Source organism: Loxodonta africana, chromosome 2 (genome assembly GCF_030014295.1).
Source record: "Loxodonta africana isolate mLoxAfr1 chromosome 2, mLoxAfr1.hap2, whole genome shotgun sequence".
NCBI classification, from domain to species: Eukaryota; Metazoa; Chordata; class Mammalia; order Proboscidea; family Elephantidae; genus Loxodonta; species Loxodonta africana.
In genome coordinates this window covers 173,549,915-173,609,496 of record NC_087343.1, presented here as the reverse complement: position 1 = coordinate 173,609,496, position 59,582 = coordinate 173,549,915, and the positions used below count along the sequence as shown (strand labels likewise).

Genomic DNA, 59,582 nt, shown 5'->3' with positions numbered 1-59,582 from the left:
TATCCACATGTAAGCCATTGCTCCTGGGCAGGGCTCGTCTCTGGGCATGGGGCCAGGGAGGACCCTTTGGACTCACATTCATGAAGCACCTCACATCCAGACTTGTGGCTGTACCTCCAAATGAGGCTACATACCCAGAGATACATGGAGAGGATTGAAAGCTGTCCATTGATTCAACTGGAATTTTTAAGATATTCCACAGCTTTTTATACAATACTCTGCTTTGACGTTTCCTTTTCTTTTTCATCTTTTCTTAAACCGTGCTTTAGGTCAAAGTACATTTCTTCATTTTTTAGTGTATTGGGAACCTCAATAATGGCAGTGGCCGGGCTGTCTCTCAACCGTGAGAGGCCTGTGTGTGTGTGTGTGTGTGTCTTTTCATGTGTATTTGTCCTCTAGTGCACATTTTCACCACTGAATTGGATGTAACACGCTCAGTTAATTAGGGAACACATTTTTATTGTCAGCACCACTATTGGTTGTATCTTGATCTCCATAAGGAACTGGCCAACCGAGGAGATTAGGGTGAACTGCCTCATGAGGGAAACAAAGCTGCTGAGCAGCGGACACACCTGCTTTGCACTTTGGGGCTTTGTTTATCATAGGATGGTGATAATGACGAGGATGTGAGAGAAGCGCCGTGCTAATGGTGGTGCCGCAACTCTAGAGCCAAAAAAAAAAAAAAAAAAAAAATTTTTTTTTTTTTTAGATGTAAATTAAACCCTGGGTTTGTTCAGGTTTAGGTTTTATAACTACACAATTTATGGCTATTAGAAAGACCTTTGGTATTGAAATTCCTGCAAGACTAATAAATTTCATTGCTCTAAATGTGAAACCCTCCAGTCACTGACCCCAACTCTTCCCACTGTAGCAATTGTTTTATAATATTGTTTTTGCTGACATTTTACTATAGAAGTACGTATATTATATAACGCAGAGATTATATACATATAGCACTTATTAACACATGGTCCACTGATTACTCGTGGCCCATGAGGTGTTTGCAGATGGTATGTAGACACACTTTTCAGTTTCAATAGTGGTATGTTTATTTTAATGTGTATTTTCAATGGAGGGCAAATTTCCCAGTTTTCCCTTGATGGTAGTCATGTATGGTTTCCTTTTAAATGTAAGTTAAACAGTGAATCAGCAATGCTTAGGGGACAGTCAAGTTCTGTTCAGGGCTATCGCTGAACAACATGATGAGCGTAATTAATGTCACTAAACTATACGTGTGAAGATTGATGAGGTGTCAGACGTTTTGTCACATGGATACCACAATAAAAAAGAAGACTTGACCTGGTAATACTGCTTTGGGTAAATTCACCATTGGGAAACCAAATAGAAAGTCATGTACCAAAAAAAAAAAAAGAGAGTCAGTTAAAAAAACTATTGAATAAATAAGTATGCAGTGGTCTGCTCAGGATAAGGGAAGAATCGTGACGGGGCCTACGGATGCCTGAAGCTGTGGGAGCAATGGGCTATGTAATAATAAGGAAGCAGATGTAGGTGCTGGGTTGGGTTTATGATAGTGATGGTGGCTCCGCTGAGCCATCCTGGTGACTAGGGGCACACATATGTAAAGCTGCTGCCTGATGCCCCAGGAGTGGCTTTTCCACATGACGCTAATTGGCCCACACAGGAGTGAAACCATGACCCTTCCCTCATTAGCCACATGCTCAGACCAGCTGAGCTAGCTCACTCTGGGTCACTGGGGTCCCATGTAGGAAATTACCATTCCCGTGCCCTGTGGCCCCCTTGTAACCCCAACTAATGAATGTCCTGGGGAGCCTAACGTCATTCCTGAGGGAGTGCACGCCTCTCGCAGCAGTAGAGAGGTCGATGATATTCTGAAGTTTGAACCCAGGGAGGGTCAATTGAGGGGGCTGGGAGAACTCAGGAAGCCTAGGGAAATTGCTTCAAACACCTGTATGCTAGAAAAGGATGACAGCAACCTCCTGCTCTATTCACTTGCTCTTTGTATACGTGCCAGGCCTGGGCTCAGGACCCAGGAACAGCCTTTTGTGGTTCCTTGTATGTGGATGACTCTTTTCATTTGCGAAAATGTTCTTGATTTTGGCCCTTCATCTGAAGGGAGAAATGGAAGCACAGGGAAGTTAAGAAAGTTGCTGAGCATCACACAGCACGTTCACCAGAGCATGGGAGAGGGGGAAATGACATCTTAAGTGTTTGCCTGATGGACTGAGCGCTTTCTGTCTGCAGCCATGAGGCAGGTGGTACTTCCCCTATTTTAGTGGTCAGGACACTGAGACTCCCGGTAACCAGTGGAAGAGCCTAGGAGACACTCCAGTGCGCTCCTCCTGGGATGAAAGAAATTTTACAAGATGAATGGACACCCTGCCACACCTTTCTGTTTGTACCCCCTTTTAGGTCCCAAGGGAATGGCTACAGGCCTTCCAGTAATCTTCATTGTTCTGTAGCTTTAGCACCTCTTTAGAACAAATCTGTCTTGGAAGAAGTACAGCCAGAACGCTTCTTAGAAGTGAGGATAGTGAAGACTTCTTGGCCTGACAGAGACTGGAGAAATCCTGAGAGTATGGCCCCTGGACACCCTTTCAGCTCAGCAATGAGGTCACTCCTGAGGTTCACCCTTCAGCCAAAGATTGAACAGGCCTATGGAACGAAACAAGACTAAAGGAGCACACCTGCACCGGGGGAGGGACTGGAAGCCAGGAGAGAAGAGGACAGCTGGTAATAGGGAAGCCAGGGTTGAGAAGGGAGAGTGTTGACATATCATGGGGTTGTTAACCAATGTCATACCACCATGTGTGTACTAACTTGTTTGATGAGAAACTAGTTTGTTCTGTAAACCTTCATCTACAGTACAAAAAAAAAAAAAGTGGATGGTGAGACTTTATCCAACATACTTTGGAAAAATTGTCAGGAAGGATCAGTCGCTGGAAAAGGACATCGTGCTTGGTACAGGGTCAGTGACAAAGAGGAAGACTGTCAACGAGATGAAATAACACAGTGGCTGCAGCAGTAGGGTCACACATAGCAATGACTGTGGGGATGGTGCTGGACTGAGCAGTGTTTTGTTTGTACGCAGGGTCACTGTTAGTCGGAGCCTACTTGATGGCCCCTAATACACCAGTTTGGCCTTCATAACAGTTTCTCTCATTAGGTGAATTTGTGGTCAAGGCAGAGAGGAGGCATTCTTCCCAAGTGCTGGGAAATATTAGAAAGAAAGGAACAGCGGACCTTCTAAAGGCATACTGAGGAGCTGGGAAAGACCACCTGTAACCTGTCTTCTTTCTAACAAGACTATTGGACCCTTCCAGTGACCAAAGTAAATAGTGGTGAAATACCTCCTAGTGTTCACTTGGCAGCATGCTTCCCAGGGCCACAGTCAGCCTGCTTCCTTGGGGTGCCCACCTCTCTCATCTTCTCTGGAAGCCACAAAGCCCTGTGCATGTCCACTTCCGGCCAAAGAACACTGTGAATCAGAAGGGACTATAGACACTTGAACAAACCACTAAGCCATATTTTAATCCAGCCTTCTGACTTATCAATAGTCTAAGGGAACGGCTCAGCTTACCCTCAAAGTTTCCTGGTTAATGCCTGAGAAATTCAGTATTTTAAAGGTGCAACTGGTTAACAATAAGTTTAAGAATCAGACATATCTAGATTGAATCCTGAATCCACCATTTATTAGCAGAGATGTTGGCAAGTTTCTTAACTTCACTGAGGTTTAGTTTCCGCACGTGTATAATGGGGATAAAATCTATGGTGTTGTGGAGCCTGAATAATGCATGTAATTTGCTTGGCACAGTGATGAAATGTTAAAAAAAAAAAAAAGACGGTATTCATTATTGTATGCTCATTCTCTGTCCCTTCACATATCATGAGAGAGACATGGTATGAATAGGCAAATAGACAAGATCCGAGAGGGCAGGAGATAAAGCCCTCTAATTCTGGAAATCCTGGTGGCATAATGGTTAAGTGCTACAGCTGCTAACCAAAAGGTCGGCAGTTCAAATCCACCAGGTGCTCCTTGGAAACCCTGTGGGGCAGTTCTACCCTGTCCTGTAGGGTGGCTATGAGTCAGAATTGACTCGAAGGCAATGGATTTGGTTTGGGTTTATTCTAATTTCATTTTTAGTTATTCATTTGAAGACCAGAACCTATCGATATTTCACATACTGTACTCCTGTACACCATAGGATATTGGCTTTATGCTGGAAGTAAGGAAGGGAAGGTCTTTTGAAGACTTTAACATGTAGTACTTGGAGACCTACTGGTGCTGTGCCACTCACCCCCTCTGCCCCTAGTGTCCCCGCCTGCAATAAACTTTCCTCCACCCAACGGGATGGTTGCTTACCTTCTTGGAGTGGAGGCTCAATTTTGGTCATGGAACCAAAAGAGAGCTGCAAACTTTCTCACAAATGGGCTCTCAGGAATCAACATTTGGCAGAACTGAATGTTTTAAAAGGATAGCTGGTGAGAAATAGGGGCTTCAAGGCTGTTTTCCTGGGGCAACTCCTTGCTAGCAGTTGGGCAGAGGCCGAGTGGAGTTGACAGTATTCTGAGAAGAAATGAAGAGCCCCCTGATGTGAAAACAGCACTAGCCTCCTTACAGCAGTGGACACTGGGGAATTGCTGTCCCCTCACAGCTCTCCCCCAAGCATACTCCTTTTTGAGCTTCCAATTAGGTAAATTCAATATTGGTAGGAAACATTTATATTACCACTTGGATTGATTATAGCTTGTTTTCCCCTGATTTTCTCAGTCCAGGCTGGTGAGCTTTTAACAATAAATTGTGGCAGTGCTTAGAGACCTGGAGACTTCGTCCTTCTGGGATCTCTAGTTAAGCAGTTCTCTTTAACCCACTGCCACCTAGTGGCAACTGAGCAGACTGAAAACCGCTTCATTTATAGCTAAGGAGAGAGTGGGATTGTCAAGGAATTTTTTTTCCACGGCCACTAATGAGGAAGCACAGGGAAAGCGTGATAGATGCATTTCATTCCACTGGCCTCTACTCTCCTGCCAATATTTAACTGTTACGGTACATTTCAAATGTCAAGCAAGCTGACTCTTCTGCCTTTATTTTGATTAATGAGGACCCTCTCATTTGCTCAGAAGTCTTCGAGAATACAATACAAACAAGCAAGGATAGAAATTTCATGTATGTCAGCTGAGCCTAACGTAGGTATTCCTTGAAAGTGGGGAACTGGGTCTGGACAGTTAGCTTGAGGTTTCCTGCTCTAAGAACTGATATATTTTGTTTGTCCACCTTATCCAGGTGACTCAGTTCTGGAACCACACAGGAAATCAAATAATCAATGGGGCAAACTCTTTGGCTGTTAACTTCCTGTACGTGCACAGAGGAAAGCTGGTAGCAAATTCACATATTTCTGGAAGCACAAGAGGATCAATTAATCAAATGTGGTAAAACATTCAGAGGGGAGCCGAGTCAGTGGTGATTTCAGTAATCATGAATAAAATGGATTAATGCCAGTGAGCTATTAGGTGGAATAAATTCACAGGGCAATTACTATTGCTTGGGGCTCAGAAGAGATAATTCATAATGTGGGCCAATTTCCTTTTCTAAGAATGAAATTCAAATAAACTTGGAAGGAAAAAAAATCTACCTCAAGGATGGTGATGTGTATGTTCCTGGTAAAGAAAAGTAAGACTGCAGAGGCCTGAGATGTTTTAACTTTCTGGGTAGGTATCTTCACTTGGTAACAGACTCCCCTTCTACCCCTCGCCCCCCCATCAAAAAAAAAAAAAAAAAAAACCAGCAGAGACAAAGCAGCCAGTACGTGAATACAATGATATTTATTTATTACAGTTTCCAGACTCCCATGTGACACATATCTAAAGCAGACCATTGCGAACTGACGAGACTAGCAGCAATCCTCCCCTCAAACAGGAAATGTTTAGGTGAACTTAACAATTAGCAGTAATTTAAAGACAAGATTACAAGTCATGGGTTTTCTATTAGCAGCTCGTATCTGAATAGTAAAACTATAAATACAGCGAGTCATCCAAGTTTAGCCTTTCTAAAAAACATTAAGAAGTCACGATGCAGATGGGTATCCCTAGGGTTGCAAACAGATGCCCGGATAACAAGCAAATCACTTTCCAGGGCATCATTTACCCTCTGCTTAAATGTCAGCTCAGGACTACAGGAAAAGAAGAGGACAAAGGCCCTAAAACCTAGTTCACACATACTTCAGCCAGATAATAGTAGTTTAAATAATACTCTTTAAAGGTTTTCCAATATTTTTTCATGACTCTAAAAAAATAACATCAGACATAACATCAGACATTTGCTCCAAAGGACTAAAAATCAAAAGCGATTGCAATGTATTGGGAATAGCTTTTATACCTTTCCTGAGGGACAATTCCTGTCTTTTCAGAGAGGGTGTTATTAAAGAAGCACTAACTCTGGCAGCTTATTAAACTACTTTTTATTCTAAATAAATAAAGACCAACTGAAGCTCTCGGGTGCACTTACTTTTCTTTCCCTAGCTCCCCAGAACCATCCAATGCCATTTCTTGACAGAAAGCTTTCATTTTTATTAGAGGAGTGCAAGAGAACTTACAAACATTTGAAAAATACTTAAACACCAACAGGAAAAGAGGCCCAATCCTTCCGCAGATGCCAGGAAACTGTGACAGGAATCCCAAAGGCTTATCTTAAATCCATCAACTCAATTTGCCAGAAAGAAATGACAGACCACACAACTTTGCAACACAGACCCAGGTAAGATTTTCTTCCTTTACAACCACTAAGCAAAGACTTCTGGAGTTACTGCCCAGAAAAACACAGGCTGATGAACATAAGTTACTGAAAGGGGGCCAACTGCTTTCTCTATCTGGCATAGGAGAAGAAAAATAAAACATCTGCAAAACGATTATATGTGTACCATAATACTCTCACACTAATCATTTCATTAAATAAAAAGTACATAAAAGATTGGAAAGCTTTGGGCAGCACCAGTGACAGCTAGCTGTCCTTGAATAATTCCAGTTTTTTTCCTGAAGGCAAAATTTAGGTAAAATTTAAAAACACAATTTACAGAATGGATTCTATTTCATGATTTTGCTTAGACCAGCTGTTACAGGAATAGTGCAAATGGAAACACAAATATCTATTCTACATCACGTTAAGTTTCTACTGTTTCAAGGGGTAGCGGAGGTGGTACACCTAGATTTTTGTAAGGCTTCTGAGGATTAAGGGTAGCTCATAGCTCATGACCTGATAATCTCTAAGCATGCTCCTGGACTGCCTCACCATGAGGACTTTAATGCTGATGGTTTCTAGGCTTTCTAACTTGCCACGCACTAGCACAGACAGCAGGGTACTGATAGGTCTAAAGCCACATGCCTGAAACACTGCTCACTCTAAGCTTCTCACAAGGGATCCACCTCTAGTCATAATTCGGTCCCCGAAAGGAAGCATAAATGCCTCCCAACTGCTGGAACAAACAACCTAAAAATCCAAGTACTCCCAATGGTAGCACAGGAGATACACCTAAGTACAAAGAATGGCACGTGATATTGCTCTGGGTGTGAAACCAAACCTTCCATCGCTTAATCACTTTTTATTGTCTAACAAAGCTGGATACTCCAGAGATGACCTCAACAGTGCAAAGATATGTTCTGTGAATTTTCTTGAAAATGTCCTCATATCTAGATATTACTCTGAGGAACTAAAGTTGGAGGTTCAAAAATAAGTACTATTCTTACCAAGTTTCCCAAGCCCGAATTCCTGGAGGATACTAGAAACCGGCTTTGCTGCATTTCGGTTGTTCAGGATCCCCTCAGGTGAGTTGGTTGGGGGCTTCCAGGGCTCTACCATTCGGCTATTACTTCACTTTTTACTTCGGCTATTTCCGTAGCAACTTTCTACAGTTACAGATAATCATATTTTTTGAGCAGCACATCCATTATTAGGACCTATTTTTTTTCTTCCTTTTAAAAAATTCCTCCAATAATAAAGTAAAAGCCAATCATTTTTTAAAATTGACTTGTCTAAAAAGTAATTATCACGCTTTCTGCAAAATAACACATTCACTAGATAATTTTGATTCCAGAATCACTGTCCAAATCAAACAAACAAATAGGAGTATAGGGGCACATGAGACAAATCACACACAATTTAAAAATGGTTTTCACACAGTCAGAACTATCAAGTTGGGCAGAAAGTTAGTAAATCATTCCTTATATGGATATACAAAAATTATCTGCAAACATGAAAACAGGCATGTGTTTAAAATGAGTCAGGTCAGATTTAATCAGGCACTGAAATCAATGAAGACTGATTATATTACCTTTGATTCCAAATTTCTACATTATTGGGAAAATACAGTATTCATTACAACTCCTAGCTGAGACACAAAAGGGCAGGGGATGGCCAAATGGGAGACTGGTAAAGAGGCATAGGCAGACAGCTATTAATCTGGGAACTGAGATTTTGGACACAATATCCAGAAGAGATTTTACATTGGCATATTCTAAAAAAAAAAAAAATCACTCACTTATGTTGGCAACCTGGAACTTCTATAATAAACTTTTAGTGTATCTGATCTGGCTCTAAAGAGCATATTTTAAAATGCATTTAAAAATAAAGAAACAGGAAAAAAAAAAACCTTCTATAAATTCCCTCTTGGGGATGTGTTGTTTTTAGATGCTCATTCTTCCTTTGATACTCCCTATAAACATGTAACTCCCTAGAAAAGTTCAGGGGAATTCTTTCTGATGAGTATCAGAAAAGGCTGGGTGCTGGGAAGTAGGAGGAGCAGCAAAGAAATGTTCCTCTCCTCTCACTAAAGATATTCTCCTGAGAACTTTCACTGCCCCTTGGGAGAAAGAGATGGAATACAGGAATGGTTCCTAAAGGTATCACTGACTTCTGATTAGTTACAAGATCACAGTTAGTCCTAAGGACACCTATAAAGATCACTTTCTTATGTAGCACCTGCCTTGCTCGTAAGACAGAGAATTCTTAGAAAGCTTTGAAATAGAGCAGTAAAAATGATTGATGGCACCAGCATGTTTAGAGACTTTAAATGCCTTTCTGAAATTCTTTGTCTCAATAGTCCAGTGAGGTAGGTGTCTGATGGGGGAAACCGAGGCACAGAGGAGTTACCTTTGCTCATCTTTCATTGTATGAGAAGCCAGTGCCCAGCTAGCAGAAGGACTAGGCATCCTAGCTTCCTAACCTTTGCCCACCCTGCTTTGCTCAGAAGGCTTAGCTAAGTTACACAACAAATACAGCAGGCGAAATTTTTCCTTTCATACATTTTAACTAGTTAGTTATCTCACTTTGAACATAAGTTACTAGAAATCAAATATAAACTAACAAAGCAAAAATAAATACTGCCTAACAGTCTGTGTCAAGATGTCACCTATTGTGCACTGATGACTGAAAAAGAGTAAAACATGATTCAAGTAGAAGCATCAGTGGTTTCTATGGTGTTCCTGTTACTCAAACCATGCTGTGGATAAAGTGTCCCTTTAAGACACCATCCACTGTACTTTGTAAGAACCTCTTTGGCCTGATACAAGGGAATAAAACTACCACCCTTGTTTCATGGTAGAACCATTCTGAAAGATATTCTACACAGGGCCAGCCCCGCCTGGAAAGGGGACTCTCAGCCATGTGATGTGTGCGTATTACTAAGTTCATGCAGCACTCTTTGAAGCCAGACACAAGGGTCACAGTCTTCTGCCATGAAGCTCACAGGACAGCTCACACTACATACAGAGGGTGATACCACAGGGTACATGCAATAGCACCACACCACAGAAGTTAGAGAGCAGGACAAGAAGCCACCATCCAAGCATCTTACTGTCCCATCTGGCATGCCATCTGCAGAGGCTACCTCTGGTAAGGGCAAGGGAGGAGGTCCTGCGTTCCTTTCCACAAGGAGAGGGATAAAAACAGAGCATCCCATTGCTGGCTGCTTTGAGCACACCACTATCCAAATTGCAAACTTACGTAAGTTGGGAGCTTTTCTAGATCTTACAGACACTCAAAGGCAATAAACTTTATTTCTTAATCAAAAGAGAATGGTGTGGAGCAAAATTCAAAAGTCTGTTACATGACGCAAGTGCAGGGCTTCAGCACAATTTACACAACTACTCTCAGAATCACATTCATGAGTACTCAGGGCACTAGCATTCAGAAATAATTTTTTTTTTTTTGCTATAGTCTCTGAGGAGTGAATTCAGTTTACACCATAAACGCTACTTTAAATGGAAGAGCTTATATCTGGTTTGCTTTGAGTGTCTGAGGTACTATACCATGAAACCAAATCAGATACGTGTACTGACACACAGCTTCTGCCTTCATGTTAACGCAAATACCCACCCTCCAAAGGGCTCCTCACAGGAGCTCATCTCCCAGAGGGCCCGGGCCTGGCTTCGTCCTCTGCACAGGCAGGACCAGAGGGACTCGTGCCAGCTCAGAATCTCAGTGGGACACTAGGACACAGCATAGCAGCACTGCATGCATTTTATTTCTACCAACCAAAGCTCCAGTGAGGCTGAGCTCGCTGGTCACTGCGCAAGGTGGACCAGAAGGACATTCTCACCTCGAATGAAAATCTGATTTATGTGGCGAGTGAATACCTGCTGGTAATCCACTTTGGGTTTTCGCTTTTTCTTACGGGACTGGCCCTTGGAAAGGGTGGCAGCCCTGGAAAAGGTACCTCCAGCACTGGACCCTTCTGTCTGTGTAGTCCTCCCTGACAGCTCTGACCTGGATTCCTCCCTTCCCGATGCCTGAAGGGAAGAAGGGATGGAGCGGGAATGCTTGCGCGAGCCCCGGTCAGTGTCGCTTCTCCCCCACACCGAAGCCACCTTCCAAGTGGATGTCTGGGAGTATCTGGACAGAGTGGAATCTTCAACTGCAGACTTCGAATCTGCTTCCTTCTTGGAGGAATCTTGAAGTTTTAGCCGATCAAACAGCTGTAAGGAAAGCAATTACAAATATTAAGCCTTCTCTTCAGACCTCAACATCCCTCTTTCAATATACAGAAAAAGACCAGATTCCTTAATTATGCTCTGTGGTCTCCTTGCTTTGCAATTTTAAAAAAGTTACTAATGAATTTTCTATTTGGAGCCATGACTCAGATAAATCAATAAACGTGTCAAGAGAAAAGGCACAAAAGGCACCTGCTTATCCTGTGGCATAAAGCTGAACGACTTTGAAGCCTTATAAGAGGTAACTTGCTCCTCAGATAACATGCAGGTTAGATGCACAGATTGTGGTTTTATGCTGGAAGCCTGACGAGAGAAGGATGAAGGCCTGGGAGCAGGCGTACCTTGTTTTCAGCAACAGGACTTCCTCTCTAGGAAATTCGAGCCACTGGCCTCAGCGATCTTAATTCCTAAGCCTGAAAGCATGCTGGGCACTCAGAAAGTCAGAAGAAACTGCCTACCCTAGTGAGAGTCAGTGAAGAATCCCGTTCGTACGCTTTGCCCAGAACAGGTTTTCGGTACGTCTCATCCACGTCAGTAAGTGCCTAGAGGAACAGCCCAAAGGGAAAAAAATGAGGCAGAATTAAAAATATTTTTAAGGCTTTCAGATTAAAAAAACAAAAAGGCAGAATGACACTTAATTGTAACGGAACAAGTGACTCAGGGCAGGTGACTTGGGCAGAAGAAAATGGTACCACTTGGCACTCCCCAGGTAGGACTGCCGAGCTGCTACCACCGTGAGACAAGTCTCTGCCATGGTAAAGGGCTTTTACAACTGCATGTACTACTTGGCTCATGGCGACCCTGTGTATTTCAGAGTAGAACTGTGTTCCAGATGGTTTTCATGACTTTGACCTTTCAGAAGCAGACTGCCAGGCCTTCCTTCCAAGGTGTCTCTGAGTGGGTTTGAACTGCCAACCTTTTGGTTAGTAGCCGTGTGTGCCACTCAGGGACTGTAGAACTGTGTGGTGGAGGTTCTTAAATTTCAGGATGTATAAATACCTAGGAAGCTTATTAAAATGCAAATTCCAAGGCTATGGTAGAGATTCTGATTCAGTAGGTCTGGGATGGAGTGCAGGAACCTTCTGTTTTAACCAGAAACCCCAGGTGATTCAGATGAAGGATGGCCTTAGACCACACTTTGAGAAATACCACTCCACTGTTCCCTTTCCCTCCTTAGTTTTATGTCTTATGATAGCAACTAACAGAGGGTAACCAGGACTACATGCAAAATTACTGGAGCGCTCCTATCTCTGAGAGATCAACCTCACAGGACCACTGTTAGGATCAAGTGAGATCATGTAGGAGAAATTACTCGAAAAACTAAAGCTCCGTACAAATGTAAGGTCACAATATTGTTATTATTACCACCACTTTCATCAAATGTATTCTCTTAAAAGTTCTTTCCCTTCAAGAGTAAAATTATGTAATTTTACTATATTTACATAGTAAAATATTTCTTCTACATTTTAAAAATGAAAAAACTGAGGCTCAGAAAAATTACTTTTCCTAGATTTATACAGCTACCAAGTGGTAAAGCTAGGATTCAAATCCAGGTCTTTTGCTTCTATAATGGTTGACAACATGGTCTTTGGAGTCAGAAAGATCCAGGATAAAGTCCTAGTACTTCCACTTACTAACAGTCTGATCTGAGACCAATCTTCCAATCTCTCTAGTCTCAATTTCTTCATTTGTAAGTAGAATGGTAACTGTAGCTACAAGTCATCCATTAATACATGGAAAGCCATTAATAACTATCTGGCACATATCAAATACTCAATAAACATCCCCATAAACTATTGTTTATGGAAAAGAAAAGTTGGAGATTAAAATCCACATACAAAAGAAACCTTAGAAAGCCCTTGTGGATCCTATTTTAACTGCCTAATATTATAGCTGTGCTATCATTTATTCCTTCTCTCCTACAACTGTCTATTAACCAGACAGTAAACCTCTGGAAGGCTAGGGTGCAGGATACACTCCTTCATAAGGAAACGCCGTGCACAGTGCCCTGCTTATTAACATGCCTACTCCACCCCTGTCCTTACCTCTCTTCTCAAATACTGCAGAGTGAACGTTCCTTGATGGGGAAATCACGTCTCACTCCTTCTGAAACCTCTGTACTTAGCACAAATGTCCAGCCAAAGTGAGCAATGAATATTGTTAAATAAATGAAAGAATGGTGGGCAGGAAATCAATGTAAAATTACTAAACAGATGACGCCAATAACTGCTCCTCAGGGCTGTGTTTCTCAACTTTGGCACTAATGACAGATTTTGGACTGGATAATTCTTTGTTGTATACTGTAGGATGTTTAGCAGCATTCCTGGCTTCTACCCACTAGATGCCAGTAGCAGCATCCCAAAACCCAAGTCATGACAATCAAAATGTCTCACAACACTGTAAATGTCCCCTCTAAAGGACAAAGTTTCACTGGTTGAGAACCACTGCTTCAAGGGAAAACCAAATCAGACCCACTGCTGTCAAGTCGATTCCAAACTGCCCCCATAGAGTTTCCAAGGCTGTAAGTCTTTATGGGAGCAACTGCCACTCTCCTGTAGGAGCAGCTGGTGCTAACCTTTTGGTTAGCAGCTGAGTGCTTTAACCGCTGTGCCATCAGGGCTCCTCATTTTAAGGGAAAGGAAGCAATAAAGAGAATCTTTTGTTGCCCAAGAGAAAGCACAGATTCTGGATCTGGGAAGTTTTTCTCTAGGTTCTGCTGAACAAGGTTACTGAGGTCCTTCAGACATAGAAAAGATTTAATCCCTAGGAGGTTTTCCAGACCCTAGAGAAAGGCTTAATTACCATATTCCAGAATTTGTCAAATGCGACAAGGAATCCTGTACAGACGCCCCGAAGTCCCTTGAAAGTGCGGATGTGAACATTCACCTTCACCCCTTCCCGGATACAACGATGGAGCTCACCCAGAGGGCTGCCCTCGTGCACTGAAACAAGAGAAGAACAGTCAGTATAGCATACACGTCTGTCCCATCCCCAGAGTTAACACCGAACGTCACCTAACCATCTACAGTAACACAAGTCAACACAATGCAGAGATAACCCCACTGTCAAAATGGGAAGGCCCAACGGGCAATTTGGCTAGTAGTTGCAGGCAGCATTCATGGAAATTAGACAAGTTTCCAACAGAATATGGATAAACTGTACATACAGAGAGCATCCAAATGTGCCACTACCTGTATATCCTTTATTCTTTGATGTCATTGATTCTAAGATACGCCATCATTTAAATACTTTGAGGAAAAGAGAAATACTACTACATTAAATGTATACATCAGCAGCTAGAGTCTCTCCAATTCTATGCCTTCTTAAGACAATTTTTCTCTGCATAATTCTCATGAACCATTATGTCCAGCTTGAGTCTTCCTAAGAAGCAAAAACCTTGCTCATATGTTTAAAGGAAATGAATCGTATGACATATCTGCCTTGAAGCATGTACCATCCCCTAGGAGAATGGCCTTTTAGCCCCCCCAGTCTCGGTGACTTCATGCATGAGCTCTCTGGAGCCACCAGTGTTGCCATGGACATTCTCTTTACACCAAGAGGAAAAGTTCTGGTCATATTCCAAGCCTTGATGCTGTAACAGGCACCTGCTGCACACCGGGCTCCTAAGAGATTGCTAATAATCACCATGTAAAAAGAGCAGTGTGATGCATGGGAAGAATACTGGGCCGGTATATTTCAGCTTTTACTATAAGGGGCTCTTTTTTTCTCAGGGCTTGGGGACAAGAATGATTTTTACTATTTCATGTTAACTTAGCTCTCACAATATGCTAGTTATACCATATGAAACCTCCCAAAAGAAAGCCATAGACACATACATTCACTCACACAGTCTCAGTCTCTCTTCCTCAAGTTTGCAAGGCAAAATTCTTTGGAGAGCATTTGCCACTGATAGTAAACAAACAAACAAAAATCTCTTTTTGTTTCCAGGCATAAAAGAGTCCTGCACTTTATTTTGAATAACCAAGTTGGTTTCTCTTGACTTCCTTGTCTCTCACTCATGGGTTGGCTTATGAATGGTGGCCATGATAAATTAATACTCTTGGATTAAGAAAAAAATGACTTATCTAACGAGAAGTAGGAGTTTATGTCTGGTTGAAAATTTGGCATGAAGGAACAACTGGAGACAAAGTGACACAAACACTGACCTGGAAAAGTGTGGTGCAGTGAATTACTCAGTATGGCCCTTTTAGCCATGTATGGTCTTATAACTCCCACACAATGATTGAGTGGGACTATACAAATAAGGTACTTGTTGCCCACCAAGGGGATTGGACAGCTTGCTAAAAATGCAAGTAACATACATGGCACCCTTGTGAGGGTGAGATCATGCAAATAAGCTATATGGAACCCTAATGAGGGAACTGGTCAATTTTTCCATCCTTCTTTTTTTTTTTTTTAGGCTTAAAACTCATATGGGCCATCCCAGAGGCAAGAACAGGGGGATCTCACTACCCTCAAGAAAGAAGATCTGGGAGTGGAGCACGTCCTTTGGACTTGGGGTCCCTGAGCTGAGAACCTCCTAGACCCAGGAGACAGAGAGAGCTGCAACACCTAAGATGGCACGAGACGGCAAGAAGCAGCGGTGGAGAAATGGCAGCAGCAGAACCAGGAGACTGGTAGAAGATGATGTGGTGGGCTTCCTAGCCCACTGAGCGAAATGGCTACAGTGGGCATGCTGACCCACAGAGCAGGAGAGCTGAGAACCTTCAGGCAGGAGGCTTGTTGGCAGAGTAGGGTGCCTCTGGGTACTTAACGGTACAGCTAAAGAGCTTTCTAACACTTGATCAAGCAGGAGAGAAGCCAGGCCTGAGCAGGGCTAAGATAGGTGGCCTGTCATGAGGGGGTCAAGAGGAGCCCTGTACAGCCAAGAGGAGCTGAGAGAGTTGTCCTGCACTGAAGGAGGGAGACTTTGCCTACTTGCTTCCTGATCCTGATCCCAAGTTGTAACCTGTTACTTCCCTAATAAACCCTATGTTTTAGATATCTAGTGTTGCTATAACAGAAATACCACAAGCAGATGGCTTTAAAAAATAGCAATTTATTTTCTCACAGTTTAGGATGCTAGAAATCTGAATTCAGGGTGCCAGCTCTAGGGGAAAGCTTTCTCTCTCTGTCAGTTCTGGAGTAAAGTCCTTGTCTCCTCAGCTTGTTTCCTAGTTCCTTGGAGATCTCCATTTGGCTTGGCATCGATCTTCTTCCATCTCTATTTCTGCTCACTTGTTTAATCTCTTTTATATCTCAAAAGAGATTGACTCAAGATACATCCTACACTAATCCTGCCCATTAAAATAACAAAGACATCCCATTCCCAGGCATAGAGGTTTAGGATTTACAACATATATTTTTGGGGGACATAATTCAATCCATAACATTCTACCCTTTGGCCACCAAAATCCATGTCCTTGCCATATGCAAAACACATTCACCCCATCACATTATCCCCAAAATCTTAAATCAACTCTGAGTCTAAAATCTCATCTTCTGAATCATCTAAATCAAATATGGGTGATACTTTAGGCATATTCCATCCTGGGGCAGAATTCTTCTTCATCTGTAAACCTGTGAAATCTAGGCTGTAAGTACTATGGGGTGGGGGGGGGGCACAAGGTAGACATTTCCATTACAAATGTGAGAAACTGGAAGAAAAGAAGGGGTAATGGGCACCAAGCAAGCCCAAAACCCAGCACAACACGTTAGTTCTCAAGGCTCGAAATCCTCTCTTCTTTGAGACCATCTGGGCAACGGCCCCACCCTCCAGCCTCTGGGTGTTGGCCATGCTCTCTGGATTCTGGGTGGAGGCCCCGTGACCCTGGGCTTCAGCTCCTCCTTCCAGGCCCACTGGGATGGCAACTCTGCTCCCTTAGCTTTGGGTGGCCCCATTCTCCCAGTCCACCTGAATAGCAACCCCATGCCCTCGGCCCCAACGGGTCCCATTCTTCTGCCTCTTGGGCATAGCAGCCCCACACTCCAGAATTGAGTTGGTGAAGATCTGACTCTTTGAAACCTAGGAGGCTGTGGCCTCACCCTTTGAAACCAATAAGACCCTGCTTCCCAAGCTCCTTCCAACAGTTCTGCTGATCTCCAAGCTGCTCCAGGGCTGGTCCTTTTCTTTTTTTGGAGGATAACAGGTGTAGCTCCTATGGCCTGTTTCCTGCCTTTAGAATTCCAAGAGGCAGACCGTTTTCTCTCCTTTCATTCTTTATCTGTCCCTTCAGTCTAAGCTGATGGGGCTTCTGCGTTGATAGTTAGATCCATCAGTCACAGGCTTAAATCTCTCTAACAAAAAATTGTGTAGCCTCTTCCTTGGGGAAAAGTCTAGGATACATGTCTTTAGTTTGTACAACAGAATTTTCCAAATCTGTAAGTTTTGTTTTTATTTTGCATAGTTCATTTTTATGTCCATCTCTTTCCTCTCACGTTTTATCATAAGTAGCCAGGAGAAACCACGTGGCCCCTTTAAGAACTTGCTTAGAAATCTTCTCAGCTACATATCCAAGTTCATCACTTACAAATTTTACCTTCCACCAAACATTTGAACATAATTCAGACATTCTTTGCCACTGCATAAAAGAATCTCCTTTCTTCCGCTGTCCAATCACGTGTTCATCATTTCCTTTTAAAGCCTTATCAGAAGCACATTTAACCTACAAGTTCCTATCAACATTCTGTTGCTGGCGCCACAGGTATTCTCCAAGATGACAGAGACTTTCTCCATAGCTTTCCTCACTTCCTTCTAAGCCCTCACCAGGACTGCCTTTGTTGTCCGTAATTCCACCCACAGTCTCTTCAAGGCAATCTAGGCTTCCAAGCCTCTACTCATTACCCAATTCCAAAACCACTTTGACATTTTCAGTATCTGTTAGAGCAGGACCTCATTCCTGGTACCAAATGTCTTAGGCTGGGTTCTCTAGAGAAGCAAAACCAGCAAAGTGTGTATATATAAATATATATAGAGAGAGATTCATCTCAAGGAAATGGCTCACACAATTGTGGGGGGCTGGCAAGGCATCAGGCTGGAGGCTTCTCCTGACTCATGTGGTTGCAGAGGTTGATGAACCCAAAATCAGCAGGCCAGGCTGAAGGCTACTGGCTCCCAGGGTTTCAGGAGCTGGCAAATCCCAAGATCTGCAGGTCAAGTGGCAAGCTGCTGGCTCAGACACCACGAATCAGAGGTGAAAGGATGATGAGTCAGATGCAGGATCCAAAGCACAAGAGGTTTGCCAGAACATCTATACATCCTGTGTGCAGGCCACAACCCGAAGAAAACTCCCCTTTCAACTGACTGGCTGCTCGTATCAGATCACAAAATTGGGGTGACTATATCAGGTCACAAAATGAAGGATGATTGTAATATTACGTAAGTGCCAAATTACATAACTGCCAAACCACTGAGAATCACGGCCTGGCCAAGGTGACATACAACCTTAACCATCATATCCCATAATTATGAATATGGTCTGTGAGTTCTGTATGGCCATTGCAACGAATTATCCAACCCTGAAGAGACGCAGAGCTGTGGGAGAGATGGCTGGTGTCAGAATTGGTAAAAACACTGGAGATAGAAGGTATGTGTGACCTCCACTTCATAGGAATCAGCCTTGGGCTAGTGTTGATCTTGATTTCCCCCTCTCGGGAAGTAAGAGGAAGTCACATGCCTCAATGGCATTTTTACAGCAAGGAACATCATCTACACCTCCTCTAACAATATTTTTAAGGCCTTTGAACCTTTAATATATTAGGGTGTGTGTGTGTGCACATGCCCTGCACACACGCATGTATACCTATATCTGGGTATGTATTATAAAAAAAATTATAAGCAGTGTTAAATCAAGCATTGAATACAACTTTTAGGTCATTATAACTAGCAATGAAACTTTAGAATTTACCTCCTCTTTCCTCTCCTGAGACTAGCATAATAGTTAAGCACATGAGCCTTGGAGTTGGATAAACCCAGGATTAAGTCTCACCTGCAACACTGGCTATATGACCCCGGGCAAGTAGTTAAGCTCAATGAACCTCAGATCCCTCATCTATAAAACAGTATCTAAGGGTAGTGCAAATACATAACACACTTGGCTGGTAACTCCATGGCTGGCAGTTCAAGTCTGCCCAGAGATGCCTCAGAAGAAAGGCCTGGCAATCTACTTCTGAAAAAGCAGCCATTGAAAACTCTATGGGGCACAGTCCTACTCTGACACACATGGGGTCATCGTGAGTTGAAATCGACTTGATGGCAACTGGTATTCTGGTAAGGATAAAATGAGATATAATGCACATAAGTACTCAATAGCAGTAGCTATGAATAGTAACAATAACATCACATTATCTTATTTACAAAGGGGCATGAGTTAATGTTTGGGGTGATAGAAATGTTCGATTATTGTGATTGTGGTGGTGGTTTAATGACTATACATTTGTTAAAACTCACTTAAAAAGGGTGAATTTGGCTACATATAAATTACAACTAAATAAGCCTGATTTTTAGTTACTGTCCTAGTTATCCAGTGCTGCTATAACGGAAATACCACAAGTGGATGACTTTAACAAAGAGAAATTTATCCTCTCACAGTCTAGGAGGCTAGAAGTCCACATTCATAGCGCTAGCTTCAAAAGAAGGCTTTCTCTCTCTGTTGGCTCTGGGGGAAGGTTCTTGTCATCAATCTCCCCCAGTGGAGGAGCTTCTTAGCGCAAGGACGTTTCCAAAGGATGCACTGTTCCCCTGGATCTTGTTTCTTGGTGGTATGAGGTCCCCATGTCTCTTTGCTCGCTTCTCTCTTCCCAAAACCTAGTGCCGTCGAGTTGATTCTCTCTTACATATCTCAAAAGTGATTGATTTAAGACACAACCTAATCTTGTAGATTGAATCCTGCCTCACTACCAACATAACTGCCTCTAATCCTGCCTCATTAACATCATAGAGGCAGGATTTACAACACATAAGAAAATCACATCAGATGACAAAATGGTGGGCAATTCACATAATCCTGGGAATCATGGCCTAGCCAAGTTGACACATACTTTGGGGGGACACAATTCAATCCATGGCAATTATTATTATCCATACCCTTCCTCAGCTTCAAGACTTAAAGATTTTCTCTTGTAAGAACTCTTTCTTGAATAAACTAATCCTCACCCATGCTTCTGCAGTTTTCTTCCTTCTTGAAGGTCATCAACTCTTTTTGTCTACCCATCTCTATCATATGCACCTGTTTCCAGTGGCATAACTAAAATGTTCAGTTCCCAGGGCACATTCTCCAAGATCTTGACTCTAGGCTTATATTTAATCATGAGAGATCGACAAAGCTGGTCTCCACATTCTGTCATACCAGCACAGCAAATTACTCCATACTTGTTGCTGTCATGTTGATTCCGACTCATAGCAACACTATAGGACGGAGTAGAACTGCCCCATAGGGTTTCCAAGGTTATAATCTTTACAGAAACAGACTGCCACATCTTTCTCCAGCAGAGTGGCTTGTGGGTTCAAACCACCGTCCTTTTGGTTAGCAGCCCAGTGCTTTAACCGCTGTACCACCAGGGCACCCACTGCATAGAAATATCTTTCCCTTGACAATCTTGGCAGCAGAACAATGAGAATCGGCAAAATAGAATTAAAGTGTTATAATCTGAGACCTGGAGTGCCTTTCAGCTATCAGAGAGTGGCAAAAGATAAAATAAGATGCTGTCATTTCAGGAACATGCACACTCTGTCCTTGTGTTACTGCTGGGCAAGGAAGCTAGGATAAACCCTAGCTTAAGCACGAATGCTCTGGCGTGGTAACCATCTGACAGAGGCTCCCATACAGCACCACAGCTTTTCAGGATATTTCTCTCTTAATAAATAAATCTCTAGGAATGAACCAGAATTTCCTTTGCTTGGCACACCCCTCCATTCAAAAGTCAGTGATTTAATAATGTAACAATTTAGCTATCAGAATACAGATGCTTTGAATGGCTAAGTAGGTCATTGTGTTCACAGGGCAGATGTCAGACTATTTGCCAGATAACAAAAAATGTAACCGTGGCTGTTTTTATACCTTTTAAACAAGACCAAACTCACACATTAGCAACCTCTGCTGTTTACAGCTTTACTCTAAGGATCTATCAGGGGGCTCCAAGAAATTCCCTTGTGCCATTTACACCTTTGGAACTTAAAATAACCTGCGCATATGGTAATATGAGCCTGACAGACCCCTTCCTGCACCCAGCCAGGCAAAGTGGCTGTAAAACGGAGTCTGTTTTAGTGGCATTTTGTGCCTGCTGCATTCCAGCACTTCGGATTTAGTAATGTGAACATATGTGTATCAAGATCCTGCAGCCATTCCGCTTACAGCACAGGAGAAAGAGCTGACTCTCAATGTGGAGGGGTTATGGAGTTGTCTCTTGTGTTATCTGGACAGACCTCTCCACACTCCATTTGATCATCCCCAAATCCCCCTGACCATAGTCTCCTTTCCCTAATATTGGCTGTGCCCTCACCCACAACTTCTCCTGCACGTCCCCCCCATTACCTCTATCTGCAGTTCCCAAGACCTCTCATCACCTCTGCAGTGTATCCCCATGATGCCCCCGATTCTTTTCCTGGCCCCCACCATTTCTCTAGGTCTTCCCTCCTCAACACCCTATAGACATTTCCCTGGTCCCAATAATCTCTGCAGACCTTCTACACCAGTTACCCATGCAGACCCTTACCGTAGGTCCTTATTTTCTCTATAGCCTTATCAGCCTCGCCTCATTACTCATGCAGCCCCTCCAATACTCAGTGACACTCCTCACGCCCCCATTACCTACATTTCTCAAGCAGATCCTCCCCACGGTCGCTGATTATCTCAGCAAACGTTCACGAAGACCCTCCCCCCAATACCCGCAGACCGTGGCCATGCCTCAATCTCCCCGCAGACGCCCCGTTGGCCACCACTCCCCGGGACAGCCGGGCCCTCTGCCTCCGCCCCGGCCGGACTCACAGGGCATTCGTGTGAGCACGTTGCGCGGCGCTTTCTGGGTCCGAACACGACCCCGCCGGGGCGCCCTGGCGGCCCCATCCTCTTCCTCCTTGGCCACCATGAGGCGGCGGAGGCGCTGGATGCGCTCGGGGTCCGCGGCGGGGGCATTCTGGCGGCGGCGGGTCCTGCCCAGGGCCCCGGGGGCCGCGGGGACGGCGGGGAGGCCGGCGCCGGCGGGGGCCCCCGAGCCCGCGGCCGCGCCCCGTGCCCGCCCGCGCCCGCCGGCCCTGCCCCCGGTCCTCAGGAAGCTCTCGTACTCAGCCAAGTTGTTGAAGCAGGGGGCGTTGGGGTAGGGGATGGGCGGCAGGCGCGGCGCGTACAGGGCCAGCAGTGGGTCGAAGCTGTCAGAGCTGACATCCAGCCGCGGGCTGGGCGGGCGCGCGGGGCTCCCGGCGCGAGCGGACCTCGCCCCCCGCTCCCGCTCCTCCATGTTTGAAAGGCCCGCAAGCCGAGGCCGATGGGAAGAAGGAGCGGGGCCGCCAGAGGGCGGTACTGCGCAGCCGCAGCTCAGGGGCGCACTGCGCCGGCGTGGCCGCCGGGGGGCAGCAGCTACCCGCGCTGGAGCTCGCGCGCCCCAGTGCACGGGCGACAGGTTAGCGGTGTCGACTGGTGCTTAATCTATTTTAATGCAGTGTTTCCCCCACCTATATAATTATCTCTTAGAGTACTTATTAATACTCCAGATTCTTTGTGAGTGAAGCCGTAGTGGGCGTTTTAACACGCTCCCTAGGTGATCCTGACGCGCTCCAGAACTGCACACTTATCTCTGGTTAGAGCTGGCTGGAAGCTGAGGGAAGAGGGCCATAAGTGTCCCATTCTGTTTTCACGCTGAGTATGATCTGGTTCCAGTGGGCAATTTGGGAGCAAATTATTTAGCCTCTCTGGCCCCTTCTCATCTGAAGCTTAAGTACTATAGAAACAGTCCTTAACTTTTAACATTGCCCTAAGGATTAAGATACTGCATACAGAGCACACAATAAACGCTCTGTGAATGTCAGCTAATATTGGTTAAGTGTACAAGGGAACTATGAAGGATGGGTGGATCTAGTCCTCCTTTTCTCATTTCCGTTGCAAAATGAAATTTGCACCAAGATGGGAGAGACTTTGGTACTAAAGAAAATTCATTATCACTCATTTCCTAATAAGCATTGCTAAAAAACTGGAGGAAATGAGGATCCAAGTCCTGGAGGGCAGAATGATGGAAGACTCACAAGACCTGGTCGTACCACTTGTTACTTTATAGCTCCGGTTCAGCAAAGCATTCTTTTTCTATATTAAAATGATAGGCTACTGTGCACTGAAGGCCTAGCTATTACCTCACCCAGCAGAGCTGAGACATTTCCAGTTGCCTGTGGGCCACATGATGGTTAAGAGCTCAGATGCTAACCAAAAGGTTGGCAGTTTGAATCCACCAGCATCTCCTTGGAAACCCTATTGGGCAGATCTACTCTGTCCTGTAGGGTCACTATGAGTTGGAATCGACTTGTTGGCAACAGGTTTGGGTTTTTTTGGATGGGCCACACAAACCACATTCATAACTCCCCCCACTGCTATCAACTAGTATTAAGGGTATACTGGTTGTTCCTGTATTTTAAAGGTTTCCTTTAACATCTGGAGGGGTCCTGCTGGTGTGGTGGTTAAGCGCCTGGCTGCTAAAGGTCAGCAGTTTGAACATACCAGCTGCTCTGTGGGAGAAAGATGTGGCAGTCTGCTTCTGTAAAGATTACAGCCTTGGAACCCCTATGGGACAGCTCTACTCTGTCCTACGGGGTTGCTATGAATCGGAATCGACTCAATGGCAATGGGTTTGGTTTGGGGTTTAAGATTTGGAAAAAAAGCCCAATAAAATACTATTCTCTACCTGAGAGGTCAAGTTGAAAATTAATCAACTGTGAAATACATAAGTGTCTGATAAAGGTTGGCAGTTTGAACCCAGCGAGAGTTGCCTCAGAAGGCCTGGTGATCTGCTTTTGAAAGGTCACAATAGTTGTGGGGTTGCCATGAGTCAGAGTTGGCTCATGGCAACTGGCTTAGTTTGGGTGAAATATACACTGGACTGAATACAACCTCCACCAAAGACAAAAACCACCCAGCAATGGCTTTTAAGTAACAGCGCTTCCAAGTAATATCGCTAAATAGTTAAGTTTGGTTATGGCAGGTTTATTAAACCCAGGATAGTCCTTCGTAGTTCAAAGCCTCCTGCCTGAACAAAGACCTCCAAGCTGCAGAACTGCCAGCAATTCAACAAATAAGCACTCACTCTCATGTCTTATGGCAAAATTGAGTATTGGTAATATCACACAGCACCCATGGAAAGCACAAAATTTCTTTGGGTGGATCTGTTTTGAAATTTGTACTTTAATGCCTACTTATTTACCTATACCTGTTTTAATTTGGTACAAATTACTTACTATTCCATTAAATTTACTTAACAGCTTCCCTATCTTATTGCCTCACGTGGCCTATCATAGGATACTGAGGGACCAGCTGCCCTAAGCGTGGTGTATCAATGACCATAGGCCTCTGGGGTTAAAAATCAGATTAACCAAACCCAAACCAAACCTGTTGCTGTCGAGTCAATTCTGACTCATTGCTGAACCCCGAATCTTCAATGGTAGTGTCCGGAATCAGCATTTAAACAAGTACTCTAAGTAATTTCTTTGCATCCAGAAGTTAATGAACCACTGCTCTGATGAAGGGATATATCCTGGTTTAAGCAAAGAAACATACACAAAAGTTAACAGTCAGTCACACACTGCATCTGTATGAGGCAAAGAAAAATCAGGCCAAGGGAGCTGAAACCTTTATTTTTTTTTCTTAAAGAGGGTTTAGCAATTACCAGACATGAGCCATATCTCCTATTCCTGTGGAGTGGGGAGGATGGGAAGGGAAAATGTCACTGACAGATGGGGCGTCAGTTAGTGAGAGATGAGGCCAGCCGTTACCCTTTCAAAAATGCATTTTCTTCTTGGCTCTCAATTCTCAATGTGAGACCAGGCACTGGGACTTGGGTTGTCTCTTAATTAATCCTTAATAGAGGCAAATGATTTTCTTCCTCTGAAATGAGGATGAGAGGAAATGAGAGTTCTCTCACCACCTATTCCCACTGCTTCCTCTCTTCAGAGGCCAACAGCCTGGCTGCAAGGCAATCACTGCTGCTGCTCTCTGCTGCTCTGCACCCATCTCCACTGGCCCAACAGCAGGAAGAACCATTATGACCACCTGTGACTCCAAGGGGAGTGTGGACCCCTCTGCTCTTGAAGTCAAATGTTATTTTTCTGATTATACAGAGGGTACTTGAAAATATTATTCAGTAAGTCCAGCATTCCCAATGGGAAGTCCAACCCACTGAAGCAGATTTTAAAACTGAAAAAACATAGTAGAAGAGAGCGGTATAACCAGTTCTCTTAAAACTCAGGGAATGTTCCTCCTTCCTCGTTCATTCATTCTCATACATGTTTTCTTTCTCTCACATATACACGTGGTTCTCTTTCTTCCTACAAAGACCTGGCCTTGGAAACAACGCCCCTGGCAACATCATGATGATGATGATCACCATCGTGCTGACAACACAGCCCCACAAAATCAAACCACTGGACATGTACAGAACAGCATCCAAACCACACTCATTTGTTTGGCCAAAGTCACCAACGTGGAGAGTTGCTCTGTGTGTATTTTCTCTGGAATTCCTGAACTCAGGGGCATCCTGCAAGCATCAGCCCATGTTTATCTCCAGGTCTGCCGAAGATGTGTACAAGCGGATGGGTGAGAAAGGTGAGATTTTCAAGGCCACTCAATTCTCTAGTTAAGAACAGAGTGGGCGAGAGTAAAGTTTTGGCTCATTTTTTATCACAGATGAAAAGAGTTGACAGGTTTTTAAGACTTATGGTACAACCTAAAAATGATTCATTCTGTGAAGCATAAAATAGTTCATGCTTTATAAAAATAGTAGCACAGTTTTTTAAAAATGCACTTCTACTGAAGGAAGCACGTTCCAACAGTGCACAAAAGGCGTTCTGCTTAGAGCAGAATAAGATGCGCTGCCCCCATCCATCCATTTCTTCCTGTTCCCCTCCCCAAAGTGAATCATGTCCCTCCCAGCACTCTCTCCTGGGTGGCAGGGATGCTAGGGCCACCTGAGGCAAGGAGACTTGGGGGCTTGCAGGATTAGGCACAGCAGGATTGAAAAGCACAGGGTTAGCTGTCTTCATCAAGGATCTCTGGATGTTCCTTCCAGAAAGCATCCCCAATAATATCGCAGTGAAAGGGCACTGGCTTGGTCCTGGTTCGGGTCACTGCCATCTTTTGTCCTCCCGTTTCTGCTGGCACCTTAGCTTCTTTCGTCATGACTTCATCCACCTACAGATAAAAGTTGAAATATGGACTTGTTAACTGGTGGGTGGGTTTGGGAGAAAGGGGGGAGGTGTGGGGAAAGTTCACTTTTTTTACTTTATATACTTGATATATACATATATTTTTAAAAAATGTAAAGAAATTCACACACGTTGTTACATACACACATCTTAACATGGATGAATTTCTTTACAATTTTAAGATACTTTTACAAGGTTATGTTGCTATACTCTGAAAGGAGGCCTTATGAACAAAGGAGGGATTCCGTGATCCTCGTTAGCAATAACTACAGAATTAAAGATATTTCTCCTCTTCCATCTGCATTAAGAAGCCTCCAAGTCTGTGCCAAAGAATAAATGTGTTCTGAAAATACTAATAATCAAGAGCTGAAGTAGCTAGTGGAATGAATAACTCACAAGGCACCCCTTAATACTGGAAAACATTCAATTAGAAAAAAAACTATTCTACATAGAAGAAAATAAACTTAGAGAAATCATAATGCCCAAGAGCTGGTACAGAGAGGAAATATTGGTAGACTGAAAGATTTAGGTAAACGTAGACTTACTACAGAATATTAAAGTATGGATGTCTGAGGAAGCTCATGAACCTTCTGAAAGACACAAAATCCTTATATATAACATTTCTGGGTACCTCAGGCAGATAAATTCATGGGATGGAAGGTGTTTTAAATGTTCTATCAATGGAAAACTCATATCTTCACTGTACCTTTTTAAACAGGTTCTGTTTGATCTGGGGAGTGCTATGACACAGAAACATTAAGTGCACTAATTCTAAAATTCTGTGATTCTACTTAAAAAAAGGGGAGAGGAGGGCGGGGCCAAGATGGCGGAATAGCCAGACACCTCCGGCGATCCCTCTTACAACACAGACCCCAAAAAAAACAAGTAAAACGATTATATTTATGACAAGCTAGGAGCCCTGAACATCAAAGGCAAAGTTAGAAAACAGACTGAGTAGCAGGGGGAGAGAGAGACGATTCAGAAGTGGAGAGGAGTTGCTGGACCTGAATCGCCGGGATCCCTCAGGCACCATTCCCGGGAGTGGCTGTGAAGGATTGGTGGTAGTGTTCGGCCACAGTTTCCTCAGGGAGAAGCAGCCAGCTGCACAGCCTACTCACACCTCTGGAACCAGAGAAGAATGGTGCGCTCGGCAAAAGCTAAGTACTTGCGTATATTTTACTGTGCCCCATACCCCCAAGCCGGCTCCAGCAGCTGTTGATTTCCCTGGGCCTGAGATAGGGCCTGTTGAGTGCCTGGAGCCATTCTCCCGGCCGTGGAGAAGGAATAAATTCGCAATTGGAGGAAAAGCTAATTTGCCAGCTCAACTAACCTGGGGAGCCCCGGACAGAAGCAGATCCTGTCCAGGCATAAATAGTCCGTGGACTTTGAGTACCTTTACCCTTTTCACAGACCTGTGTGGGCCTATTTCATGAGAATAGGCCCTTGTTGGCAGACTGCAACTGTTTCAGCTGTGCGATGGAAAGGTGGGTGTTTGAGGTTTGACACCACTTGGCCTATTAAACAGGGTCCTCACCTACCCACATCAGGGGCCTAAGGATTAGTGGCTCCACTCAGGTTACCCAGCCACCCATGACAGGGCTCCAAGGATAACTGGTACCTCCCAGTCTTTACAACCAAAAGCACTGGGTGCCCATGGTCTATCTGCAGAAACTGCCCACCATCTGTGCACTCTAAGGAGAGGGATACGCTTTCCTCAGAGTCACCTGGGGGACAATTCTCAGCCCCCTGCCTTGTTCTGAGGGTGACCCCCTGCTTCAATCAGATACCGGTACCTACACCAATCACCCCCGCCCTCCTAAGACTGTAGGACAAAGCCTGTACCGCACATTTCATGACCAGCTACCTGGAAACCTAAGCTGATTCCATAAAAGAAAAGTGAATGGACTTCTAGACTGACATACCTGATAACAGCTCTAACCATATGGTGACAGGACATCAGAGTTTCAAAGGCAAGAATAATCAAGCTAGCTTACTCAAGCAACCCATTTGGGCATATCAAAACAAAACAAAGCAAGAAGCTAGGATACAGTAAACAAACAAATTAAACTAATACAAAACTTACAGATGGCTCGGAGACAACAGTCAATATCAAATCACATAAAGAAACAGACCATGATCGCTTCAACAAACTCTCAGAATAAAGAATCAAGGGATCTTGTAGATGAAAGTGCCATCCTGGAATTATCAGATACAGAATACAAAACATTAAAAAACAATCCTTCAAGACATCAGGAAGGAGATCTGGCAATATGCAGAACAAGCCAAGGAACACACAGACATAACAGTTGAAGAAGTTAAAAAGATTATTCAAGAACATAATGAAAAATGTAATAAGCTGCAAGAATCCATAGAGACAGCAATCACAAATTCAGAAGATTAACCATACAATTACAGAATTAGACAATTCCATAGAAAGTCAGAGGAGCAGAACTGAGCAAGTGGAAGGCAGAATTGGTGAGCCTGAAAATAAAGCACTTGGCGCCAATTTATTTGAAGAAAAATCAGATAAAAGAATTAAAAAAAATGAACCTTAAGAATCATGTGGGACTCTATCAAGAGAAATAACCTACGAGTGATTGGAGTACCAGAAGAGGCAGGGAGAACAGAAAATACAGAGAGAATTGTTGAGGATTTGTTGGCAGAAAACTTCCCTAATATCATGAAAGATGAGAAGATGTCTATCCAAGATGCTAATTGAACTCCGCATAAGGTAGATTTTAAATAAAGTCACCAAGTAATATTATCATCAAACCTGCCAAAACCAAAGACAAAGAGAGAATTTTAAGAGCAACTGCGGATAAATGAAAAGTCACCTACAAAGAAGAATCAATAACAATAAGCTCGTTCTACTCGGCAGAAACCATGCAGGTAAGGAGGCAATGGGATGACTTATATAAACCATTAAAGGAAAAAAGTTACCAGCCAAAAATCATATATCCAGCAAAATTGTCTCTCAAATATGAAAGCAAAATTAAGACATTTCCAGATAAACGAAAGTTCAGAGAATTTGTAAACACCAAACCAAAACTGCAAGAAATACTAAAGGGAGTTCTTTGGTTAGAAAAACAATAATACCAGGTATCAAGCCAAGACTAGAGCACTACAGAGCACTCAGAGGTCAACCCAGTCAGGGAAATCATAAAAATAAATCAGGAAAAAAAAATGTTCAAAACAGGGAAACAGTGATGTATTATGTAAAAGAAGACAACATTAAAACAAGAAAGAGGGACTAAGAAATGTAGTCATAGATCTTTCAAATGGAGAGGAAGACAAGGCGATATAAAGAAATAAAAGTTAGGTTTAAACTTAGAAAAATAGGGGTAAATATTAAGGTAACCACAAAGGAGATTAACTATCCTACTGATCAAAATAAAACAAAAGAAAAAAATAGAGACTCAGCAGAAACAAATTAAAAAACAACAAATAAGAAGAAAACACAATATATAAAAATAATCTACTCAGCACAAAAAATTAAGTAGGAAAAGAAACTGTAAACAACACACAAAAAAAGATATCAAAATGACTGCGCTAAACTCATACTTATCCATAATTACGCTGAATGTAAATGGACTAAATGCACTAATAAAGATACAAAGTGTGGCAGATTGGATAAAAAAACACGATCCATCTACATGCTGCCTACAAGATACACACCTTAGAGACACAAATGAACTAAAACTCAAAGAATGGAAAAAAATATATCAAGCAAACAACAAAAAACAGCAGGAGTGGCAATATTAATTTCTGACAAAATGGACTTTAAAGTTAAATCCACCACAAAGGATAAGGAAAGACAGTATATAATGATTAAAGGGACAATATACCAGGAGGATATAGCCATGTTAAATACTTATGCACCCAATGACAGGGCTGCAAGATACATAAACTAAAAACTAAACTTTAACAGCACTGAAAAGTGAGATAGACAGCTCCACAATTATAGCAGGAGACTTCAACACACCACTTTTGGTGAAGGACAGGACATCCAGAAAGAAGCTCAATAAAGACACGGAAGATCTAAATGCCACAATCAACCAACTTGACCTTACAGAAATAGAACACTCCACCCAACAGCAACCAAGTATACTTTCTCTTCTAGTGCACGTGAAACATTCTCTAGAATAGACCACATATTAGGTCATAAAGCAAGCCTTAGCAGAATCCAAAACATTGAAATATTACAAACCATCTTCTCTGACCATAGGGCCATGAAAGTGGAAATCAATACCAGGAAAAGCAGGGAAAAGAAATCAAACGCTTGGAAACTGAACAATACCCTACTCAAAAAAGACTGGATTATAGAAGACATTAAGGATGGAATAAAGAAATTCACAGAATCCAATGAAAATGAGAACACTTCCTATCAGAACCTTTGGGACACAGTGAAAGCAGTGCTCAGGGATCAATTTATATCAATAAATGCACACATCCAAAAAGAAGAAAGGGCCAAAATCAAAGAATTCTCCCTACAACTTGAACAAATACAAAGAGAGCAACAAAAGAAACCCTCAGGCACCAGAATAAAGCAAATAATAAAAAAAATTAGAGCAGAATTAAATGAAATAGAAAACAGAAAAACAATTGAAAGAATTAACAAGACCAAAAGCTGGTTTTTTGAAAAAATTCACAAAATTGATAAACCACTGGCCAAACTCACAAAAGAAAAACAGGAGAGGAAGCAAATAACCCAAATAAGAAATGAGATGGGTGATATTACAACAGACTACGAAAAATTGTACTCTAACAAATTTGAAAGCCTAGGAGAAATGGATGAATTCTTAGAAACACACTACCTACCTATACTAACACAAACAGAGACAGAACAATGAAATAGACCCATAAAAAAAAGAAGAGACTGAAAAGGTAATCGAAAAACTCCCAACAACAACAACAAAAAACCCTGGCCCAGACAGCTTCACTGGAGAGTTCTACCAAACCTTCAGAGAAGAGTTAACACCACCACTCCTAGAGGTATTTCTGAGCATAGAAAAGGACGGAATACTCCCAAACTCATTCTCTGAAGCCAGCATATCCCTGATAGCAAAACCAGGTAAAGACATCACAAAAAAAGAAAATTACAGACCTATACCCCTCATGAACTTAGATGCAAAAATCCTCAACAAAATTCTAGCCAATAGAATTCAATAACATATCAAAAAAAATAATTCACCATGACTAAGTGGGATTCATACCAGGTATGCAGGGATGATTCAACATTAAAAAAACAATTAACATAATCCCTCATATAAATAAAACAAAAAGACAAGAATCCCATGGTTTTTATCAATTGACGCAGAAAAAGTATTTGACAAAGTTCTTCACCCATTCATGATTAAAAAAAAAAAAACTTTTGGCAAAATAGGAATAGAAGGAAAATTCCTCAACATAATAAAGGACATTTATACAAAGCCAACAGCCAACATCACTGTAAATGGAGAGAGCCTGAAAGCATTCCCCCTGGGATCGGGAACAGACAAGGATTACCATTCTTATTCAACATTGTGCTGGAGGTCCTAGCCAGAGCAATTAGGCTAGAGAAAGAAATAAAGGGCATCCAGATTGGTAAGGAAGAAATAAAAGTATCTCTATTTGCAGAGGACACGATCTTATACACAGAAAACCCTAAAGAATCCTCAAGAAAACTACTGAAACTAATAGAACAGTTCAGCAGATTATCAGGATACAAGATAAACATACAAAAATCAGTTGGATTCCTCTACCCCAACAAAAAGAACATCCAAGAGGAAATCACCAAATCAATACCATTTACAGTAGCCCCTAAGAAAATAAAATACTTAGGAATAAATCTTGCCAGAGATGTAAAAGACCTATACGAAGAAAACTACAAGACACTGCTGCAAGAAACCAAAAGAGACCTACATAAGTGGAAAAACATACCTTACTCATGGATAGGAAGACTTATCATTGTAAAAATGTCTATTCTACCAAAAGCCATGTATAGATACAATGCAATTCCAATCCAAATTCCAAAGACATTTTTTAAAGAGATGGAGAAATAAATCACCAACTTCATATGGCAAGGAAACAGGCCCCGCATACGTAAAGCATTACTGAAAAAGAAGAACAAAGTGGGAGGCCTCACTCTACCTGATTTTAGAACCTATTATACTGCCACAGTAGTCACAACCTGGTACTGGTACAACAACAGATACACAGACCAATGGAACAGGATTGAGAATCCAGACATAAATTCATCCACATATGGGCAGTTGATATTTGACAAAGACCCAAAGCCAGTTAAACGGGGAAAAGACAGTCTTTTAACTAATCGTGCTGGCGTAACTGGATATCCATCTGCAAAAATATGAAACAAGACCCATACCTCACACCATGCACAAAAACTAACTCAAAATGGATCAAAGACATAAATATAAAATCTAAAGCAATAAAGATCAAGGAGAAAAAATAGGGACAACGCTAGGAGCCCTAATATATGGCATAAACAGTATACAAAACATTACTAACAACGAAGAAGAGAAACTAGATAACTAGGAGCTCCTAAAAATCAAATACCTATGCTCATCCAAGGAAACCCTGGTGGCATAGTGGTTAAGAGCTACGGCTGTTAACCAAAAGGTCAGCAGTTCGAACCTGCCAGGTGCTCCGTGGAAACTCTATCGGGCAGTTCTACTTTGTCCTATAGGGTCGCTAAGAGTTGGAATCGACTCGACAGCAGTGGGTTTGGTGTTTCGGTTTTATGCTCATCCAAAGACTTCACCAAAAGAGTAAAAAGATTACCTACAGACTGGGAAAAAGTTTTTAGCTATGACATTTCCAAACAGCATCTGATCTCTAAAATCTACATGATACTGCAAAAACTCAACCACAAAAAGATAAATAACCTAATTAAAAAATGGGCAAAAGATACAAACAGGCACTTCACTAGAGAAGACATTCAGTCAGTGAAAAGATAAATGAGGAAATGCTCACGATCGTTAGCCATTAGAGAGGCAGATCAAAACTACAATGAGATTCCAACTCACTCCAGCAAGGCTGGCATTGATCCAAAAAACACAAAATAATAAATGTTGGAGAGGTTGTGGAGGGACAGGAACACTTATACACTGCTGGCGAGAATGTAAAATGGTACATCCACTTTAGAAATCGATTTGGCACTTCCTTTAAAAAGCTAGAAATAAAACTACCCCACGATCAGCAATCCTACTTCTTGGAATATATCCTAGAGAAATAAGAGCCTTTACACGAACAGATATATGCATACCCACGTTCACCGCCGCACTGTTTATAACAGCAAAAAGATGGAAGCAACCAAGGTGCTCATCAACAGATGAATGGATAAATAAATTATGGTATATTCACACAATGGAATATTAGGCATCGATAAAGAACAATGATGAATCCATGAAACATTTCATAACATGGAGGAATCTGGAAGGCATCATGCTGAGTGAAATTAGTCAGTTGCAAAAGGACAAATATTGTATAAGATCACTGTTCTAAGAACTCAAGAAAATATTCTTTGATGGTTTTGAGAGGGGAGGGAAGGAGGGAGAGGGGTTTTCACTAATTAGATGTAGATAAGAACTATTTTAGGTGAAGGGAAAGAAAACACACAATATAGCAGAGATCAGCACAACTGGATTAAACCAAAAGCAGTCTCCTGAATAAACTGAATGCTTTGAAGGCCAGAGTAGCAGGGGCGGGGCTTCAGGGACCATGGTTTCAGGGGACATCTAAGTCCACTGGCATAATAAAATCTATTAAGATAACACCCTGCATATCACTTTGGAGAGTAGTGTCTGGGGTCTTAAACCCTAGCAAGCGGCCATCTAAGATTCATCAACTGGACTCAACCCACCTGGAGAATGAGGAACACCAAAGACACAAAGTAATTATGAGTCCAAGAGACAGAAAGGACCACATAAACCAGAGACTCCATCAGCCTGAGACCAGAAGTAGATGGTGTCTGGCTATAACTGATGAATGCCCTGACAGGGAACACAACAGAGAACCCCTGAGGGAGCAGGAGAGCAGTGGGATGCAGACCCCAAATTCTCATTAAAAGACTAGATTTAATGGTCTGACTGAGACTAGGATCCCTGTGGTCATGGCCCCCAGACCTTCTGTTAGCCCCAGACAGGAACCATTCCCAAAGCCAACTCTTCAGACAGGGATTGGACTGGACAATGGGACAGAAAATGATACTGGTGAAGAGTTTCTTGGATCAAGTAGACACATCAGACTATGTTGGCATCTCCTGTCTGGAGGGGAGATGGGAGGGCGGAGGGGCTCAGAAGCTGGCCGAATGGACATGAAAAGGGACAGTGGAGGGAAGGAGTGTGCTGTCTCATTAGGAGGAGAGTAATTAGGAGTATACAGCAAGGCGTGTATAAATTTTTCTATGGCAGACTGACTTGATCTGTAAACTTTCACTTGCACAATTAAAAAAAAAAGATATAAAGTCAACTTAAAAAAAAAAAAAGGTGGGGGGGGTGATTCCATATCCCTAAGTTCATATTGACTGACAAAATAAGCATCCAAAATAAAAATCTAAACCACCTCTTTTGGAAAAGACCTGTTAGCAACTGGGGTCATATGAGCATAGAGGTAGCAGGCAAGAGCTGGTCGGGGATGGCCCAGGTTCTCTTCTTTCCTGACCTCCGTGTTTCTTTGAATGTAACAGCATTACCTTCTGCCAGATCAGCACAGTCCCTTTCCTGTACATCAGGGGCTCATTATTGTAGTTGATGTTGAATTCAGAAAATAAAATCTCATTCTTGTCTGCTGCAAGAGTTCCCTGAGGAAATAAAACAGGTGTAAAAAGCTTTGCATCTTCGCTCTCTCACCTATGCATTCCACCCTCTATCTAAGCTTTCACAACCAAATCAAGAAATGGAAGTTTTATCAAATATCTTATGGGTAATAATACATTTTTATTTTAAGACCAGTTCAAATCTTAAATAAGTTAAATCTTATTAAGATATCTAAATTAATAAAATTCTCCTTGACAGCAAACAACTGGTTTCATAAGTCAAGAATGCGATGGGGTAGGAGGAACGAAAAATAATTGAGTACCTAAAGTACTAGGTACTTCATGTATGTTTTGTTATTTGATCCTCACAACTACCTCCATTTTAGAGATGAGAAGACCAAAACTTAGAAAAATTGCCTAAGGTTGTTCTTATTCTTCCAGTAAGAAGAATCAAAATCTGAACTCAATTCTTCCAAAGCCTGGATATATCTACCTGTATTCCTATTTTTGCTATATATAAATCTTCATCATTAACATTATTAGTAAAGACAGCTATTTACGGAGTAGTTATAACGAGCCAGGCATTGTATCAGGAGCTGCTGCAACACATTATCTCATTTCAGAATTACAGTCATCTTATGAATGGCAATGTTATCTCATAATCAAAGCCAGGATGTATTATGCACTTACAATGTGCTTTATACATTTCACATGCATCATGCTATTCTCAGCATAAACCAATTAGGTAGGAATACTATTTTCCACATTTTATCTATAAAAAAACTGAGATAGAGAAAATAAAAGCATACAGAAGCATAATCTGAATATAGTTATTTGACCTCAGAGCCTGAACTCTTAGCCAAATATAGGGTCATAAATTCAAAACACAGGTGCCCCACAGGTAACGGCAACAAGTGAAAAGACCTGGTGGGGGCCGATACTAAAAGGGCACATGCTCCGTCTAAAGACGGCAGTTAATATACAACTCCAGCCAAGTGTTACCATGTGGCAATGCAGAGCCCGTGTCATTAATTCCATTTTTCAGCTGAGGAAACAGGCTCAGGCAGAATTAACTCACCCAGGGTTACAGAGCAAGCAAGCAGCAGGGCTGCTACCAGTATGATTTGTGTATCTTTTCAAAGCACAGCTGTCAAGAGCTAGACGAGAATGCACAATGATATGAGAGAGCCTACTGAAAACTGTCCCCAGCTAAGCATTAAGGCAGCAAGATCTTTATACCTGTAATCTCTTTTGGGCTTGCACTGGTGTTAGTCCAGACTGTTGTATAAGTGCCCAGAAAACTGTATTATAAAGATTATTGATGTGACCTGTGGAAAGAACAATTTAAATAGTACTGTTTATATACCCAGAATCTTTACTCAATACCAACACTTCAAAGAATACCAGAGTCCTGCCCCTCTCTTCTTTAAGAAGAGATCTCAGAGACATTTAGTGACTTACCAAAAGTCATACAAAAGGAAAATGGGCGGAAGGGTCAAGCAGAAAAAAAAAAAAAAAAAAACTTGCTTCCTTTCAACAGTTTTATTACGTCACTTCAGGTATGCTGGTGACGTAGTGGTTAAAAGCTATGGCTGCTAACCAAAAGGTCAGCAGTTCGAATCCACCAGGTGCTCCTTCGAAACTCTATGGAGGTCGTTCTACTCTGTCATATAGGGTTGCTGTGAGTAGCAATTGACTTGATGGCAATGGGTTTGTTTTTTTTTTTTCCAGGTATGCTTTACACAAATCTGTTAACTTGTGTGTTAAGCTTAGGAATACTATCAAAGTTATTTGATTTACGTTATCGCAATCTCTTTTCCAGTTCTTCTGGAAAAATCAAAACACATCAAACAAGCAGAAGTCTCACAAACATTTCATCACAGTTATGTAAGGCAGGGGTCACAACTCAAATACCTACTGAGGCCAGCAAGAACAGAAATGTGTGAGGTGCAGTGGATGACTCCAGGGGGACAATAGGGAGTGGCAGAGGCTGTGGCACAAGGGCGTGTGTGTTTTGTGTCTGTGTGGAGGAGTGGGGCGGTCAGGCAGCCACTGAACAGGCTCCCCGTTCACCAATAAGTGGGAAAATGGATCCAGTGCTGCCAAATCTTGATTTTCAAAAAGAGGGAAAAAAGGTTGAAAAAAGAAAGTCCCAATTTTTCAAATATTTTTAACTAAAAAAATGTTTTAAATACTGTGCTCCAAACAAAATACACCTTTGGGCCAAACTTGTGCCAGATCACTACCTCCACTGTATGGAACTGGCGGTTTAACTACATCCATTTATTTGCTGCTACTTACAATCTGCTTGCCGCCAGCTGAGGTAGTCCTTTAAGGTCTGGTTGGTAGGATACACCACAACTCTTCCATCAAAGCCCGGGGGATACAGAAGAGGCTGGTCCTCAAAGTAATCCCGCCAATAAAACACATAGCTGGAGGCGAACTGGGAGGCCACATGAGTCATGAACTTACTTGCAAATATAAGGCACATTAGGTGGAGCAAGAAAAGAGAAAATACATAACATTAATTCAACACCATGATAAGGCCCATGGATGCAACAGAGAGATTACACAAACTGCCCAGCAGGCCAAGAGATAAAATGCATTTAGCCAAGAAAAAACATTTTAATGTTTCAGTCATATATTTTAAATGCAGCCTGCTTCCACTTCCAGTTCTACAAAAATTTACTAATACTGAATTTTTCTCTGTAGGATGTGATGTGAATTTATAGTTCAAGAGAAGTTTTTTCAGTATTGGAAGGAAGAGAATCATTGTTTTACAAGTATACCAATTCATTGTACAATTTGTTTCCTCTGAGTTTCTAAATATTGCAAAATAAAATATCAGATTTGTGTATTTTGTAATGATATACTCCTTAATTAAAAGTTTAAGCAAAACCAAAATGTTCTTCAATAGGTGGACGGATAAACAAGTTGTAGTACATCTATACACAAAAACAAAACCCACTGCCACTGAGTCGATTCCAACTCATAGGAACCATACAGGACAGAGCAGAACTGCCCCATATGGTTTCCTAGGGTGCAATCTTTATGGAAGCAGACTGCCACATTTTTCTCCTGCGGAGCAGCTGGTGGGTTCAAACTCCAGCCTTTCAGCTAGCAGCCAATGGCTTAACCACTGCACCATCAGGGCTCCGACGTATATCTATACAATGGAGTTTTATTCGCAAATAAATAGAAATGAGCTATCAAGCCACAAAAAGTCATGGAGGAACCTTTAACGGATATCGCTAAGTGAAAGAAGCTATATAGTGTATGGTTTTAACTCTATGACATTCTGGAAAATGCAAAACTATAGATAGTGAAAAGATCACTGGTTGCCAGGGGCAAGGAGAAGGGGGAGAAGGATGAATAGGTAGAGCACAGGGTATTTTTAGGGAGTGAAACTATTCTTTATGATACAGGAATGGTGGACACATGACATTAAGCATTTGTCAAGATCCACAGGATAGTACAACACAAACAGTGAACCCATATAAAAAAAATGAACTTCAGTTAATAATAATGTATCAATCATAACAAATATACCACAAAAATACAAGATCTTAACAGAAGAAATAATGTGCAAGAGATGGGGGGTTATACGGGAACTTTCCACTTAACTGTACAATTTTTCTGTAAACCCAAAACTGCTCTAAATAAAAAATCTATTAAAAATAAGTTTAAACAACACTGCAATGCATGTAGAGTTATACTGACTAAAACCAACCGATTATTAAAAGCACATTCATGTGCTCTGTTTCTACTCTTAACATTCAATACCAGATCTGTTTAGAAGCTAAGTTGATGTCTAGAAGCTAAAAATCAGATAAAAAGGCATTCTGAATGCTCAGATATCAGAGAAAGTATAACAGTCTAAATGGGAAATATACATACACTTGGCAGTTGTAAATACCGCAGACACTATCTGTATTCTGTAAGCCTGCAATTAAGATAGGCAGAAAACCAGATGCTAGTTGAAATATTCTGAAGAAAGGAGCTAGGCCATGGAGAGGATTACCTGGCTCTTCTTTTAAACCAGTTACTCTTCCGCTTGAACACAAAGCTGTACTCATCACTCTGTCCGTATGAAATCACAATATCCTCTAGTTCTTTCATTACAGTCTGGGCACATTTAGTCATCAGGTGGAGGGCACGGCTGTCATTAGGTTTTTCAAAGTTGTGCTTCTCAGAGAACCTTCGCAGGGGAAAAAGAGGACGGGAAATGGCATGGATGGAAGAAATCCCATCATTAACAACACAGATCACAAAGGCTGTAAGATAATAGTACTGGGAACCCAAACATTCTATTAACCATAGCTCATTCATTTCCACAAGAACTGGTTTTTTTCTTGCCCAGATCTAGTGGGGGGGGGGGGGAGATAAAAAGGACAAAACTGCTAAGCCTTAATTCCCTTTTCTGTGAAATAGGGATAATGAGTTATTTACCTCATTGGGTTGTCCTGAATATTAGTGGAAAATAGCAAATGTAATTGTGCCCAGCTCCTAATAAGTGCTCAATAAGTGTTAATCATAATAATCATTATCATTAAACAGTACTTTTTTCTTTAACTAAATTCCCATCTTTCTTCTACATTTCTCCTTTTTTTTTCTTTTCCCTCTGAATCCTGTCCATATGGCCTGTTACTGATAAAGGGATAAGCACGTACTAAAAAGTGCTGTCCACAAACAGCTTTCAAAAATATCCGACAAAACAGCTCAGCGACTGAATAGTGCCCCTGTAATGGACTTTTTCCACCAGGTCCTGGCTAACAGGTCTCTAACCCCTGAGCCCGGGCACACCAAGCCAGTTCCACACGAGGGGCACACCATCATCCTCCATTTAACTACCCTGGCCAGCCCGCGACCATGCACTGCCGTCGCCTGCACTCAGTGACGCGCAACGCCGCGCGTTCATTGGCTGTCCCGTTACCCCGGTATTGGTGGGCCAAGCGCTGCGACAGTATGTGGCGAGGCGCCAGAAAGCGCTAACGCGCGCCATTCGGCACAGGGCCGGTCTTACTCACCGGTGGAAATTCCTGCCATCCAGTCGCACTACTACCCAGCAGTGGGCCAGGCAGGTGTCGTCGGCCTCGAAGTCCCGCACGTATTCGAACTTGCTCTTTGCCATGGTCACGCCCAAACTCAGACACCGTCTCAGAATGACGGAACTGATGGCCAGGCAATCCCGAAACTTCACATTACAGGAGGCCCACATTCCCCGCCGCGGAAGTGGAATGAACAGCTCCGCCCCGGAAGTTATTTCTCCTGGTGGCCGCTCTAGGCACGGAGGAGGTCGGCCTCACTCGCCTCTCCTTATATTCCTGTATCCGCTGGAGAAGGAAGAGAAGTTTCTTTTCTTTGTACTACCGACGCTTGCTCACCTTTTCCTTCCGACCCGCAATAAACCACTCTCTCGAAGCTTTAAAAAAAAGATTCTGTCTACCTTGAAAGGATTTAGTTGTGACTTGTTTTCTTTCTAAATGTTGTTGTTAGTTGTCAGAGTGGATTCTGGCTCAAGGAGACTCCTCGTGTGCGGACAGAACAGCTCCATAGGGTTTTCAAGGATGGGACGTTTCAGAAACAGGCCTTACTTCTGAGGCGCTTCTGGATGGCTTTAAACCACCAACTTTTTGGTTAGTCGTCCAGCGCTTAACCATGTGCACATGCACTGCAGAAAATGTGGACTATCCTGAAAAATACAAGAAAATTAACACTTCATAACCACCCCCCACCCCCCACCAAAGTATGGTGGTAGGTTCCTTCCAGTCTCTTTTACGTATATGTATGTTTACGCAGTGAACACACAAAACTGGAGTCATACACATATACAATTTTTGTGTTTTTCCATTTAGTCTGAGTATTTTTCAGTGTCATTAAATATCCCAAAGCAAGACTTTTAAAAGAAAAACTGATTTAACTACTCGAAACCCATCTGGCAATCTGTTCCCTGCTCCCTACAGATTTAAGCCTGGGAAACCCTACAGCGCAGTTCTACTTTGTCCTATAAGGTCGCTATGAGTCAGAATTGACTTGAGGGCAACAGGTTTGGTTTTTGATTCCAACATGTATCAATACCAGTACTCATGGCAACTCCATGTGTGCCAAACCATAACTGTGCTCCATAGATTTTCAATGGCTCGTTTTCAGAAGCAGATCTCCAGGCCATTCTTCCTAGGTGCCTCTGGGTGGCCTTGAGCTTCCAACCTTCTGATGTACTAAATTATTTCAACTTCAACATTAAAATTCAAAAATCCAATGTCTGATTTCTTGTTGCTGGTAGGTGACAGGAAACCCTGGTGGTGTAGTGGTTACGTGCTACAGCTGCTAACCAACGGGTCGGCAGTTCGAATCCACCAGGTGCTCCTTGGAAACTCTACGGGGAAGTTCTACTCTGTCCTATAGGGTCACTGTGAGTTGGAATCGACTCGACGGGACTGGGTTTTTGGTTGGTAGATAACAGTAGCAATACAACTTAATATTTGTGTGATGCTTTATGATTTATAAAGCTCTTTCACATTCATTACCTAAGGAAAAAAAAAACATTAAATTTTTTTCATTCTCAAGAAAAATATTCAAAGAGTACGAAAGGCTTTGTGGTGAAAAGTCTCTAACTCCACATACCTCAGGCAATCACTGTTACCACCTTCTTTCTTGTCTATCCATCCAGAAGTATGTCATTGTTGTTTTATTACTTGTCTTTATGTCAACTTATTTTTTCTTAAATCTTTTTATTGAAAATTAACATACATATAGAAAAGTGCACAAAACATGGTGTAACTACCACCTAGTCAAGAAAGAGAACATTGCCAGCCCTGAGGAGCCCATCTCAATTACCACCTATATTCCTCCTTTCCAAAAGAAATGACTTTCTTAACATCTATAACTTAGTTATGCATATTTCTCAACTTTATATAAATGGAACTTTGCAGTATGTGTTCTTCGGCATTTGGTCTCTTAAGCTCGACATTATGTTTGTGAGATTCAACCAAATTGCAGCCTGTAGTTTAGGTTCATTCATCTTCATTCCTGTATAGTATCCCCCTGCATGATTATACTACAGTTTATCCACTGTACTGTTGAATAGACATTTGCATTGTTTCCAGTTTGGGGGCAATTATGAACAATGGTGTTACGAACATTATTGTACACGTCTCTCAGTGTAACTGTGCCTGAGTTTGTTAGGTATATAGTGAAGGCTGGAGTTTCGGGATCATGGGGAATGTATGGATTCACTTTTAGTAGATAATATCATATCTTTTCCAAAGTGTTTTTTACCAATTTTCATTCCCAACGACAGTGTGTAAATTATTCATTTTGCTCCACATCTTACCAACACTCGATATTGTTAGTCTTTTAAACATGATGCCGCATCATTCTGGCCTGTGTATAGTAGATCTTTTGTGGTTTACAGTTCTCTGATGATTAACAATATTGAACATCTTTTCTTACAGTTACTGGCCATCTGGATATTTTTCCTTGTGAAGTGCTCGTTCAAGTCTGTAAAAATCACATGATGGGGGCATCTGACCTCCTCTGACTACACAAGGAGGAGAGATAATCACCATCAACATTGGCCAAAAGCTGATTCCTATGAAACGGAGGTCAGACATATCTCCTCTCTCCAACCTTATTACCGATTCTGACACCAGCCGACCCTCCCACAGAACCCGCCACTTTTCTGCTGGGTTTCATATTTTGTTGCAATGGCTACACAGAACTCACAATCTGATTATGGGGTTTATTAGGGAAGTAAAAAGTTACAATTCAGGATCAGGAACAACTCAGAATACAGTTCTTTGTTCTGACTCAGAACAGCTTCTAGCCATGCCCACAGGCAGCCCTCTCTCTGGCCCGTGAGCCTCTTGGGCTGGCCCAGCCTCTACCTTGCTCCAGCAAGTGCTACAAAGCTCTTTACTTCCACCAATAAGTGCCCAGGGGTACCTCACTCTGTCAGAAAGCCTCGGCCTGAAGGTGGTCAGCTCTCTAGCTCTGTTGGTCGGCGAGCCTAGTTCCACCAAGTGCCTGGAGATATTCCAGTCAGTCAGCAAGCCTCCTGTCTGAAAGTGTTCAGCTTTCTCGCTCCGTAAGCCAGGAAGCCCACTGCACCATCTCCTGCTGGTCTCTTGGTTCTGCTGCTGCCGGTTCTCTGCTGTGCTTGTTGCCACTTCTTGACATCTTGAGCTGTCGCCAGTGTTAAAACTCTCTGTCTCCTGGATCTAGGAGGTTCTCAGCACAGTGGCCCTGAATCCAAAGGGCATAGTCCACCACTCTCGGCTCTACTTGCTTGGTGGTAGTGAAGTCCCTGCTTTTCGCTACTGGGATGGATCATTTTAAGCCTAGTGGGGGATGGCAAAACTAACCAATCCCCTTGTTACGGTTCCATATACCTTATCTGCATGGTCCCACCCCCATAACATGGGTGGCATGCACCTTGTTTGCATTACTAGCAAGGTGTCAAACCCCCTTGATGCGCCACAAGCACCTTATTTATATAGCCCCACCCAATCATTTGGTGGGAGTTAAAAGACCATACCTTGATGGACTTGAACATGCCAGTGATGGAGGTAGCATATGATAAGGAATCGATGGCAGTGAAGGAAGAAATCCAAGCTGCACTGAAGGCACTGGTGAAAAACAAGGTTCCAGGAATCGACGGAACACAAATAGAGATGTTTCAACAAATGGATGCAACACTGGGAGCACTAATTCATCTATGCCAAAAAATCTGTGAGAAAGCTATCTGGCCAACTGACTGGAAGAAATCCATATTTGTGCACATTCCAAAGAAGAGTGTGAAGATTATCAAACAATACCATTAATATCACATGCAAGTAAAATTTTGCTGAAGATAATTCAAAAATGGTTGCAGCAGTACATCAACAGGGAACTGCCAGAAATTCAAGCCAGATTCAGAAGAGGATGCAGAATGAGGGATATCACTGCTGATGTCAGGTGGATCTTGGCTGAAAGCAGAGAATACCAGAAAGATGTTTACCTGTGTTTTGTTCACTATGCAAAGGCATTCAACTGTGTAGATCATAACAAATTATGACCAACATTTCAAAGAATGGGAATTTCAGAACACTTAATTGTGCTCATGTAGAACCTGTACATAGACCAAGAGGTAGTTGTTCGAACAGAACAAGGGGATACTGCATAGTTTAAAATCAGGGAAGGTGTGCGTTAGGGTTGTTTCCTTTCACCATATTTATTAAATCTGTATGCTGAGCAAATCATCTGAGAAGCTGGACTATATGAAGAAGAACGTGGCATCAAGGACTGGAGGAAGCCTCATTAACAACCTGTGATATGCAGCTGACACAACCTTGCTTGCCTCAAGTAAAGAGGACTTAAAGCCCTTCTGATGAAGATCAAATACTGCATCCTTCAGCATAGATTACACTTCAAGAAAACAAAATCATCACACGTGGACCAACAAGTAAATCATGGTAAGTGGAGAAAATACAGATATTGTCAAGGATTTCATTTTTCTTGGATCCACAATTAACGCCTACAGAAGCAGCAGTCAAGAAATTAAACGACATATTGCGTTGAGCAAATCTGCTGCAAAAGGACTCTTAAAAGTATTAAAAAGCGAAGATGTCACTTTGAGGACTAAGGTGCACCTGACTGAAGCCATGGTATTTTCAATCACCTCATATGCATGCAAAAGCTGGAAAATGAATACGGAAGACTGAAGAAGATATGATACATTTCAATTATGGTGTTGGTGAAGAATACTGAATATACCACGGGCTGCCAAAAGGACAAACAAATGTGTTTTGAAAGAAGTACAACCAGAATGCTCCTTAGAAGGGAGGATTACATACTTTGGAGATGTTAACAAGAGGGACCAGTCCCTGGAGAAGGACATCATGCTTGGTAAAGCAGACGGTGAGCGAAAAAGGAGGCCCTCAATGAGACTGATTGATACAGTGGCTACAACAATGGGCTCAAACATAGCAACGATTGTGAGGATGGTGCAAGACCCAGGCAGTGTTTCGTTCTGTTATACCCATCTGGGTACAAGGGACCAACTCGAGGGCATCTGACAACAACAACAAGACCATAGCAATAAAGGCCATATAAAAGGGATCCATCATACCGCAAAGTCTCTTGCTCATTTTTCCAGCTCACTGTTTTTTTAAATAGTGCTTTTTTAGGTGAAAGCTTACAGCTCAAGTTAATTTCTCATACAAAAATTTATACACATATTGTTATGTGACCCTAGTTACAATCCCTATAATGTGACAGCACACTCCCCCTTTCCACCTTGGGTTTCCTGCGTCCATTCACCTAGCTCCTATGCCTTTCTGACTTCTTATCTCCCCTCTGGGCAGAAGCTGCCTATTTAGTCTTGTGCATCTACTTGAACTAAGCAACACTCTTCACGAGTATTATTTCATGTCATACAGTCCCGTCTAATCTTTGTCTGAAAAGCTGGCTTCAGGAATGGTTTTAGTTCTGGGTTAACAAGAGAGTCCTGAGGCCATGTCTTCTGGGGTTTCTCAAGTCTCAGTGAGACCATTAAGTCTGGTCTTTTTACATGGATTTGAGTTCTGCACCACACTTTTCTCCTGTTCCATCAGGGACTTTCTGCTATGTTCCCTGTCAGGGTGGTTGTCTTAGTCATCTAGTGCTGCTGTAACAGAAATATCACAAGTGGATGGCTTTAACAAAAAGAAGTTTATCCTCTCACAGTCCAGTAGGTTAGAAGTCTAAATTCAGGGCTCCAGCTCCAGGGTAAGGCTTTCTCTCTTTGTCAGCTTTGGAGAAAGGTCTTTGTCATCAGTCTTTGCTTGGTCTGGGAGCACCTCAGAGCAGGAACCTCGGCTCCAAAGGACATGCTCTGCTCCCGGTGCTACTTTCATAGTGGTACGAGGTTCCCATGTCTCTCTGCTCACTGCTCTCTTTTATATCTCAAAAGAAATTGGCTTAAGATGCTACCTAATCTTGTAGACCTCATCAGTATAATTGCCAGTAATCCATCTTATTACATTATAGTGATAGGATTTACAACATATAGGGAAATCACATCAGAAGATAAAATGGTAGACAATCATACAAGGGAATCATGACCTAGCCAAGTTGACACAGGTATTTTTGAAGGACACAATTCAATCCATGACAGTGGTCACTGGTGGTAGCTGGGCACCATCTAGTTCTTCTGGTCTCTGGCTGATGGGGTCTCTGGTTTATGTGGCCCTTTTGTCTCTTGGCCTAATATTTTCCTCGTGCCTTTGGTGTTCTTCATTCTCCTTTGCTCCAAGTGGGTGGGGACTAATCAATCATCTTAGATGGCCACTTGCAAGCTTTCAAGACCCCAGACACCACTCACCAAAGTGGGATGCAGAACATTTTCTTAATAAACTTTGTTATGCCAGTTGACCTAGATGTCCCCTGAGACCATGGTCCCCAAACCCCTGCCCCTGCTATTTTGTCCCTTGAAGTGTTTGACTGTGTTCGAGAAACTTCTCAGCTTTTCATTTAGTCCAGTTGTGCTGACTGCCCCTGTATTGTGTTGTCCTCCCCTTTACCTAATGCTTGTCTACTATCTAGTTAGTGAATTCCCCTCTCCCTCCCTCCTCACCCTTGTAACCATCAAAGAATGTTTTCTCCTATGTTTAATCCTTTTCTTGAATTTTTATAATAGTGTTCTCATGCAATCTTTGTCTTTTTGTGACTAATTTTACTCCGCATAACGCATTCCAGATTCATCCATGTTGTGAGATATTTCGCAGATTCATCATTGTTCTTTATTGTTGCGTAGCATTCCACTGTGTGAATATACCGTAATTTGTTTATCCATTTGTCTGTTGATGGGCACCTAGGTTGTTTCCATCTTTTTGCTATCGTTAACAGTGCTGCAATGAACATGGGTGTGCATGTATGTATTCCTGCAATGGATTGCTGGATCACATGGTACTTCTACTTCTAGCTTTTTAAGGAAGTGTCAAATCAATTTCCAAAGTGACTGTACCATTTTACATTCCCAGCACCAGTATGTAAGTGCTCCAGTGTCTCTACAACCTCTCCAGCATTTATTTGTGTTTTTTGGACTAATGCAAGCCTTGCTGGGGTAAGATGGTATCTCACCGTAGTTTTGATCTCCATTTCTATGGGGAAAATACTAAATGACACAGGAAGCATCAGAAGATGGGAAGAATACACAGAGTCATTATACCAAAAAGAATTAGTCGACATTCAACCATTTCAAGAGGTAGCATATGATCAGGAACCAATGGTACTGAAAGAAGAAATCCAAGCTGCTCTGAAGGCATTGGCGAAAAACAGGCTCCAGGAATTGATGGAATATCAATTGACATGTTTCAACAAACAGATGCAGCACTGGAGGTGTTCACTCGTCTATGCCAAGAAATATGGAAGACAGCTTCCTGGCCATCTGACTGGAAGAGATCCATATTTATGCCTATTTCCAAGAAAGGCGATCCAACCAAATGTGAAAATTATAGAACAATATCATTGATATCACATACAAGCAAAATTTTGCTAAAGATCATTCAAAAACAGCTGCAGCAGTATATCAACAGGAAACTGCCAGAAACTCAGGCCAGTTTCAGAAGAGGACGTGGAACCAGGAATATCATTGCTGATGTCAGATGGATCCTGGCTGAAAGCAGAGAATACCAGAAGGATGTTTACCTGTGTTTTATTGACTATGCAAAGGCATTTGACTGTGTGGATCATAACAAATTATGGATAACATTTCCAAGAATGGGAATTCCGGAACACTTAATTGTGCTCATGAGGAACCTTTACATAGATCAAGAGGCAGCTGTTTGGACAGAACAAGGGGATACTGATTGGTATAAAGTCAGGAAAGGTGTGCGTCAGGGTTGTATCCTATCACCATACCTATTCAATCTGGATGCTGAGCAAATAATCTGAGAAGCTGGACTATGTGAAGAAGGACAGGGCATCAGCATTGGTAGAAGACTCATTAACAACCTGTGTTACGCAGATGACACAACCTTGCTTGCTGAAAGTGAAGAGGACTTGAAGCACTTACTAATGAAGATCAAAGACCACAGTCTTCAGTATGGATTGCACCTCAACATAAAGGAAACAAAAATCCTCACAACTGGACCAAAGGGCAATATGATAAATGAAGAAAAGACTGAAGTTGTCAAGGATTTCATTTTACTTGGATCCATAATCAACACCCATGGAGGCAGCTGTCAAGAAGTCAAATGACACATTGCATTGGGCAAATGCACTGCAAAGGACCTCTTTAAAGTGCTGAACAGTAAAGATGTCACCTTGAAGACTAAGGTGTGCCTGACTCAAGCCACGTTATTTTCAATCGCATCATATACATATGAAAGCTGTACAATGAATAAAGAAGACCGAAGAAGAACTGACGCCTTTGAATTATGGTGTTGGCGAAAAAGATTGAATATACCATGGACTGCCATAAGAGTGAACAAATCTGTCTTGGAAGAAGTACAACCAGAATGCTCCTTAGAAGCAAGGATGGTGAGACTGCATTTAAATACTTTGGACATATTGTCAGGAAGGATCAGTACCTGTATAAGGACATCATGCTTGGCAAAGTATAGGGTCAGTGGAAAAGAGGAAGACCCTCAATGAGGTAGACTGACACAGTGGCCTCAACAATGAGCTCAAGCATAACAAAGACTGTAAGGATGGTGCAGGACCAGGCACTGTTTCATTCTGTTGTGCATAGGGTCGCTATGAGTTGGAACTGCGTTGACAGCACCTAACAACAACCACAATGGCTAATGATCGTGAGCATTTCCTCATGTATCTGTTAGCTGCCTGAGTGTCTTCATTGATGAAGTGCCTGTTCATATCCTTTGACCATTTTTTAACTGGATTATTGGTCTTTTTGTTGCTGAGGTTTTGCAGTATCTTGTAGATTTTGGAGATTAGACCCTGATCGGATATGTTGTTGCCAATTTTTTTTTCCCCGTCTAAGTTGTCTTTTTGCTCTTTTGCTGAAGTCTTTTGATGAGCATAAGTGTTTGATTTTTAGAAGCTCTCAGTTACCTAGTTTCTCTTCTGGTGTTTGTGCATTTTTAGTTATGCTTTGTATTCTGTTTATGCCATGTATCAGGGCTGCTAGCTTTATTCCTATTTTTTCTTCCATGATCTTTATAATTTTAGATTATATATTTAGGTCTTTGACCCATTTTGAGTTAGTTTTTGTAAGTGGTGTGAGATATGTGTCTTGTTTCATTTTTTTGCAAACGGATATCCAGTTATGCCAGCACCATTTGTTAAAGAGACTGTCTTTTCCCCATATAATGGACTTCGGGCCTTGGTCAAATATCAGCTGCTCACAGGTGGATGAATTTATGTCTAGATTCTCAACTCTGTTCCATTTGTCTATGTATCTTTTGTTCTACCGGTACCAGATTGTTTTGACTACCGCGTTGGTATAATAGTTTCTAAAATCAGGTAGTGTGAGGCCTCCTGCTTTGTTCTTCTTCTCCAATAATGCTTTACTTAACCAGGGCCTCTTTCCTTTCCATATGAAGTTGGTGATTTGTTTCTCCATCTCGTTAAAAAACGTTGTTGCAATTTGAATTGGGATTACATTGTATCTGTAGATCACTTTGGGTAGAAGTGACATCTTCACAACCTTGAGTCTTCTATCCATGAGCAAGGTATGTTTTTCCACTTCTGTAGGTCTCTTTTGGTTTCTTGCAGTAGTGTCTTGTAGTTTTCTTTGTATAGGTCTCTTAGTCATCTAGTGCTGCTATAACAGAAATACCACAAGTGGATGGCTTTAACCAAGAGAAGTTTATTCTCTCATAGTCCAGTAGGCTAGAAGTCTGAATTCAGGGCACCGGCTCTAGGGAAAAGCTGTTTGTCAGCTCTGGAGGAAGGTCCTTGTCATCAGTATTCCCTTGGTCTGGGAGCATCTCAGTACAGGAACCTTAGGTCTAAAGGATGTGCTCTGCTCCTGGCACTGCTTTCTAGGTGGTATGAAGTTCCCAACTCTGCTCTCTTGAGAGATAAAAGGTGGTACAGGCCACACCCCAGGGAAACTCCCTTTACATTGGATCAGGGATGTGACCTGGGTAAGGGTGGTGTTACAATCCCACCCTAATAGTCTTGAATATAAAATTACAATCACAAAATGGAGTACAACTGCATAATACTGGGAATCATGGCCTAACCAAGTTGATACATTTTTGGGAGGATATAATTCAATTCATGACAATAGGTCATCTACATCTCAGGGTCGAGTTATTCCTAAGTATTTTATCTTCCTGGGGGCTACAGTAATGGCACTGATTTGGTGATTTCCTCTTCCAAGTTCTCTTTGTTGGTGCAGAATTCTTCCGCTTGTACAGATCAATATTTAGATTTCCTATCCATTTCACTCCTAGGCACACCATGATAAAGCAGCCAACAACTGGTTTTTGTATGTTTATCTTGTATCCTGATATTTTCTTGAAATCTTCTATTAGTTCCAGTAGTTTTCCTGTGAATTCTCTGGCGTTTTCTGTGTATATGATCATATCATCTGCAAATAGGGATACTTTTACTTCTTCCTTACCAATTTGGTTGCCCTTTATTTCTTTTTTCTTGCCTTATTGCTCTGGCTATGACCTCCAGCACAATGTTGAATAAGAGTGGTGATAAAGGGCATCCTTGTCTGGTTCCCATTCTCAAGGGGAATGCTTTCAGACTTGCTCCATTTAGGATGATGCTGACTGTTGGCTTTGTATAAATGCCTTTTATTATGCTGGGGAGTTTCCTACTCACTTTTTTATACTTAAGTGAATTTATTTGAAAAGGAAACTTTATGTCATTACCATAAATGGAAAATGAGTATCACACACCGAAAATAGAGGATGACCATTAAATAAATGAAATTCCAGCATAATTCTCATGCTTTGAAGTAGAACAGTTTTTGATGTTTGTTGTTTTCTTTTTCACTTTGCCAACAAGGAAAAAACAGAAAACTGATGCTGGTGAGTCAATTCCAACTTGTAGTGACTCTACAGGGCAGAGCAGAAGTGCCCCATGGGGTTTCCGAGGAGTGGCTGGTGGATTCAAACTGCCAACATCTTGGTTATCAGCCAGGCTCTTAACCACTGCACCACCAGGGCTCCAACAGGGAAACCACTGAATGTTACTGGACATAGTCAAAGGACCCACTGAGGTGGATGGGTTCACCAACCTTGGTGTATGGCTGTTATCCTTGATGGCTGGAGCTCCAACCATTGCATCTACGTTCCAGACAAGAAGAAGGAGAAAAGGGGAGAGAGCAAAAAGGCATACCTCCAAGCTGAATCATTCCTCTTTCTACAGCTTTCACTAAAGTTGCACCACTTCTGCTTACATATTTTTGGTTTTCCTTATCAGCAAGGGAGCTCTCTTGGTTGGGCACTTGGCTGTCTTTTATTTACCTTAGGAAGAAAGAAAGGAAGAATGGTTATTGAATGGGTAACGGGAAGTTGATGGTGGCAGTAATCTCTTTAATCCCTCCAGGAATGTGGTATTGCTTTTGGTTTACTATTTTCCTAGGTAGGGGCAGTTCCAATGGCTTCCATTTGGCTTTTCCTAACATAATAGCTTACTTGTCAGGGACCCAATGTAGGAGTTTTGCCAGTTGCTGAGTATATCTATTCAAATTATGCATTCTGGAACTGTGGAAATGACTACAGGATGGGTTTGGGACCCACTGGACCCACTGTGCGATAAGCCTGAGCTAAGATGACCCCACTCTGACTAGTGGGCCACAGTGATGTTTTGGGTCTCCTGGACTTAGTTCAGAGCCAGTAACCAGTAATCCCTAAAGTGATTATTTCCTTTTCCCCAATGAACAATCGTTCTCATAAAAGGCTGTAGATCCCTTTGGGGAAGGCTGGGAGAAAGATTAACTTTATAAATATTCAGCAGTATCATGGAGTCTCTCCTCAAGGGGACCTGGCCTCTGCTTCATTCAAGGGGTTGTGGGTCTGTAAACTGGCTTACGTCTGGGAACTGATTAAGAGGCCACTACTATTCTGGTGATTTGAGTTAGAATGCCATTCACTTGACCTAGAATTCTTCCACTTGTACAGATCAAGTAAATACTTGGTAAATTTCCCATCCATTTCACTCCTAGGGACACCATGACAAAGTAGCCAACAGCGTAAGTCAAAATATGAGTCAGGCTATTCTGATTACCGCTTTGACTCTGCTGTCCATTATCTTAACTATGTACACTTCATCTTTGTTGATTCACTGCTACCATTTGGCCTCTACCATCATGGGATTCAATCAGCTCCACTGTAGTTAGGTATCTTAATTCAGTTAGGGCAATTCCCACTGACAAATCGGACTTAAATAAAGTAGCAGTCACAGCAGTCTTCAAGGACGCTGAGGCTCCCTTCACAAATTTATTCCTCACCGTTGTAGTAAAGGGTGTGTCCTCCTGATACTCCATGTGAGGATCTGTGGGTCTAACCTGATAAATCCACTCTAACATGCCAATTTCCCTAAGCCTTTGGAGACCTTCTTCTACAGTATACCAGGGCAGATCTGGTACTTCAACTTGATTTGGTGTAGGCCACCGCATAACCCAAACTTCCGCAGCCCAACCAAATAAACTATTAGAACTTTCCCAAACCTCTCAAGCTGAAACACTGAATGAAGAATCTGTGCTTGGTGGGCCCATATCAATAAACTCAGACTCATCCATCGTTATGTTCCTTGCACCATTATCCCACACTCTTAATAGCCATTCCCACACATATTCCCCAGGTTTCTGTTTGTACATGTTAGAGAAATCAAACTGGTCTTTTGGAGTCCAGCATACCTCCTTGTGGGTCACACTTTGTACTTTAACGTTTTTTGGGCTCACTGAGTCTTAAGTCTAGTTACAGGTCTAGAAGCCAAAATGGGTGGTGGGAATGTGTTTTGAGAACATTCAGCATTGTCTTGTAAGACATCTGTCCAGGCAATGCCCCAGGCAATGACTCAGACAAAGACTCTTCAGACACAGCTGCATTAATGTCATCAGATGGGGATGGAAGGGCTAAAGGTTTTACTGGAGAGGGTGGCTTAGCAGACAGTCATGGAGTAAGTAGTGTCTTCAGATGGGAGTGAGAGGACCAGTTCTGTTGGCAGGAGTGATTCAACAGGATTTAGGGGCTCCGTGTCCCCAACTTCTTGATTATCTGCCCATATGTCCCATCCCAAGATTCAGAATCCCATTTCTTCCCCATCAATGCCTTCACTCTAACTTCAGACACTATTCAAATGCAGCTGGTATTGTAATTCTGCCACTCTTACAACAAGAATACAGGTTTGATTTTCAGCAGTATCAGCTCTGTTACTTCAAGAAATAAGGGTTTCTTAAAGAATGTATTCTACATTCAACTTTGGTGAGTAGCGTCTGGGGTCTTAAAAGCCCGTGAGCAGCCATCTAGGATACTCCACTGGTCTCACCCCTTCAGGAGCAAGGAAGAATGAAAAAAACTAAAGATACAAGGGAAAGATTAGTTCAAAGGACTAAATGACCACATCTACCATGGCCGCCACCAGACTGACTCCAGAACAACAAGATGGTGCCCAGCTACCACCACTGACTGCTCTGAGAGGGATCACAATAGGTCCCAGACAGAGCTAGAGAAAAATGTAGAACAAAATTCTAACTCAAAAAGAAAGACCAGGCTTGCTGGCCTGAGGGAAGCTGGAGAAACCCTGAGAGTATGGCCCCGGACACCCTTTCAGCTCAGCAATGAGGTCACTCCTGAGGTTCACCCTTCAGCCAAAGATTGAACAGGCCCATGGAACAAAACAAGACTAAAGGAGCACTCCAGCCCTGGGGAAGGAACTGGAAGGCAGAAGGGAATAGGAAAGCTGGTAATGGGAAACCCAGAGTTGAGAGGGGAGAGTATTGACATGTCGTGGGGTTATTAACCAATGTCACGGAACAACGTGTGTACTGTTTGATGAGAAACTAGTTTGTTCTGTAAACCTTCATCTAAAGTACAATAATAATAATAATAAAAAGGCTTTCTTTCAAGGCACAAGTGGCAATTTTGAGGTTGTTTATGCAGGACTTGAGCTGTGACTCTGAAGCCCTGAGCTCATCTCTTCCTTCCACCACTTTGTCTAGGGAAAGTAGGACCGACCAACCAACTTCCTTATACTTCTCAGTATGACAAAATTGTAAAAAGGTATTAAAGATGTGATTACCTGGAGCCTTTCCTCTCACCAATACCTTATCTACTGGTGGTGTTATCTTGTTTACTTCCGTTGCCACCTCAAGTGATGGATTAGCAATGTCTTCGTTACTACTGGAAGCATAGTCATTAACATCTTTAAGACTAACCAGACTTGAGAACCAATTTAGAAAACTCATCCTTACAATTTTGTTTCTCTGGAACCACTCTCAGTACCAAATATCTTAGGCTGGGTTCTCTAGAGAAGCAAAACCAGTGCAGCATAAAAATGTATAAATAGGACAGAGCAGAACTGCCCCATAGGGCTTCTAAGAAGCAGCTGGTAGATTCACACTGCCAACCTTTTGGTTAGCAGCCGAACTCTTTACCACTGTACCACTAGGGCTCCAAATATATAGAGAGAGATTTATATAAAGGAAATGGCTCACGCAGTTGTAGAGGCAGGAAAGTCCCAATTTCGTGGGTCAGGCTGTAGTTTTCTCCTGACTCACATAGCCACAGGTGTTGGCAAGTCCCAGACTGAAAGGTCAGATTAGCAAGCCTCCAGATCACAGGCTGTCGAGTCCGATGAATCTCAAGACTGGCAGGTAAAGCTAGCAAGTAAATTGCTAGTTCAAGTCCCAAGAACTGGAGGTCAGATAAACAGGAGCCAGCTGCAGGATCCAGGGTGAGCAAAAGCCAGTGAGCTTTGCCAGAAAGTCCACCTATATTGGATGCAGTCCACATCCCCAAGGAAACTCCCTTTCAACTGACTGGCTGCTCACAACAGACCTCATTTCGGAAGTGACCACATTATATCAAATCTCATTATGGAGGTGACTACATCACCACGAAGCTGCCAAATGATATCGTAACTGCCAAACCATTGAGGATCATGGCCCCAGCTAAGCTGACACACAACCTTAATCATCACAGAGTGGGAGCAGAGTGAAGGAGCCGACCCACGGCCTCCTCACTCCAGGCTCCTTCAGTAATAGGCCTGGCTGGTGCTGGAGGCCGGGAAGGAAATAAGGTTTAAATAGGACCGAGATCACAGCTTTAGACTGCAGAAACTGGGTTTTGGACTATCAAAGTGACTGGAAGATTATGGGCATCTGCCCAAAATGTCATTAAGGGATGAACCAGGCATGTTTGAACACACCAACAGGAAAAAAATTGTAGACAAATATTGTTCACATGTTTAAACCTACTGAGTTAAGATGGATCGATAAACGCTTATAATAAAAATGTTATTTTTTTAAGGACTTGCAAATTGCTATTTTTTTGAGCACTAAACCTTTCATGGATCATCTCTTTTTATCCTCAAAGCAACCCATTTTACAGATGAGAAAACAAACAAAGGCTTATGGAGACTGAAAAATTTACTTGATCACACATCTGGTAGGTGTTGGTGCCAAGATTTGAATTTATGTTTCTCTGGTTCCAAAATCTACACTTTAAACCATAACACTCTACTATTTTATAAAATAATTTGCGTGTACCATGTCTAGTGCTGTGATAAGTATTGAAGGTACTTTATTTGGATTAGCCTCCCAGCTACCATATTGAGAGGCGTTATTCTCATCAGATATTGCTGAGAGCTTCAGTAACTTGCTGAGATACAGCAGACAACCAAGAGAGCTGGGAGTCTCGCCCAGGTCACTCTGTCTTTAGAGATGAATGCAACCTACATCCTGCCTACCCTCAGAGTGCTGACAAATGGGGAAGATAAACAACTATACTGCAAGGGAAAAAGTGTAGGGTACCACCAACAAAGTATGAGGAGAATCCCCAGGAAGACGGCGGAATGAAGGGAGGGAGGGAGGGAGGAAGGAAAGGAGGGAGGGAGGGAGGGATGGACGGATGGATGGATGGAAGGAGGAATGGATGGATGGAAGCATGGATGGATGGAAGGAAGGATGGATGGGTGGATGGAAGGAATGAAGGGAGGGAGGGAGGGAGGGAGGATGGAAGGGAAGAAGGATGGAAGAAAGGGAGGGAGGGAGGAAGGACGGAAGGAGGGAAGAAGGATGGACGGAAGGACGGATGGACGGATGGAAGGAAGGATGGATGGAAGAATGGATGGGTGGATGGAAGGAAGGATGGATGGGTGGAAGGAAGGAAGGAAGGATGGATGGAAGGAAGGCAGGATGGATGGATGGAAGGCAGGATGGATGGATGGAAGGATGTATGGATGGATAGAAGGAAGGACAGAAGGATGGATGGACCGATGGCTGGATGGTATGGGATGGCATGGGATGGCATGAGATGGCATGGGATGGATGAGATGGATAAGTGGATGCTGCTGAGTTGACTCTGACTCATGGTGACCTTACATACGAGAGAACAAAATGTTGCCATGTCCTGCATCATCCTCACCATCAGCGGCACGTTCAAGTCCATCATTACAGCTATTGTACCAATCCACTTCTCCCAGAGTCTCTTTTCCCCTCATTGGCCCTTTACTTCACCAAATATGATGTCCTCTTCCAGGAACTGATTGCTCCTGATGACGTGTCCAAGTGAGTCAGACAATATTCTGTTGTGATCCATAAGGTATTCACTGGCTAATTTTCAGAAGTAGATCACTAGGCCTTTCTTCCTAGTCTATCATAGACTGGAAACTCTGCTCAAACCTGTCCACCAAGAGTGACCCTGCTGGTATTTGAAATACCAGTAGCATTGTTCCCAGCATCACAGAAACACAAAAACTGCCACAGTACGACAAACCGACAGAGAGTGGTGGAGGGGAAGGATAGGCCCTAAGTTTCTTGGAAACGCACAGAACTGCTTTGTACAAATTCTGAATACAAAAGGTACTTGTGACCCGAATGGGCACGGACTTCTATTTTTTTTTTTTTTTTTTTTAGTTTCTATTACTTAGAACACTTGCTCACTAGAGGCTGACAGAAGGAAAAATAATTACCTTTGGTATGGAAGTCATATTTCAGGCTGTCTTTCCCAGTGCTGACTCATTTCATTTGCTCTAAGAGCTACATTATGTAAATGAAATTGAAGGTGGAGAGGGGTAAGGAATAATTTGTCTCTAAAATATCCTTCCCTCTTCCGAACCACTCTAATCTAATTTCTGGCTGGAACTAATGTATATGCTTCCAGGAATTGGCTGCCGAGTTCTGCCATGACTCTGAGGAAGACAGAAGCATTAGGACATACAAGGGTATGAAATTTAGAATTATTATTCTAAAATAAATTAATGATTGTGAGGCTTTGAAATTGCTTTATCTGTTTTCCACTACTGAGATGTTGCTTGCATAGGCCAGAGTGAGTAGATTTTAAATAGCCATTAATTGTGTGTCCTTAAATGGACACATTTAGTCAGTCACCCATTTTCTCTACTTCGCAGAGGTTCTAGAAATAGTGGGGATGTGCTCCCTGGAGGTCTTAAAAGATGTCAGAAGATGTCTTGGTTATCTAGTGCTGCTACAACAGAAATATCCTAAGTGGATGGCTTTAACAAACAGAAGTTTATTCTGTCACAGTCTAGGAGTTTACATGTTCAAATTCAGGGCACCAGCTCCAGGAAAAGGCTTTCTCTGTTGGCCTGTCATTGGTCTTCCCCTGCTCTAGGAGCTTCTCAGTGCAGGGACCTCGGGTCCAAACGGCGAGCTCTGCTCCTGGCACTACTTTTTTTTTTTTAATTGTACTTTAGATGAAGGTTTACAGAGCAAACTTGTTTCTCATTAGACAATTAATACACATATTGTTTTGTGACATTGGTTGCCACCCCCATGACATGTCAATACTCTCCCCTTCTCAACCCTGGGTTCTCCATTACCAGCTTTTTCTGTCCCTTCCTGCCTTTTCGTCCTTGCCCCTAGCTCGTGTTCCCATTTAGTCTCATTTTGTTTTCCGGGCCTGTCTAATCTTTGGCTGAAGGGTGAACCTCAGGAGTGACTTTAGTACTGAGTTAAAAGGGTATCCGGGGGCCATAATCTCAGGGTTTCTCCAGACTCTGTCAGACCAGTAAATCTGGTCTTTTTTTGTGTGTGTGTGAGTTAGAACTTTGTTCTACATTTTCCTCCATCTCTGTCCAGGACCCTCTATCGGGATCCTTGTCAGAGGAGTTGGTGGTGGTAGCTGGGTACCATCTAACTGTGCTGGACTCAGTCTGGTGGAGGCTGTGGTAGTTGTGGTTCATTAATCCTTTGGACTAATTTTTTCTTTGTGTCTTTGGTATTCTTCATTCTCCCTTGTTCCAGATGGGGTGAGACCAGCAGAGTACCTGAGATGTCTGCTCATAAGCTTTTAAGACTCCAGATGTTACTCACCAAAGTAGAATGTGGAACATTTTCTTTATAAACTATGTTATGCCAATTGAGCTGGATGTTCCCTGAGACCATGGTCCCAAGCCCTCAGTGCAGTAATTTGATCCTTCAGGGAGTTTTGATGTGTCTATGGAATGTCCATTACCTTGTCTTGGTCAAGTTATTCTGGCACTACTTTCTTGGTGCTATGTGGTTCTTCTCCTGTCTGACTGATTCTTTTATATCTCAAAAGAGATTGACTCAAAATACAACCTAATCCTGTAGATTGAGTCCTACCTCATTAACATAACTGCCTCTAATCCTGCCTCATCGATATCATAGAGGTTAGGATTTACAATACATAGGATAATCACATCAGATTACAAAATAGCAGACAACCATACAATACAGGGAATCATGGCCTCAGCCAAGTTGATACACATTTTTGGGGGACACAATTCAGTCTATAACAGAAGACCAGAAAGGGTAAGTCAGATGGATACTTCATTTAACAAATATTTCTTACATTCCTACTATGTGCCATGGACCATGGGACACAGCAACAAACAGATGTGGTACCTGCCAATGGAGTTCATGGTCAGTCTGACAAGGCAGATATTAAACAAAGAATTTCATAAGTATTTGTTTGGTTACAACTGTATTAAGTGCTGTGAAGTAAACTGGTATCCCTGCCCTGATTTGGAGGCTGGGAGTGGTCCATAAAGTTTTCTCTGAGGAAGCAGTATTAAATTGAGACCTGAATGTTGAGGTCAAAAGACAGCCTGCTTCATTGGGTCCTGGAATCTTTGAATTTTAATGCTGAAAGAACATTTTGGCAAAATATTTTGCTTGTATAAAAAAAGCTCACTGCCATCAAGTTGATTCCGACTCATAGCTACACTAGAGGACAGTGTAGAACTGCCCTGTAGGGTTTCTAAGGGGCGGGAACTCATTGGATTGGAACTGCCAACCTTTTGGTTAGCAGCTGACCTCTTAACCACTGTACCACCAGGGATCCTTTGTTCATACAGGATTTTGAAAAAGTACCAAGA

General features: G+C 42.4%; 2 protein-coding genes across 2 annotated transcripts; both read right to left on the bottom strand.

The window, feature by feature from the left end:
• Positions 1 to 5,770: 5,770 nt before the first annotated feature.
• LSM11 (LSM11, U7 small nuclear RNA associated) lies at positions 5,771 to 22,413 on the bottom strand. Its single transcript, XM_003404628.4, has 4 exons — positions 21,945 to 22,413; positions 13,762 to 13,901; positions 11,418 to 11,501; positions 5,771 to 10,944 (listed from the first exon to the last, which is right to left on the bottom strand). The coding sequence occupies exons 1-4, from the start codon at positions 22,411 to 22,413 to the stop codon at positions 10,534 to 10,536; spliced, it is 1,104 nt and encodes a 367-aa protein (XP_003404676.1). The 3' UTR covers positions 5,771 to 10,533.
• Positions 22,414 to 22,640: 227 nt separating this feature from the next.
• Positions 22,641 to 40,373, bottom strand: THG1L (tRNA-histidine guanylyltransferase 1 like). Its single transcript, XM_003404627.4, has 6 exons — positions 40,139 to 40,373; positions 39,133 to 39,309; positions 37,413 to 37,582; positions 36,351 to 36,439; positions 35,049 to 35,156; positions 22,641 to 26,342 (listed from the first exon to the last, which is right to left on the bottom strand). Exons 1-6 carry the CDS (start codon positions 40,327 to 40,329, stop codon positions 26,181 to 26,183), a joined length of 897 nt encoding a protein of 298 aa, XP_003404675.1. The 5' UTR covers positions 40,330 to 40,373; the 3' UTR covers positions 22,641 to 26,180.
• Between the last annotated feature and the right edge of the window lie 19,209 nt (positions 40,374 to 59,582).

Coding starts and splice junctions, on each gene's coding strand:
- LSM11 (XM_003404628.4), bottom strand. CDS start 22,413: ATGGAGGAGCGGGAGCGGGGGGCGAGGTCCGCTCGCGCCGGGAGCCCC. Junction 13,902..21,944: donor CGTGCTCACACGAATGCCCT/GTGAGTCCGGCC, acceptor CTCTTGTTTCAG/TGCACGAGGGCAGCCCTCTG. Junction 11,502..13,761: donor TTGACAAATTCTGGAATATG/GTAATTAAGCCT, acceptor CTGTTCCTCTAG/GCACTTACTGACGTGGATGA.
- THG1L (XM_003404627.4), bottom strand. CDS start 40,329: ATGTGGGCCTCCTGTAATGTGAAGTTTCGGGATTGCCTGGCCATCAGT. Junction 39,310..40,138: donor GATGGCAGGAATTTCCACCG/GTGAGTAAGACC, acceptor TCCCCTGCGAAG/GTTCTCTGAGAAGCACAACT. Junction 37,583..39,132: donor TGGTTTAAAAGAAGAGCCAG/GTAATCCTCTCC, acceptor TATATTTGCAAG/TAAGTTCATGACTCATGTGG.